Source organism: Hordeum vulgare, chromosome 1H, assembly GCF_904849725.1.
Source record: "Hordeum vulgare subsp. vulgare chromosome 1H, MorexV3_pseudomolecules_assembly, whole genome shotgun sequence".
In the NCBI taxonomy this organism is placed as follows: Eukaryota; Viridiplantae; Streptophyta; class Magnoliopsida; order Poales; family Poaceae; genus Hordeum; species Hordeum vulgare.
In genome coordinates, this window is record NC_058518.1 from 424,388,770 (window position 1) to 424,460,858 (window position 72,089).

The 72,089-nt window shown below is 48.1% G+C and overlaps 1 protein-coding gene across 1 annotated transcript; it reads left to right on the forward strand.

Moving 5' to 3' along the window:
• Positions 1-4,191: 4,191 nt before the first annotated feature.
• Positions 4,192-11,242, forward strand: LOC123442353 (xylan glycosyltransferase MUCI21-like). The gene is made up of 4 exons (XM_045118372.1): positions 4,192-4,819; positions 4,938-5,063; positions 5,207-5,809; positions 10,269-11,242. The coding sequence occupies exons 1-4, from the start codon at positions 4,582-4,584 to the stop codon at positions 10,961-10,963; spliced, it is 1,662 nt and encodes a 553-aa protein (XP_044974307.1). The 5' UTR covers positions 4,192-4,581; the 3' UTR covers positions 10,964-11,242.
• Positions 11,243-72,089: the final 60,847 nt, after the last annotated feature.

Here is a 72,089-nt window from a genome sequence, read left to right on the forward strand (position 1 = left end):
TAGAGAAGTTTGATTCATCTCAATTAGTTTTGAGTTGTGGTTATGGTAATATTAAAGTCATGGTAGAAAGGTGTTGTGGATCTAGAGATACTTGTGTTCAAGTTAGTGATTTTCATAGCATGCACGTATGGTGAACCGCTATGTGATGAAATCTGAGCATCATTAGTCTATTGATTGTCATCCTTTGCGTGGCGGTCGGGATCGCGCGATGGTTTATACCTACCAACCCTTCCCCTAGGAGTATGAGTTGAATGCTTTGTTTCGATTACTAATAAAACTTTTGCAACAAGTATATGAGTTCTTCATGACTAATGTTGAGTCGATGGTTTAGATGCACTTTCACCTTCCATCATCACTATCTTCTTAGTGCCGTGCAACTATCGCCGGTGCACAAAACCCACCATTAGCCTCCCTCAAAACAGCCACCGTACCTACCTACTATGGTTTTTTCAAAGTCATTCCGAGATATATTACCATGCAACTACCACCATGACATGTGCCACCACGTCTACATTGCCATTGCATGATCGTAAGATAGCTAGCATGATGTTTCCATTGATGTCTATGCCATGCTAGAACATTGCCACGGTACACTACCGAAGGCATTCCATATAGAGTCATCGTTACTCTAAGTTTTGAGTTGAAAGTGTGATGATCATCATTAATGGAGCATTGTCCCATGTGAGGAAATAAAAGAGGCCAAAGAAGCCCACCAAAAAAAGAGGCCAAAGAGCCCACCAAAAAAATGAGAGAAAAAGAGAGAAGGGACAATGCTACCACTTTTTCCACACTTGTGTATATTAAGCACCATGATCTTCATGATTGAGAGTCTCTCGTTTTGTCACCACCATATAGCTAGTGGGTAATTTTCAGTATATAACTTGGCTTGTATATTCCTATGATAGGCTTCCTCAAAATTGCCTTAGGTCTTCGTGAGCAAGCAGGTTGGATGCACACCCACTAGTTTTCTTTAAGAGCTTTCACATACTCGTAGCTCTAGTGCATCATTTGTATGGCAATCCCTACTCATTCACATTGATATCTATTGATGAGCATCTCCACAGCTCATTGATATGCCTAGTTAATGTGACTATCTTCTCTTTTTTGTCTTGCAACCTCCACCACATTCCACACCATCTATAGTGCTATAACCATGGTTCACGCTCATGTATTGCGTGAGAGTTGAAAAGGTTTGAGAAGTAAAGGTGTGAAACAATTACTTGGCTAATACCGGGGTTGTGCATGATTTAAATTCATTGTGCAATGATGATAGAGCATAGCTAGACTATATGCTTTTGTAGGGATAACTTTCTTTTGGCCTTGTTATTTTGAAAGTTCATGATTACTTTGCTAGTTTGCTTGAATTATTATTGTTTCCACGTCAATAGCAAACTATTGTTTTGAATCTAATAGATCTGAACATTCACGTCACATAAGAGGAATTACAAAGGACACCTGTGCTAGGTAGCATGACAGCATCAAAAATTCATTCTTATCACTTCCCTACTCGAGGACGAGCAGGAGTTAAGCTTGGGGATGCTTGATACGTCTCAAACGTATCTATAATTTTTGATGGTTTCACGCTGTTATCTTGTCTTCTTTGGTTGTTTTATGTACCTTTTATATCTTTTTTAGGACTAACTTATTAATTCAGTGCCAAGTGCCAGTTCCTGTTTTTTCCGTGTTTTTGACTCTTTTCAGATCTGATTTTGGAACGGAGTCCAAACGGAAGAAAAACCCCGAAATAATTTTTTCCCGAACGGAAGAAGATCAGGGGTCCTTTGGGCCAAGCCAGGTGGGCTCCAGGGAGCCCACAAGCCCCCACTCCGCCACCAGGGGGAGGCGGCGGTGGGCAGGCTTGTGGCCTCCCTGGCCGCCCCCTGACCTAGATCTTTGGCCTATAAATTCCCAAATATTCCGCAAAAAATCAGGGGAGCCTCGAAAATACTTTTCCGCCGCCGCAAACTTCCGTTTCCACGAGATCTCATCTGGAGACCCTTCCCGGCACCATGCCGGAGGGGACTTTGGAGTTGGAGGGCTTCTTCATCATCATCATCGCCCCTCCAATGACTCGTGAGTAGTTCACTTCAGACCTACGGGTCCGTAGCTAGATGGCTTCTTCTCTCTCTTGGATCTTCAATACAAAGTTCTCCATGATCTTCATGGAGATCTATCCGATGTAATCTTCTTTGGCGGTGTGTTTGTCGAGATCCGATGAATTGTGGATTTGTGATCAGATTATCTATGATATATATTTGAGTCTTTGCTGATTTCTTATATGCATGATTTGATATCCTTGTAAGTTTCTTCGAGTCTTGGGTTTTGTTTTGCCAACTAGATCTATGATTCTTGCAATGAGAGAAGTGCTTGGTTTTGGGTTCTGCCATGTGGTGACCTTTCCCAGTGACAGTAGGGGGAGCAAGATACACATCAAGTAGTTGCCATCAAGGGTAAAAAGATGGGGTTTTTATCATTGGTTTGAGATTATCCCTCTACATAATGTCATCTTGCTTAAGGTGTTACTCTGTTCTTATGGACTTAATACACTAGATGCATGCTGGATAGCGGTCGACGTGTGGAGTAATAGTAGTAGATGCAGACAGTATCGGTCTACTTGTTTTGGACGTGATGCCTATAGAAATAATCATTGCATAGATATCGTCACGACTTTGCGCGGTTCTATCAATTGCTCGACAGTAATTTGTTCACCCATCGTCTACTTGCTTTCATGAGAGAAGCCACTAGTAAACACTACGACCCCCGGGTCTATCCACATCCATCGTTTACATCTCCGCTTTTACTTTGCTTTGTTACTTTGTTGCTTTCAGTTCTCACTTGGCAAACAATATATAAGGGATTGACAACCCCTTCATAGCGTTGGGAGCAAGTTTTTGTGTTTGTGCAGGATCTTGAGATACTCCTTCACTGGATTGATTCCTTGGTTTTCTCAAACTGAGGAAAATACTTACCACCGCTACGCTACATCACCCTTTCCGCTTCGAGAGAACACCTACGCAAGGCTCTAAGGCCACGGGGAAAATTCTTTGCACACTTGCCTAGGAAGTCCCTTAAGGCGTAGCAGCAGCAGAAAGATCAAGCCAAGTATTCTTCCGTCGACGTGCCTATTTCTGACGCCGTTGGAAGGTCTTTTGTTACAGTAGCAGTAGCCACACAAACTTCTAGAACACGACCACTCACACACCTCCAATGTCCTACATATTTTTGACGAAACGACCGCACCATCACCACCTCAAAATCAAGCCATCGACAAGGCTGACGGCCTGGATTTATTAGAGTCCGGCCACATCCAATAACAACCTATTTATATGTGTGTCTCCATGCCAGTCTACCACAGACGTCACCAGTCACACCACAGACACCCCGCTTTGTGTGCTAGGAGGGTGAGGTGGCACCCCATCCCTCCAAGACGAGTAGAATTGCGAGAAAGAGATTGTATCTGCTCATTTCCATCACAGTAGAAGACATTTAGCACCAGAAGGGAGCAAGCCGGACGGTCGAAGGACATCTTGGTCCAGGGCTCGTAGGCGCTCGAGTTTAACCTGGTGACTTCATATAGTGGTTATGGCGATGAGAGAACCCTAGAAGAGAGCTAAGGGGGGAGGCCAGGGTTTCGTCCGAATATAAACCCTTAAGATTACGTGAGTGTATTTCTCCCCAACGAGGGTCATGTGCTGGCAAATTCATTCAAAAAAAAAAATGTACTGGCAAATAGCGAAGATCTACTAGAAGCTCTGACAATGTCGCAAATAGTGTGAGCCGTACTAGCCCAAACAGTTTTAGGGGAGGCAGCTCCGGCCACGTCGCGTGGCAAATGACGCCATTATAGACGTTTTAAGCCGTCACTGGATCCAGTGGAGACGACTTAAAAGGCAAAGACGACACGGCAAAAGGCGTTTTCCTTCGACGAGAAACCCCTCGTTCCGGAAACCAACAACGCGAAGCTGTAGAACCAGAAAGACAGCGCAGAAACTTCTAAAAATTCCCCAGAGGCCAGGCCAGAGCACACAGCCGCGGCCCTGCGTTTCGCGCACAACACATGCGGCATATGGTTTTGACCCCGGCCCGGCCCGGCCCGACCCCGGCGGCGATCGCAGATTAGGCCGGGACAGCGTGGGGGGTTAGCAATTAGCACCCCGCGGGCATATATAATTAGCGCCATCAAACCACCCTGTTGTGTTTCCCCCTTGTCCTCCATGTGATTCCGAACTGTTGTGTATTCCCTCTTCAATCTTCATCTTCATTACCCCCTCCCCACCTCCCCTCCCCTCCCTTGTGCCCCCATGACTCTCTCTCTCTGATCGTGACCAGCTATTACTCTCGGCCAGCCAGCCAGCCCGCCCGTCCTTCGTCTCGGGCGAAACCCCCCCTGGCCGCCCGGCGTTCTCCCCAAATTGGTCCCGTGCTGTCCGGCGTTCGGCTCGGCTTGCGGGGCGGGGCGCCGAGAGGGGCGGCGGCGGGAGCGCCGGGGCAGAGCATGCGGCGGTGAGAGCGCGGGGAGGAGGAGCAGGGAGCTTTGCTTTGCTTTGCTTGCTTGCTTGCTAGCGCAGAGGGAGCGGGAGGATGCAGCAGCCGCAGCAGCATCACCATCACAAGCCGCCCAAGCCGTCCCTCTCCGGCAGCGCGTCGTGGATCCGGAGGTCCCCGCCGCCGTCGCCGCCGCACCGGAAGCCGTGGGGCGCCGGCGGCAGGGGCCGCTACGCCTGCCGCGCCGTGCCGCTGCTCGTGCTCACCGTGTACAGCCTCTTCACCGTGCTCCGCATCCCCAGCTCCTCCCTCGTCGTCAACACCGCCGATTCAGGTGCCGATTGCGATCTCCTTCTTCTTCTTCTCGCTCGCTCGCTCGCGCCGCCACGCCTCCTGGATTGAATGCGCCCCCCTTTTCGGCCGTAATGGTGACGTGTGTTCTCTGTTCCCAGAGCGCGTGGACCGGCGGGAGGATGTGGAGGCGTTCAAGACCCACCTGCCGTCCAACCAGAACAGCCTCGAGGCCCGCCAGGAGACCCGCTCTCCGGCGTCCCTCCCGTGCTCGGCCTTCATCAGCGGTGAGCTCCTTCCTCAAGCCATTCAGTTACCCGCTTGCTTGCTCCCTTAGCTTAGCTAGCCAGCCAGAGCAAGCTGATTTGCGTGCGGGATGCTAATGGCGAGCTCTCTCTTGTGTTGACTGTTGGGGCGAATTGGTGCGCAGGTGAGGCGGGCGGCGGGCAGGCGGAGGAGGGCGTGCTGTGCTGTGACCGGAGCCACTACCGCAGCGACGTGTGCTACCTCCGCGGCGACGCGCGCACGGACCCGTCCACCTCGTCGGTGCTCCTCTACAACGCGCCCCGCGGCGCCGCCCCGGAGAAGGTGCGGCCGTACACGCGCAAGTTCGAGGAGAGCATCATGCGTTCCATCGACGAGGTGACCATCGTGCCCGTGGACAGCACCGGCAACGGCACCGACAAGGACACGAGGGACAGCCTGCGGCGGCGGTGCGACGTGCGGCACCCGGCGGGCGTGCCGGCGGTGGTGTTCTCGACGGGCGGGTACACGGGGAACGTGTACCACGAGTTCAGCGACGGGCTGATCCCGCTCTTCGTCACGGCGGAGCGGTTCGGCGGCGAGGTGGTGTTCGTGGTGCTGGAGTACCACTACTGGTGGCTGGGCCGCTACGGCGCCATCCTGGAGCGGCTCACCAACTACAAGATCATCGACTTCCGGTACGACCGCCGGGTGCACTGCTTCTCGGAGATGATCGTCGGCCTCCGCATCCACGGCGAGCTCGTCGTCGACCCCAAGCTCATGCCCAACGGTACGCGCCCAATTCAACTCAACTCCCCCGCTGCTAAATTCCAATTCCCAATCACATCACCATCTCGAGCTTAATTACTACAACTAGTAGTAGCATTTTGCTGTGCCCATTGCGCTGCGACGTCGATTTGTTAGTTAGGAATGTCCTCGGCCAATTCGCGTGGGCGTGGAGATTTCAGTGGGCTTTTTCCGTTAGTATTTCGGGATCATCCGGCGCCGAACCGAACTACCTACCTGGTCGCCAGCGTCAGCTTGTCCCTCAAGGAGGGGAATGGGATTAGCGAAGAACAAAAAGGCGCGTGAGAATTCGTGCCCCTCGATTGACATCCGTTCCTAATTCTGGTCGGATAAATCATTCTCCCTACTCCTCTGGTTATGGTTAATTACCCCATGTGTGTATCACTTTTCACCTCTCCTCTGGGTTTTTATACTACTAGGCCTAGTACAAAGATGCAGTTGGTTAGGATGTGTGGAGAGATAGATTGCAAGTGACGCATCCGACGTTCCAGGGCGCGCGCCGCACCGTGCCATGCCGTCAGCGACAACGACCGCAGTCTGATCGGTGCGTGGCTACGACATGCCGCACGCGCGCGCGCGCGCGCGCACGCAGCCCTGCCGTACGACGCATCTGACACACCTCCGGCTAGCTACCCGCTCGACACTCCGGCGGTAACGGTAAGCGGCATGTGCGCGAGCACGCTTTTTCGTTGGACGCAAGAGGAAAAGGATGAGCGAGGGAGGGAGCAGGACGGGCGGGGGAATCTCGCGGCGATGATGAGCGGCGAGATCATGGCGGAGATTGATGATTATCTTACGGGAAACGGGCAGGCAAAAGCCGGCTTTTGCAAAAGCGTTACCCAAAGAAAAGCGCACGGAACGGATGAGGGATGCGACGCCGATGCGCTCGGCGGACCGACGGATCGATGCTCCGCCGCCGATGCGAGGCCCTGCCGTTTTCGTGCGCGGGCTATGGAGCGTAACGTCCTCCGCCGGTAACTAACTGGCCGTACTTAACGGTGCCCCATTTACTACTCCCGCCCGTTCATTTTCCCTGCAGATAGGGGGCACGAAATGCTCGTGCACCATTGTCAATGCGCACCACTACTCCTATACTACTACTCCACTAAGTCGGAGTATATTACTACAAGTGGGATACAGGAGTTCACAGCCGCTGCATTCGAGCTTTGAACGAAAGCAGAGCAGAGCAGAGGGATCAATAATTAGTCAATAGATTTATAAAATCTTACTGTATTAGGTGAGATTTGTACGTCGATTATTTATATAGGGGGGCTCCACGAAGGAAGGCGCGGTAGAGTACCCACCTACACGTCCGGCTTGTGAAACCCAGTTGTAGTTGGTTCCAATTAATCTGGCCGACGCCCGGCGAGTACTGTAATGTGTTCACTCATTTATAGCCCCATAAAACCCCATGTACCGGCCTGTACGCTCGCAGGACATCCAGTGCAGTGCCGACTATACCAATCTCCCGCTGTTAGGCCAGATCTTTAGGTCTGCTGTACCCCTAACCTACTCCTAGTTACACTATTATTACAGGAGCCGAGCACGTTACTCGTGCAGTGCGTAATAGTAAACCGGCGTGTCAGGAAACAGAATTGGAGGTGCCGCCGCATGCGCGCATATAATAGCTCGATTGGATGGATCGGGCATGTAGAATCGTAGATGTAGGGGGCCGGGCGAGCGGGGCGTGTCTGTGCAAAAAGAATTACCTACCTCGTGTCGGGGCGCATGAACTTCCCTCGTTATCACAGAAAATAGTAGTACGAGTAGATTAGATTGAGTTTCTAAATTGAACTACTAGGCGTCAAGGTACGTGTCTCTGGGCATAGGGCATGTGCAAATGGGGCAGGGGCATTGGCGATTCGTGCCAGCGTCATATAATTTTCGCTTCTTTTACGCCCACATGCGCTGCCCAGTCTGGGTACTGCCTTGTATATTTACACCTGCTGGCCTGTCCTCTAGCGGCCAATAGGCGCGGCAGCATGAGGCATGCGTCTCCGGTATGTCGCCAATGGCATCTTCTTCATCTTCATTTCATCGCCTTGAATAATTGTAGATGTAGAAGCCATCGTGCGATATGAAAATACACTTACGTTTTGATACTAACGTCATAGGTATGAGCATTAATTAATTTCTTTGATAGATAGATTGCACGAAATAGTTGGCTGATTGAAGAGGATAGCACGGATATTTTGCAGAGAGCCGACCATGATAGAAGAGATCATTTAGTGGCATGGCGACAGTGGTGTTAGGCTCTTGGCTGCGTGAGGGGATATATCGATCGAAATGCTGGCCATAAGAGAGGATGTATCGGCCGTGGGTTTGACTGGGACATGTAGGGACTCGGAGGCGCCGGGCGGCCGCCAGCAGATCACCACCACAGTGCTATGCATCGCCTATGTCCTAATCGGCCGTCCCACCGGATGATTAGTTATTTGCTGCTGGCCGCCAGTTGACGGAGTGCTCTCGCGGATGTGCGTCGGCGGGTACCGCATTGCTGTCAGCCGATCGAGCAAAAGCATCACCACATCTCTTGTTTTTTGACACGCCGGGGTTGTGTGATGTGTGTGGGGGTGTGGAGTCGAGCGTGGGTGGAAGTGGAGGTGAGCTAAGCCGTGGGAGGGGAGGGACCATGTCCGAGAGAGAATATAGTTTAGTTTAACCAGACCACTACCCAAACGGCTTCGTGCTCCGTCATGCTTCCTCGCTATCTATTCGCCGTATGGTACGTGGTGTTGCCTCCACTCTCCAGTACAGCCCACGGCTGGGGTGACTTATGGATATGCCTCACGTAGTTAGGCCTTGGAGCTCTGCTTTTCGCTTCTTTTTTCTCTGTCTGGGTTCAGTGTTAGCAATGGATGCACTACTGGACTGGACAAGAGGAAAATAGATGGTTGGTAGCTGATCCAAAGCAAAAGAAGAGGAGTGCACAAGTAGAAGCCCGCGGTTTTTATCTATGCTATATAGTAGTACGTCTAAAGCAGAACGCAGAGTTGGACGAACGAAGCGAGAATCCATGTGATCTGAAGGTTGGGATTTTCTTTTTAAAGAAAAATCTATGAAGTAGTAACTGTGACCACCAAGACAAAGGCTCCAGATTTTAACCGGCAAAGGCCCTGGAACGAACTCTTTAATGAAAGGAGGCGATGACTTATTTGGTGTGCCGCAAAAGGCCTTTGAACGAGGCTAAAAAAGGGAAAGGACAAGGGTGAGTCTAGAGGCTACTAGGTAGTAGGGAGTAATTACAGGGTACGGCATTTACTTTGTGCAACCTCTCTGTCGGTGAGTTTGCGTCCCCAGGGTTTTGCGCACGTTACAACTAGTACAGTGTGTTGGATCTCAACGTTTAACACGCCACTTTATCCTATGTTATTATTCACTCAAGCTTAGTCTCTGAATTGCTGGTGTCATGTGTACCCCCAAGCTGGAGGAGTTGACGCTAGCTGGCTGACAATGAGGAGCGCTAGAGTTGACTTGGGGCGCGCGGCGCGCAATCGTGGCCACCGGCTTGGATCTTGGAGCAAAACTCCATCCATGTCCACCTTGTGTCGCGTCGCGGCTGGGCTGTGCCAATTCCAACTCCAACTCCGACTGGGCGTGGGGTTGCATTGCATCATCATTCTTCTTGTGAAATCTCACGTAGGTCGCGGATGGTTGGCTCCCGTCCCGTGGAATAACCCGTCGTGCGCCGGAGGCTACCGGGGCACGCAAAGGCATCGGAGGCCAGCTGTCCAATTTGTCCCCCGTTTAATAAAGGCCTGGCCAGTCAATCTTGGGTTGCGACGCGGAGATAGATGCATGCGATGGATGGATGGACCATTTGCGTGCGTAGCTGGATCGGGGAGGAATGCACATTCAAAAGGGGTTGCTGCTGTTTTCCATAGGCCGGTTGGTGATTGACATGCATAACCTATCACTAGCACTACCAGACCATGATTGATGTGTGCTGCTAGCTGCTGATCAGTAGTATAATTGATGATGTCTGCCTTATGACCAGTAGGTGGCCAGTCTGCGTACTCTCATTCTCAAGTATAGGTAGCTAGGGTTTATACGTACGTGATTGGAGTGTGCATTGTACTGTATATATACCACTTGTAGGCTTCACGGAAAGCGATTGGTTGGGTCGATGTCTTGAGCTGAAGACAGATTGAAAGACCACGACACTCGCCATCGCACGAGAAGCAGAAGTTTGCTCTTCTTCTTTGGCGAACGCGATGCGTCTACGAACGCGTCTATTCCCCGAACGTTTCTGCCCTCATTGCTCTTAGAATTGTGGAAGTACTAAAAAGTCATGAATGGAAATAACACAGTTAATTAATAATAAGTGAATATGCTACTCCAGGCGCTCCCAATCACTGCATTGTTACAGGAGTACATTTATTGCACCGTCAACCAATGCCATTCCTCTAAATATTGTCAATCTTCCGTGCACGTGCTTGCAGGCAAGAGCATCAAGGACTTCCAGGCGCTCCTCCACCAGGGCTACAGCGGCAAGCCGTCGGCGACGTCGGCGGCGCCGCTGCCCCTCCCCCTCGCGACGCCGTCCCGGCCGTGCGTCCGCCCTGACGACCACGCCAAGGCCGCCAAGCCCAAGATGCTCATCTTCATCCGCAAGCAGAACCGGGTGATCCTCAACCTGCCACACGTGGTCACCGCCTGCCGCCGCGCCGGGTTCGCGCCGCACGTCATGAACCTCCGACGCCAGACGCCCCTGCCGGTCATCCACGCGGCGCTCGCCTCGGCTGATGCCATGGTGGCCGTGCACGGCGCGGCGGTCACTCACTTCCTTTTCATGCGGCCCGGGACGGTGCTCCTCCAGATCGTGCCCGTGGGGCTCGACTGGGCCGCCGAGTCCTTCTACGGCAAGCCGGCGCAGCAGCTCGGGCTGGAGTACCTGGAGTACAGGGTGGCTCCCGAGGAGAGCTCGCTGGCCGCCGAGTACGGGCTAAACAGCACCGTCGTGCAGGACCCCTCCGTCATCAGCAGCCAGGGCTGGTGGGAGATGAAGAAGGTGTATATGGACCGGCAGAACGTCACCGTCAGCGTCAAGAGGTTCGGCGAGCTGCTCCGGGCGGCGAAGCTGCACCTCAAGAAGAACGCCACCGCGTGCGGCAAGGCCGCCGGCGTGGTGAGGTAGCAAGGGGCTACTTGAGCCCCAGATAATTAGGTGTTAATGAATCACAGTTCACAGCAGTCGATTTCTTTTCTCCGTGTTTTCTCTTCTTCTTTCTTCTGTTATTTTCTTTGTGGATGGAGGGCAGGGGGAGGGGGAGGAAGAGTATATCGAGTACAAAAGAGGAGATCATGTACATAGAATTGGATTGGTTGGTTACCCCCGTGCACAGTACTCCTACATTCGTTCAGTTCCTGGTGTGGTTAGGCAAGTAATAATTTATGATAGGCCTCTTCAAAATCATCTTACTCTTTGTTCAGTTCCTAGCTGCAATCGCCATAGTGCGAACAAACATGGGTGGCCTGATGTAAAGAACAAACATTCTGTCAAAAGTGCCGTAGAATCCAGGCCGAGATGAGTGATCACTGATCAGCAACTAGGCCTTGACGAGACGGGTGACAGTGCAGCGCCACTTTTTCACGAGAAAGATGATGACTCGGGACGGAAAAGGTCGGAGATGCCCGAATGGAGACGACAGCTCTGTTCATTTCTGCGTCTTTTACCGCTGTAGATTCGGTGGCGCGAGCAGCACGTGGCTCATGCATCCTGCCTCTTTGCTCCGACGGCATGGCCGCCGCGTGTTTTACTCAGCGACAGGTGCGCGGCAGAGGCGGGCGGAGGTGGAGCCGACGTGAACGGCGAGGTCCGGTACAGCTGACAGGGAGGCAGCTGTCCTTTCGTTCTGTGCTAACCGCCGGGGGTTACCGTGGCCGCGTTTTGTGTGTAACTGGCACAGTGCTGAGTGCTGGCGCTGGGCCGGCGGGCGGCTGGTGACCGTACCGACGGCTAATTGGCGCTTTGATGTAAGGGCGGCTTTGCATCTGTACCCCGTTCGAGCGCAGCTGTTCGGATCTCGGATCTCGCAGACGGTCCAACGCCGATCCGCGGTCCGGATCATATTTTTTTCGTAAAAACCAGAATTAAACTTGGCATGTTTTGCGGAACTACTCACATAGGCACGAGGCTAACTCCAACACCCGACCACATTCACACGTTGGTTTGATTCAAATTCTGTCCATTTGGGAGGATAATGGAGCTGTCCCGGATCGGTCCGTGACCGGGTAGGTGCGTCAAATGTGCAACCGCACCTCAAATCTTCCGAGGCGGACAGGGCACTTAAAAGAATTTGAAGTAAATAAAAAATGCCAGAAAAATATAAATAAAACACAAACATTAATAAAAACATTGTTCAACGGCCCCACGACCTACATTCTTTAATTAACATAATTTAAAAAAACAGACAAGATGCGCTGCCCCGTGTTGGTGTCGTGCTCGTCGCCGTCTTCAAGCGTCGCCATTGTCGTCATCGTGGTCAGTGTACGGCGACATCGTCCAGAGGTGGGTCGACGGCGCTGGCGGCGCCTGCACCACCTTCCCGCGCGGCGATGACTCACGTTGCGGTGACCGTGGCGGGATGAGGCACCAAGGCTCGCCCCCACTCCCTGAGCCATCTCCATGGCCGTGCACGACCATGTCCAGCGCGGCCCATCAGATTGGGGGGAACACAACCACTGGCTCCTCCTCGTGCACCTCCTCCTTCACTGCCATGGGCTGCTCCTCCAGGATGGGCACGTCGTCGACCGCGGAGAGGGCCATCATCTCCTCCAGCCCCACCCATTGGCGCTCATCGTATGTGTTCATGGAATCTTCCATGACACGATGGACGAGCCGGACCTCCTCCTCTTCGGTCATGTGAGGAGGTGGTGGTGGCGACAGAGAAGGCGACGACGGCGGGGTCGGCGTCACGCTGCGCACTCGCGTACGCCCACGCACGTGGGGACGGCTCGGAGGGCGCTCCCGGCGCTCTGCATGTGCCCGCCGCGGGCTGTTGTGTTCGCCGACAAAATAGGACGGGCGCCGCACGTCGTGCTCATCACCGAACCAAGTTCCACACAGGGGGAATCCACGACGTACCTCGGGTCATAGTGGAGGTCGTGGGGGAGGCGGCGTCGGCGGCATTGGATCTCGTCGCGGCGGGCACGACCGCCCATTGCCAGCAGCGGGATCGACACCTAATCGGCGGACAGGTGCCGGTTGTTCGGCAAGTGCACGTCGCTCCAAGGGAGCGGCGTCCTTGTCTCCCAATAGCGGCGGCACAAATCCGCATGGACGTACTGCCGGGAGCGCGCCAGGGCGCCTAGAGGGCAATGGAGAAGGCTGCCGGAGCAAGCCGTGGTAGAGGAGGAGAACGACGCGTCTCGCTTGCGGCGCGACGGCGGCCGGACGAAGACCCAGTCTTGTGGTCGTGCGCCCCTTCCCCTTATCACCGGTGCTCCACCACGCCATTGCTGCCGATGGACGGAGAGATCGAGGGATGGGGGAGAAAGATAGGGTTTTGGTGTCGGTCCCGAGGAGGCACGCGGAGTGGAGTGGGCGCGTGCACTGTGCCGGTCCACGTCTTAAAGAAGGACGGCGACCGCATGCCTGACTGGATGACAGGCGGGGCCAACCGCTCATGCGCAGTAAATACGGGCGGTGGGAGGTAGGTGGTCACCCGCCACGCGTCCCCGACACGGATGGGAGGAGGGCTCGAGTGCGTTCGCTCGATGTCCGGCAGGACCCAAAGCGGGCGCATGTTTGCACCGGAAATGGGTCGGCCCGGACACAAAACGGACAAGATGCGTCCAGGGCGACGCGCGCTGGGCCGTGTGGTTTGTCCATTTTACCCCAAACGAACAGGGCCGGACCGGATGGGGTCGTGCGCTGGAGTTGGCCTGAAGGGCTCCAACATCCCCGCGCCCACCCAAACTAGGCATGGCAATGCATACCGATTATCACGTATCATGCGGGTAAAAACCTCATTAGGGTAAAGATATGGGATACAAATTTATCCATAGTTTTATAAATGGAAAAAATATGAAACCCATTGGATAGAGCGGGTACGGGTATGAGATCTCACATACTCAGGTACACATATAAAAGCTATGTAAACTGGAAATTATCTCTAGAATCCACATTATCGCAAGAATTTGTGAACTAAAAGTGTATCCTATATGTTGTTGTTTATGACTACATGATGTTGTTTATAAGTACATGTTGTTGTTATAATCTATTTTTGTAAACTCTATTATACGATGTAGTTCATGACTATAAGTTGTTGAAACTGATGCTTTGCAAACATTGGTAATTTTACCCGCGGGTACCCATCTACCCTGTCGGCTAACGGGTATGGGAAAAAGTTATACCCGTTAACGGGTATGGGTAAGGGTGATGGGTAAGCTTAGGTAGGATGGGTAAGGGTATGGGGAGGCTTCATCCGTACCCATCCCCTGCGGGTGCTATCCCTAATCCGAACTGCGGCATAGTGTGTGCTTTTGTAGCTGGCCGGACTATTTCCGTGGCAAAATCTCCATTCTATTCTATTTTTCATGTTGTCACTCTTTATCCAATTCTCGCCCTTTTTCATCCAATCACTTCTTCACTCTTGTCGCCGACTCATGGACCCGGAGTAGAACCTGCTGAAGAAGGAAATGGTGGATGATCTGAGCATCACGATTGCCGGAAAGATCAACTCGATGACATGACAAGGCTGCAAAGCTGGAAACGGTTAATAAGTAGAAGGTCGATGGAGAGTGTGCAGGTCGCAGACATGGTGGAGTTGGAGCCCTGGGCGGCGGTGCCCGATCGCCATTGCCAATCGTGCAAAAGCCGTCATTGTCGGGCCATTACAAGCCCCCCTAGTATTACGCCACCAATCGGTTGGGTAGGCAGTCCCCGACATCCGCCTCTGGGCAATCATCAACGTCAATGCGACACCGTCACTTTTCTCGGAGAGTTTATCACCACAGCTTGTCCGGACGCGGGTGCCGGGCGCATGCTGTTCCCTGGTAAGTGGTATGCATAAAGTGAGCGACCAACATACGATAACAGAGGGAAGGAGATATTCGACATCATCCATGAGAAAGGCGGCGGAGGAGGTTGCTACTATTGGAAATATGCCCTAGAGGCAATAATAAATTAGTTATTATTATATTTCTTAGTTCATGATAATCGTTTATTATCCATGCTATAATTGTATTGATTGGAAACACAATACTTGTGTGGATACATAGACAAAACACTGTCCCTAGTAAGCCTCTAGTTGACTAGCTCGTTGATCAAAGATGGTCAAGTTTTCCTGGCCATAGGCAAGTGTTGTCACTTGATAACGGGATCACATCATTAGGAGAATCATGTGATGGACTAGACCCAAACTAATAGACGTAGCATGTTGATCGTGTCATTTTGTTGCTACTGTTTTCTGCGTGTCAAGTATTTATTCCTATGACCATGAGATCATATAACTCACTGACACCGGAGGAATGCTTTGTGTGTATCAAACCTCGCAACGTAACTGGGTGACTATAAAGATGCTCTACAGGTATCTCCGAAGGTGTTAGTTGAGTTAGTATGGATCAAGACTGGGATTTGTCACGCCGTGTGACGAAGAGGTATCTCGGGGCCCACTCGATAATACAACATCACACACAAGCCTTGCAAGCAATGTAACTTAGTGTAAGTTGCGGGATCTTGTATTACGGAAGGAGTAAAGAGACTTGCCGGTAAATGAGATTGAAATAGGTATGCGGATACTGACGATCGAATCTCGGGCAAGTAACATACCGAAGGACAAAGGGAATGACATACGGGATTATACGAATCCTTGGCACTGAGGTTCAAACGATAAGATCTTCGTAGAATATGTAGGATCCAATATGGGCATCCAGGTCCCGCTATTGGATATTGACCGAGGAGTCTCTCGGGTCATGTCTACATAGTTCTCGAACCCGCAGGGTCTGCACACTTAAGGTTCGACGTTGTTTTATGCGTATTTGAGTTATATGGTTGGTTACCGAATGTTGTTCGGAGTCTCGGATGAGATCACGGACGTCACGAGGGTTTCCGGAATGGTCCGGAAACGAAGATTGATATATAGGATGACCTCATTTGATTACCGGAAGGTTTTCGGAGTTACCGGGAATGTACCGGGAATGACGAATGGGTTCCGGGAGTTCACCGGGGGGGGGGGGGGGGCAACCCACCCCGGGGAAGCCCATTGGCCTTTGGGGAGACACACCATCCCTTAGTGGGCTGGTGGGACAGCCCACAAGTGCCCTATGCGCCAAGGAGAAGAAAATCAAGAGAGAAAAAAAAGGAGGAGGTGGGAAGGAAGGGGGACTCCCTCCCACCAAACCTAGTCCAACTCGGTTTGGGGGGGAGAGTCCTCCCCCTTGGACTCGGCCGACCCCCTTGGGGCTCCTTGAGCCCCAAGGCAAGGCCCCTCCCTCCCACCTATATATACGGAGGTTTTAGGGCTGATTAGAGACGACTTTTCCACGGCAGCCCGACCACATACCTCCACGGTTTTTCCTCTAGATCGCGTTTCTGCGGAGCTCGGGCGGAGCCCTGCTGAGACAAGGTCATCACCAACCTCCGGAGCGCCGTCACGCTGCCGGAGAACTCTTCTACCTCTCCGTCTCTCTTGCTGGATCAAGAAGGCCGAGATCATCGTCGAGCTGTACGTGTGTTGAACGAGGAGGTGCCGTCTGTTCGGTACTAGATCGTGGGACTGATCGCGGGATTGTTCGCGGGGCGGATTGAGGGACGTGAGGACGTTCCACTACATCAACCGCGTTCTCTAACGCTTCTGCTGTACGGTCTACAAGGGTACGTAGATCACTCATTCCCTCTCGTAGATGGACATCACCATGATAGGTCTTCGTGCGCGTAGGAAATTTTTTGTTTCCCATGCGACGTTCCCCAACAGTGGCATCATGAGCTAGGTTCATGCGTAGATGTCTTCTCGAGTAGAACACAAAAGTTTTTGTGGGCGGTGATGTGCGTTTTGATGCCCTCCTTAGTCTTTTCTTGATTCCGCGGTATTGTTGGATTGAAGCGGCTTGGACCGACATTACTCGTACGCTTACGAGAGACTGGTTTCATCGTTACGAGTAACCCCCTTTGCTCAAAGATGACTGGCAAGTGACGGTTTCTCCAACTTTAGTTGAATCGGATTTAACCGAGGAGGTCCTTGGATGAGGTTAAATAGCAAATCATATATCTCCGTTGTGGTGTTTGCGTAAGTAAGATGCGATCCTACTAGATGCCCTTGGTCACCACGTAAAACATGCAACAACAAAATTAGAGGACGTCTAACTTGTTTTTGCAGGGTATGCTTGTGATGTGATATGGCCAACGATGTGATGTGATATATTGGATGTATGAGATAATCATGTTGTAATAGAAATATCGACTTGCACGTCGATGGTATGGCAACCGGCAGGAGCCATAGGGTTGTCTTTATACTAACGTTTGTGCTTGCAGATGCGTTTACTATTTTGCTAGGATGTAGCTTTAGTAGTAATAGCATGAGTAGCACGACAACCCGGATGGCAACACGTTGATGGATGATCATGGTGTGGCGCCGGTGACAAGAAGATCGTGCCGGTGCTTTGGTGATGGAGATCAAGAAGCACGTAATGATGGCCATATCATGTCACTTATGAATTGCATGTGATGTTAATCCTTTTATGCACCTTATCTTGCTTAGAACGACGGTAGCATTATGAGGTGATCTCTCACTAAAATTTCAAGACGAAATTGTGTTCTCCCCGACTGTGCACCATTGCTACAGTTCGTCGTTTCGAGACACCACGTGATGATCGGGTGTGATAGACTCAACGTTCACATACAACGGGTGCAAAACAGTTGCGCACACGGAACACTCGGGTTAAGCTTGACGAGCCTAGCATGTGCAGACATGGCCACGGAACACATGAGACCGAAAGGTCGATCATGAATCATATAGTTGATATGATTAGCATAGGGATGCTTACTACTGAAACTATACTCAACTCACGTGATGATCGGACTTGGGATAGTGTAAGTGGATCATGAACCACTCAAATGACTAGAGAGATGTACTTTTTGAGTGGGAGTTCTTAAGTAATATGATTAATTGAACTAATTGTCATGAACATAGTCTAATGGTCTTTGCGAATTACGATGTAGCTTGCGCTATAGCTCTACTGGTTTTATATGTTCCTAGAGAAAATTTAGTTGAAAGTTGATAGTAGCACACTTTGCAGACTGAGTCTATAAAACCGAGGATTGTCCTCGTTGCTGCACAGAAGGCTTATGTCCTTAATGCACGACACGGTGTGCTGCACCTCGAGCGTCGTCTGTGGATGCTGTGAACATCCGACATACACGTTTTTGATGACTACACGATAGTTCAGTACAAAAATACTTAATGGCTTAGAAGCAAGGCGCCGAAAACGTTGTAAAACGTCATGGAACATAAGTGATGTTCTAAAGAGATGAACTTGTGATTTCATGCTTGTGCCCTTGTTAAGAGGTACGAGACCTCCGACAAGATTCTTTGTCCACAAAGTAAAGGAGAAAGGCTCAATCGTTGAGCATGTGCTCAGATTATCTGAGTACGACAATCGCTTGAATCAAGTGGGAGTTAATCTTCCAGATGAGATAGTGATAGTTCTCCAAAGTCACTGCCACCAAGCTGTGAGAGCTTCGTGATGAACTATAACATATCAAGGATACATACAATGATCCTTGAGCGATTCGCGATGTTTGACACTGCGAAAGTAGAAATCAAGAAGGAGCATCAATAGTTGATGGTTTGTAAAACCACTAAGTTTCAAGAAGGGCAAGGGCTAGAAGGGATACTTCGTGAAACGGCAAAACAGTTGCTGCACTAATGAAGAGACCCAAGATTAAACCCAAACCCGAGACTAAGTGCTTCTGTAATGAGGGGAACAGTCACTGAGGCGGAGCAACTCAAGATACTTGGTAGATAAGAAGGCTGGCAAAAGTCGAAAGGAGTGTATTTGATGTACATGATGTTGATGTGTACTTTACTAGTACTCCTAGTAGCATGAGGGTATTGGATACCGGTTCGGTTGCTAAGTGATTAGTAACACGAAATGTAAGCTACGACATAAACGGAGACTAGCTAAAGGCGAGGTGACGATACGTGTTGGAAGTGTTTCCAAGGTTGATATGATCAAACGTCGCACGCTCCCTCTACCATCGGGATTGGTGCTAAACCTAAATAATTGTTATTTGGTGCTTGCGTTAAGCATGAACATGATTGGATCGTGTTTATTGCAATGCGATTATTCATTCAAAGAGAATAATGGTTACTCTATTTGCTTGAATAATCACCTTCAATGGTTTATTGAATCTCGATCGTAGTGTTACACATGTTCATAATATTGGTGCCAAAAGATACGAGTTAATGATGATAGTACCACTTACTTGTGGCACTGCCGCTTGAGTCATGTTAGTATAAATTGCATGAAGAGGCTCCATGCTGATGGATCTTTGTACTCACCTGATTTCGAATCACTAGTGACATGCAAATCATACTACATGAGCAAGGCCTTGTTTTCATTGAGATGAAACAAGATAGTAACTTGTTGGAAGTGATACATTTTGATGTATGCAGTCCAATGGGTGCTGAGGCACGCAGTGGATATCATTATGTTCTTACTTCAATGATGATTTGAGTATATACTAGAGTATTTACTTAACGAATCACAAGTCTGAAATATTGAAAAGTTCAATTCTGTTTCGGAGTGAAGTTCGTCGTAACAAGAGGATAAACTCTCTACGATGTGATCATTGAAATGAATATCTGAGTTACGAGTTTTGGTACGCAGTTAAGACAATGTGGAAATTGTTTCGCAGTTCATGCCACATGGAACATCATAGTGTGATGATGTGTCTGAACATCATAGCCACGCACTATTTGGTACGATGCACACTAAGATGTCTCTTATTGAATTACCACTATCGTTTATGGGTTATGCATTAGAGACAACCGCATTCACTTTAAATAGGGCACCACGTATTTCCGTTGAGATGACACAGTATAGACTGAGGTTTAGAGAAATCTAAACTGTCATTTCTTGAAAGTTTGGGGCTTCGACACTTATGTGAAAAAGTTTCAGTCTGATAAGCTCGAACCCAAAGCGGATAAATGCATCTTCATAGGATATCCAAAACAGTTGGGTACATCTCCTATCTCAGATCCGAAAGCAAAGTGTTTGTTTCTAGAAACGGATCCTTTCTCGAGGAAAGGTTTCTCTCGAAAGAATTGAGTGGGAGGGTAGTAGAACTTGATGAGGTTATTGAACCATCACTTCAACCAGTGTGTAGCAGGGCACAGGAAGTTGTTCCTGTGGCACCTACACCAATTGAAGTGGAAGCTGATGATGGTGATCATCAAGCATCGGATCAAGTTACTACAAGCCTCATAGGTCGACAAGGTCGCGTACTACTGCAGAGTGGTACGGTAACCCTGTCTTGGAGGTCATGTTGTTGAGCAACAGTGAACCTACGAGTTATGGAGAAAGCAATGGTGGGCCCGGATTCCGACAAATGGCCGGAAGCCATGAAATCCGAGAGAGGATCCATGTGTGAAAACAAGGTGTAGACTTTGGTAGAACTACTTGATGGTCATAGGACTATTGAGTAAAATGGATCATTAAAAGAAGACAGACGATGATGGTGATAAGTCACTATAAAGAAAAGCTCGACTTGTCGCAAAGATGTTTTCGACAAGATCAAACAGTTGACTATGATGAGACTTTCTCACTCGTAGCGATGCTAAAGGTCTGTTAGAATTATGTTAGTTGTTGATGCATTGTTTATGAAATATTGCATGTAGGATGTCAAAACATTGTTTCCTTGACGGTTTCCTTGAGCAAACATTGTATGTGATACAACCAGAAGGTTTTGTCGATCCTAAAGATACTAGCAAGTATGCAAGCTCCAGTGATCCTTCAATGGACTGGTGCAAGCATCTCGGAGTTGGAATATACACTTTGATGAGATGATCAAAGATTTTGGGTTTGTACAAGGTTTATGAGAAACTTATATTTCCAAAGAAGTGAGTGGGAGCATTATAGAATTTCCGATAGGTATATGTGGTTGACATATTGTGGATCAGAAGTAATGTAGAATTTCTGTAAAGCATACAAGGTTGTTTGAAAGAAGTTTTCAAAGGAGTACCTGGATTACGCTACTTGAACGTTGAGCATCAAAGATCTATGGAGATAGATCAAAAGTGCTTAATAGAAGTTTCAACAAGATGCATGCCTTGACAAGTTTTTGAAAGAGTTCAAAATAGATCAGCAAAGAAGGAGTTCTTGGTTGCATTGTGAGGTGTGAATTTGAGTAAGACTCAAAACCCGACCACGGCAGAATAAAGAGAATAGACGAAGGTCGTCTTCTATGCCTTAGCCGTAGAATCTAAAGTATGCCATGCTGTGTACCGCACCTGATGTGTGCCTTGACTCAAAATCTGTTGAGAGGTGCAGAGAGTGATCCATGATTGAATCACTAGCAGCGGTCAAAATTTATCCTTAGTAACTAATGGACTAAGGAATCTTTCTCGATTATGGAGGTGGTTAAAGAGTTCGTCGTAAAGGGTTAAGTCGATGCAAGCTTTGAGACTAATCCGAATAACTATGAGTAGTGAAACGGATTCGTATAGTAGAGTAGATATTTGGAGCATTTCCGAATAGCACGTAGTAGCAGCATCTATAAGATGACATAAAGATTTGTAAAGAACGCACGGATCTGAAAGTTTCAGAACCGTTGATTAAAACCTCTCTCACGAGCAAGACGTGATCAGACCCCATAACTATATGGGTGTTGGATTCGTTGGAATCACATCGTGATGTGAACTAGATTATTGACTCTAGTGCAAGTGGGAGACTGTTGGAAATATGCCCTAGAGGCAATAATAAATTAGTTATTATTATATTTCTTAGTTCATGATAATCGTTTATTATCCATGCTATAATTGTATTGATTGGAAACACAATACTTGTGTGGATACATAGACAAAACACTGTCCCTAGTAAGCCTCTAGTTGACTAGCTCGTTGATCAAAGATGGTCAAGTTTTCCTGGCCATAGGCAAGTGTTGTCATTTGATAACGGGATCACATCATTAGGAGAATCATGTGATGGACTAGACCCAAACTAATAGACATAGCATGTTGATCGTGTCATTTTGTTGCTACTGTTTTCTGCGTGTCAAGTATTTATTCCTATGACCATGAGATCATATAACTCACTCACACCGGAGGAATGCTTTATGTGTATCAAACCTCGCAACGTAACTGGGTGACTATAAAGATGCTCTACAGGTATCTCCGAAGGTGTTAGTTGAGTTAGTATGGATCAAGACTGGGATTTGTCATTCCGTGTGACGGAGAGGTATCTCGGGGCCCACTCGGTAATACAACATCACACACAAGCCTTGCAAGCAATGTAACTTAGTGTAAGTTGCGGGATCTTGTATTACGGAAGGAGTAAAGAGACTTGCCGGTAAACGAGATTGAAATAGGTATGCGGATACTGACGATCGAATCTCGGGCAAGTAACATACCGAAGGACAAAGGGAATGACATACGGGATTATACGAATCCTTGGCACTAAGGTTCAAACGATAAGATCTTCGTAGAATATGTAGGATCCAATATGGGCATCCAGGTCCCGCTATTGGATATTGACCGAGGAGTCTCTCGGGTCATGTCTACATAGTTCTCGAACCCGCAGGGTCTGCACACTTAAGGTTCGACGTTGTTTTATGCGTATTTGAGTTATATGGTTGGTTACCGAATGTTGTTCGGAGTCCCGGATGAGATCACGGACGTCACGAGGGTTTCCGGAATGGTCCGGAAACGAAGATTGATATATAGAATGACCTCATTTGATTACCGGAAGGTTTTTGGAGTTACCGGGAATGACAAATGGATTCCGGCAGTTCACCGCGGGGGGGGGGGGGGGGCAACCCACCCCGGGGAAGCCCATAGGCCTTTGGGGAGACACACCAGCCCTTAGTGGGCTGGTGGGACAGCCCACAAGTGCCCTATGCGCCAAGGAGAAGAAAATCAAGAGAGAAAGAAAAAAAAAGGAGGAGGTGGGAAGGAAGGGGGACTCCCTCCCACCAAACCTAGTCCAACTCGGTTTGGGGGGGGGGGAGAGTCCTCCCCCTTGGACTCGGCCGACCCCCTTGGGGCTCCTTGAGCCCCAAGGCAAGGACCCCTCCCTCCCACCTATATATACGGAGGTTTTAGGGCTGATTAGAGACGACTTTTCCACGGCAGCCAGACCACATACCTCCACGGTTTTTCCTCTAGATCGCGTTTCTGCGGAGCTCGGGCGGAGCCCTGCTGAGACAAGGTCATCACCAACCTCCGGAGCGCCGTCACGCTGCCGGAGAACTCTTCTACCTCTCCGCCTCTCTTGCTGGATCAAGAAGGCCGAGATCATCGTCGAGCTGTACGTGTGCTGAACGCGGAGGTGCCGTCCGTTCGGTACTAGATCGTGGGACTGATCGCGGGATTGTTCGCGGGGCGGATCGAGGGACGTGAGGACGTTCCACTACATCAACCGCGTTCTCTAACGCTTCTGCTGTACGGTCTACAAGGGTACGTAGATCACTCATTCCCTCTCGTAGATGGACATCACCATGATAGGTCTTCGTGCGCGTAGGAAATTTTTTGTTTCCCATGCGACGTTCCCCAACAGCTACGAGGACGGTAGGTGGATGAGTTTAACAGCCTGAGACCGATTTCTTTTCATGTTTGCTATTATATTGTTTGCTCTATGTTATTTTTGCATTGCATTATTTTATCATGTCATTAATTTTTTTGCAACTCAACCAAATAAATTGCATAGATCTTTTGATCTATTTAAGTTGAGGGAATTGACAAGGTGATTTCTCCTTATAACACATTCTCGCAATATTTTAGGAAGCTATAATAAATATCCCGTTAATTTGGAATTAATACTAACACACTTGCAATCTAATTGTCATGCTATTTCAACTTCAAGTATGGCCTCCAAACTTTGTCATGAATTCCTTCCACTTTTTCTCAAGCTCCACCTTAAATCTCAACATTTTTAGGACCTTTAAAACACCGACTTCCTATTCAAACCCATTCGAATTCATTCAAATGAGTTTGGATTTAGATTGCCAAAATCCTTTCCTACCATTTTTGATTAAATCATTTATATTTTCCCGAATCTAGGAAAATATCTCGCTAATCCATAGTACTTCTCTACCCTTTTCTCTAGTCGCTTTTCTTTCTTGCTATTTTCTATGAATGGAAAGAAAGCAGAGAGAGGATGCTAACAGTGCAACCCACTTAGCCCAAGGCCCAGCCACCCCTCTTCTTGATCCCCTAACCTCTCCCTCGTCTCCCGTTTGAGTGTTGCCATGGGAGAGTGATAACCCACAAGTATAGGGGATCAATTGTATCCTTTCTTGATAAATAAGAGTGTCAAACCCACCGATGAGCTAAAGGTAGAAAAAAACATTCCCTCAAGTTCCATCAACCACCGATACAACTCTACGCACGCTTAACGTTCGCTTTACCTAGAACAAGTATGAAACTAGAAGTACTTTGTAGGCGTGATAGGTTAGGTTTGCAAAAAAATAAAGAACACGTAAATAAAAAACAGGGGCAACTAAGATAAATAAACAACTAAGTTGGTCTTAGTAGAGATCTTTTTGTCACAAGAAGGTTATTTGTCCCTAGGCAATCAATAACTAAACCGGTAATCATTATCACAATTTTATATGAGGGAGAGGCATAAGCTAACATACTTTCTGTACTTGGATCATATGCACTTATGATTGGAACTTTAGCAAGCACCCGCAACTACTAAAGATCATTAAGGTAAAACCCAACCATAGCACTATAAGGTATCAAGTCCTCTTTACTCCCATATGCAAAACCCCACCTACTCGGGTTTATGTTGGTGAACGTTGCATGGGAAACAAAAAAATTCCTACGCACAGGAAAGACCTATCATGGTGATGATCATCTACGGGAGGGGAGATCGGATCCACATACCCTTGTAGATCGCTAAGCGGGAAGCGTTAAGAAACGCGGTTGATGTAGTGGAACGTCTTTGCGATCCAAATCGCAGCTGTCCCACGATCCGTCCCGATCAAGCGCCGAACGGACGACACCTCCGTGTTCAGCACACGTACAGCTCAATGACGATCTCCACCTTCTTGATCCAGAAATAGGGGGTGGAGATGTAGGTGAGTTATCCGGCACCCGACAGTGTGACAACGATGGTGGTGAAGCTATTCTCGTAGGGCTTCGCCTAAGCACCGCTGAAACTATACTAGAGGAGAAACAGATCTAGAGAGAGGGCAACACGTGGCTGATTTCTATGTCTCAAAACCCTCAAAACCTCTAGTGTATGTAGGAGGACGGGAGAGGAGGCAACCTTGGGCCCTACTCCAAGGAGAATGGTTCGGCCGAACCCTACAAGGAAGAGTCCACCTTCCCACAAGGGAGGTGGACTACTTTGGGAGGACTCCTCCTTCCTTTCCTTTAAAGGACTTTTGCCTTTTATCTCCATTCCTAGCGGCATGGGCTTTTGAGAGAGGCTTTAGGCAGCCCATTAGGGGCTGTTCCACCTCCTCTCACAGCCCATAAGGCTCTTGGGTCGTCACACCCCTCCCGGTGGTCCCCCGACACCCTCCCGGCACTCCCGGTACACTACCGATGAGACCGAAACTTTTCCGGTGACCAAAATAGGACTTCATATATATCAATATTTACCTACAGACCATTACGGAGCTCCTCGTGACGTCCATGATCTCATCTAGGACTCTGAACAACCTTCGGTCATCAGCACCTATAACTCAACTATACCGAAACGTCACCGAACCTTAAGTGTGCAGACCCTACAGGTTCGAAAACTATGAAGACATGACCTGAGACACTCTCCGACCAATATCCAACAGCAGGACCTGGATGCCATGACCTGGATGCCCATATTGGATCCTACATATTCTACGAAGATCTTATCGGTTGAACCTCTATGTCAAGGATTCACACAATCCCGTATATAATTCCCTTTGTCCTTCGGTATGTTACTTGCCCAAGATTCGATCGTCGGTATCGCCATACCTATTTCAATCTCGTTACTGGCAAGTCTCTTTACTCGTTCCGTAATACAAGATCCCGTGGCTAACTCTTTAGTCACATTGCTTGCAAGGCTTGTTTGTGATGTTGTTTTACCGAGTGGGCCCTGAGATACCTCTCCATCGCACGGAGTGACAAATCCCAGTCTTGATCCATGCTAACTCAATAGACACCTTCGGAGATACCTGTAGATCACCTTTGTAGTCACCCATTAACGTTGCGACGTTTGATACACACAAGGCATTCCTCCGGTGTGAGTGAGTTACATGATCTGATGGTCATAGGAATGTATACTTGACATGCAGAAAACAATAGCAATAAAATAACACGATCACATGCTACGTTTATAGATTGGGTCTTGTCCATCTCATCATTCTCCTAATGATGTGATCCCGTTATCAAGTGACAACACTTGTCTATGGCTAGGAAACCTTAACCATCTTTGACCAAGGAGCCAGTCAACTAGAGGCTTACTAGGGACAGTATTTTGTCTATGTATCCACACATGTATTTATGTTTCCATTCAATACAATTATAGCACAGATAAGAAACGGTTATCTTGAAACAAGAAATTTAATAATAACTATTCCCTTTGTTCCTAAATATAGGTTGTATAGTTTTTGGCACGGAAATTAAAGAACACATGTGGATGGAAAATTTCAAAAGTTTTGGGTGATATTACACATGACTAATTGACATCAGAAAATATAGGAGATTTCCGGATATAAGGAAATGTAATCAATCCCTAAAACGAATATCCAAACGAATGGTGCAACACAATACACCCTATATTTCAGTTTTTTTCGCAAAAATCTATACACCTTATATCAAGGAAAGGAGGGAGTATCTTATTATTGACTCTAGGGCATATTTCCAACAATTTATGCTTCTGTCACTCAAGCAACCCACCATAGGCAAATCATGAACACATTGCAACACCCTACAATGGGGATCCCTCACGCTTGCGCGACACGGAGAGCACCATAGGACAACACCAATAATAAAACATGCAACTCAAACCAATCATGATCATCAATCAACCCATAGGAACAACCGGATCTACTCAAACATCATAGGATAGCCATACATCATTGGGAAATAATATATAGCATTGAGCACCATGTTTAAGTAGAGATTACAACGATGAGAAGAGGTGTTGATCCACTCCATAGGGGGGAGATAGTTGGTGATGACGACGGCAAACTTGTTGGTGTAGATCGCCGTCACGATGATGTCCCACGCGGTGTTCCGGTTCCACCGGGAGAGAGGGGGAGAGAGCCCCCTTCCTTCTTCTTCTTCCTTGGCCTCCCCCTAGATGGGAGGAGGGTTTCCCCTCTAGTACTTGGCATCCATGGTGGCGGACGGTAAGGCGAGAGCCCCTCTGTGATTGGATCTCTCTCTCTCTCTCTCTCTGTTTCTTTCTGTTTCAGCGTTCCCGATTCTGGCCTTTCACCATTTTTTATATTATCGAAGATCAATAACACCGATTGGACTGAAACTGTAACACGATTTTTATCCGGATATTAGCTTTCTTGCGGCAAAAGCAGGGCAGCAACCGCCTTACAGGGTGGCCACAAGACAGCGTGGCGCGCCCTACCCCCTAGGTCGCGCCCCTATGGCTTGTGGGCCCCTTCGGCACCACCTCCTGTTGATTCCACTTCCCAAAATTCACATATATTCCAAAAAAAAATCTCCATAAGTTTTTATCTCGTTTGTACTTCGTTTGATATGGATTTTCTGCGAAACAAAAAACATGCAACAAATAGGAACTCGCACTGGATCAATATGTTAGTCCCAAAGATAGTATAGAAAGTTGCCAAAAATATATGAACGTTGTAGAATATTGGCATGAAACAATCAAAAATTATAGATACGACGTAGACATATCAGAGAGCCCCACGCTTGATCCCCCATCTCTCTCGCTCGATGTCCCTTGTCCCTAAGAGAATCTCGAGCCGTTCGACACCCCCAGGGGATGAAATTGCACCGCTTGGGGGCACGCCAGCAAAAAAAATGTTGGGTAACGTAGCATAAATTCAAAAAATTTCCTACGCATATTCAGATCTTCCTATGGAGAGACCAGCAACGAGAGAGGGATGAGTGCATCTTCATACCTTTGAAGATTGCTAAGCGGAAGCGTTGCTAGAACGCGGTTGATGGAGTCGTACTCATGGCGATTCATATCGCGGTGTGATTCCGATCTAGTGCCGAACCACGACACCTCCGTTTTCAACACACGTGCACCCGGTGACGTCTCCTGCACCTTGATCCAGCAAGGAGGAGGGAGAGGTTGGGGAAGATCTCCGGCAACACGACGGCGTGGTGTCGATGGAGAGACGAGGTCTCCCGGCAGGGCTTCGCCAAGCACCGGCACAGAGGAGGAGAAGGAAGAGCAGGGCTCCGCCGAGGGAGAGGAAGATTGGTGTCTCCAACAGCCCAAAGTGCCCACTATATATAGGGGGAGGGAGGGGCTGCGCCCCCTTGAGGGTTTCCCTCTCCTGGGAGGGGCGGCAGCCCTAGATGGGGAGGAGGTGCGGCGGCCAGGAGGGGAGGAGGGGTGGCGCACCCTTCTGGTGGGCCTTAGGCCCACCTGAGCTAGGGTTTCCCCCCTCTCCCCTCTTCTTGCGCCATGGGCTGAGTGTGGGGGTGCACCAGCCCACCTAGGGGCTGGTTCCCTCCCGCACTTGGCCCATCTAGCCTCCCGGGGTGGTGGTCCCCTTCTGGTGGACCCCCGGGGCCACTTCCGGTGGTCTCGGTGGTCCCGGTATGTTACCGGCGACGCTCGAAACACTTCTGGTGTCCAAAACCATGTGTCCTATATATCAATCTTTACCTCCGGACCATTCCGGAGCTCCTCGTGACGTCCGGGATCTCATCTGGGACTCCGAACAACTTTCGATAACCTCGTATAACAATTCCCTATAACCCTAGCGTCATCGAACCTTAAGTGTGTAGACCCTACGGGTTCGAGAGACAGGGAGACATGACCTAGACACCTATCCGGCCAATAACCATCAGCGGGGTCTGGATACCCATGGTGGCTCCCACTTTCTCCACGATGATCTCATCGGATGAACCACGATGTCAAGGATTTAATCAATGCCGTATACAATTCCCTTTGTTTGTCGGTATAGAACTTGCCCGAGATTCGATCGTCGGTATACCTATACCTTGTTCAATCTCATTACCGGTAAGTCTCTTTACTCGTTCTGTAGCACGCCATCGTGTGACTAACTCCTTAGTCACACTGAGCTCATGATGATGTTCTACCGAGTGGGCCTAGAGATACCTCTCCGTCACACGGAGTAACAAATCCCGATCTCGATTCATACGAACCCAACACACACTTTCAGAGGTACCCGTAATGCACCTTTATAGTCACCCAGTTACGTTGTGACATTTGATACACCCAAAGCACTCCTACGGTATCCGGGAGTTGCACAATCTCACGGTCAAAGGAAAAGACACTTGATATTAGAAAAGCTTTAGCATACGAACAATACGATCTAGTGCTATGCTTAGGATTGGGTCTGGTCCATCACATCATTCTCCCAATGAAGTGATCCCGTTATCAATGACATCTAATGCCCATGATCAGGAAACCATGATCATCTATTGACTAACGAGCTAGCCAACTAGAGGATTGCTAGGGACACATTGTGATCTATTTATTCACACATGTATTACTCTTTCCTGTTAATACAATTATAGCATGAACAATAGACGATTATCATGAACAAGGAAATATGATAATAACCATTTTATTATTGCCTCGAGGGCATATTTCCAATAGTCTCCCACTTGCACTAGAGTCAATAATCTAGTTACATTGTGATGTATCGAACACCCATAGCATTATGGTGTTGATCATGTTTTGCTCGTGGAAGAGGTTTAGTCAACGGGTCTACAACATTTAGATCCGTATGTACTTTACAAATCTCTATTACTCCACTCTGGACATGGTCCTGGATGGAGTTGTAGCGGCGTTTGATGTGCTTCGTCCTCCGGTGAAACCTTGGATCCTTGGCTATGGCAATGGCCCCAGTGTTATCACAGAAGAGTGTCATTGGACCCGACGCGCTTGGAACCACTCCAAGGTCGGTGATGAGCCCCTTCATCCAAATTCCTTCATGAGCTGCTTCAGAAGCTGCTATGTACTCCGCTTCACATGTAGATGCTGCCACGACTTCTTGCTTGCTGCTGCACCAGCTCACTGCCCCACCATTCAACACATATACGTATCCGGTGTGTGTGACTTAGAGTCATCCGGATCTGTGTCGAAGCTAGCGTCGACGTAACCCTTTACGATGAGCTCTTCGTCACCTCCATAAACGAGAAAAAATTCCTTAGTCCTCTTCAGGTACTTAAGGATATTCTTGACCGCTGTCTAGTGTTCCATACCGGGATCACTTTGGTACCTCCCTACCAAACTTATGGCAAGGTTTATATCAGGTCTGGTACACAACATGGCATACATTAGAGAGCCTACGGCTGAAGCGTAGGGGACAGTACCCATCCTCTCTCTATCTACTGCCGTGGTCGGTGACTGAGTCTTACTCAATCTCATACCTTGCAAAACTGGCAAGAACCCTTTCTTTGAGTTTTCCATATTGAACTTCAATATCTTGTCAAGGTATGTACTTTGCGAAAGACCTATGAGGCGTCTCGATCTATCTCTATAGATCTTGATGCCTAATATGTATGCAGCTTCTCCAAGGTCCTTCATTGAAAAACTCTTGTTCAAATAAGCCTTTATGCTCTCCAATATCTCTATATTATTCCCCACCAATAATAGGCCATCCACATACAGTATGAGGAAAGCTACAGAGCTCCCACTCACTTTCTTGTACAGAAAGGCTTCTCCATAAACCTGTATGAACCCAAACGATTTAATCACCTCATTAAAGCGAATGTTCCAACTCCGAGATGCTTGCACGAGCCCATAGATGGAGCCCTGGAGCTTGCACACTTTGTTAGCACCCTTAGGGTCGACAAAACCTTCTGGTTGCATCATATACAACTCTTCCTTAAGGTTCCCATTAAGGAACGTTGTTTTGACGTCCATTTGTCAAATTTCATAATCATAAAACACGGCAATTGCTAACATGATTCAGACTGATTTCAGCTTCGCTATGGGAGAGAAAATCTCTTCGTAGTCAATTCCTCGAATTTGTCGAAAACCCTTTGCGACAAGTCGAGCTTTATAAACGGTTACATTACCGTTTGCATCAGTCTTCTTCTTGAAGATCCATTTATTTTCTATGGCTCGCCGGTCATCGGGAAAGTCCACCAAAGTCCATACTTTGTTCTCATACATGGATCCTATCTCGGATTTCATAGCTGATGGGGTTATAGTTCCAGGGTAGGGTCATAGGCCTGCCCTATAGGTCCTACCCAAGGACTACCCTTCATAGAGGACAAGGCCCTTAGACAGTTCTGACTGAACTAAGGACTGCCCCATCATCCAGTCGGTGACGAGCATTCGGAGCGTATTTAACGTACCGACTGAATTCCACTCTGTACATCGCAACCTCCCAGGAGGGCAACAGTCATACATTTTCATACACCATTATTAGCATTTAAGGCATACGTTACCTGTAACGTAGGCATTTATTCGCCACTATTCCACCCATGTCCACCGGGCCATTATGAAGGGAAGCGCACTCTATATAAACCGCCCTTCCCCACTGGTGCAGGGGTTGGCATTTACTGTAATCCTATATTCCACTCGACACTAAGCTCCCAAGAGCACTGAGACGTAGGGCTTTTACCTCCATTGTAGAGGGCCTGAACTCATACAACCTCGCCGTAGCTAAGGCTCTGCCCATCCTTTCGTACCCTACACATCTACTGTCAGACTTATACCCACGACAGTTGGCGCTCACCGTGGGGCAGGTGTCTAAGCGACTTCCGGCGAGTTTACAATTTCATCATGTCGCCCGACGGAGATTTGTGCATGGGTCATGAGATCCTCTTCGGCGCACTCTCCTTCATCATCAACGATTCGGCATGGCTTCGGGATGCGCCTCTCGACGTCGAGGCGCTCCCCAGTCGCGGGGCTACGCACTTCCGTGCCGGTGCCCGCGGCGTCCTTCTTCTCCAGCAATCGGCCCCGGTGTTGATCTTCGCCCCCGTCACGCGCCGCAACAAGCGGTCCCGCCGTCCGCGGCTCCAGCGTTTGGTGCGACACGCCCAGGCGCGACAGAACGCGTCCTCTCAAGTGGCGGTCTTCGAGTCGGTTGTGGTCGCGCCGCCGTCCCAGTGCTTGGACTCAGTTCCGACTGAGTTACCTTTCGAGTACTTGGATCGCAGGCCTGCAGCCGAAGTTCTCATGGCCGATTCCCATGAAAGTCCCCGCCGAACTGGTCGGAACGAGCATGAGGTCGGCGAATCATCCGGCGCTCGTCGTCAACACCACCGTTCTGCCAGTCGACGCACTCGTCAGAGCAACGTCGAGGTGTTCCGCACACCCGTCCTCAACCTGGCTGCCGCTGCCAAGATAGATGATTCCCTCCAACCGACTGACTCAGAGGCTGGTAGAGGGATCGAGCAGATCCGCCCCATGTTGTATATGGCGCAGCAGCAAAATTCGGCGGTCTCCCAGTCGCACAACAGGATCCACAATAGTTCTGTTCATGCGAACACACATCGGTCGGTTTTCAGCCCCGACTCTCATCAACGACGTAGAGGGGGCAGCCGTTCCATGAATCCTGAAGATCGTCGCCATTCATGCACTCCTCCGCGGGGTGGGCCTTACGGGCCCCGACATCACGATGATCGGCGTTCAGTCGGTGACGCGTATGATCCAAGGCCCGACGCAAGAGGGTACATCGCCCAGAGGAAGGTTGACAGGAGTCGAGCCCACCGTGATGGTCACGATAGAGACCGTCCGAGTGGAAGCAGGACCATCGTCTCTGGCCCCGAGTGCTTCAGTCGGGCCATCCGTTCAGCTGACATCCCTCCCAACTTCCGATTGGCGACAGGGATCAGCAAGTTCACAGGAGAGTCCAAGCCAGAAACGTGGCTGGACGACTACCGAGTGGCGGTCCAGATGGGTGGCGGAGATGACCAGGTCGCCATGAAACATCTCCCCTTGATGCTCGACGGCTCGGCACAAAGGTGGCTGAACCAGTTGGCTCCATCAAGCATCTACAGCTAGGCAGATTTGTCCCGAGTCTTCATCAGGACCTTCGAGGGCACGTGCAAACGCCCTGCTGGTCTCGTGGAGCTCCAGCATTGTGTCCAGAAGCAGAATGAGCCCGTGTGCGATTTCATCCAGCTGGACGACCCTCTACCACACGGTGGAGAACGTCACAGAGCACCAAGCAGTCTGCACCTTCAAGGCATGCGTGCGGTACAGAGATATGTACCTGAAGTTCGGTCGGACAGGCGACATCTCCATGAGCAAGATGATGGAGATAGCCGCACGCTATGCAAATGGCGAACAAGAGGACCGCATACGTAGCGGCAAGCATAAGGCAGTCGCCGATGGAGATGGAAACAGCAATCGGAAGCAGAAGCAGAAAGCTCCGTCCACTCCGCAGGCAGAGGCAGCAGCCGTTACCAATGCCAAGTTCAAGGGCAAGGGGAAAGCTCAGTACACCCCCAAAAATAAGCAGTTCGGGAATTCCATCCTGGATCAGCCATGTCCAATCCACACGAAGATGGACGAAGAAGGCAACGCCATATTCCCAAAGCACACCACTCGGCAATGTCGCCTCCTTATCCAAGGGTTCGGCGAAGGGCAGCCGAGTGAAAAGGACAACGAGCAGGATGATGAGGACAAGGAGGATCCATTCCCCCAAGTCCATGCAACATTGATGATTTTTGCTGACGTGGAAAGCAAGAGTTGACTGAAGCTGGTGAACAGGGAGGTGAACATGGCAACCCCAACCAACCCCACGTTCCTCAAATGGTCTCAGGCTGCGATCACCTTTGATCAGTCGGACCATCCAGCACACGTGCCCACCCCAGGAAGGCAAGCTCTGGTCGTCGACCCGGTGGTGGAAGGAGTCCGACTGCGCAAAGTCCTCATGGATGGCGGCAGTGGCTTGAACATCATGTATGCCGACACTCTCAAGGGGATGGGCATTCCGATGTCCAAACTTAGCGAGAGCAGTATGCAGTTCCACGGAGTCGTCCCAGGACGAAAGGCCAAGTCACTCGGCCAGATCGCGTTGGACGTCGTTTTCGGCTCCGACAAGAACTTCCGCAAGGAAAAGCTGACATTCGAGGTGGTGGACTTCCAGAGTGCATACCATGCAATTCTGGGCCGTCCGGCGTATGCGCGTTTCATGGCCCGTCCATGTTACGTGTATCTGAAGCTGAAGATGCCAGGTCCCAAAGGTGTGATCATGGTCACACGCAATCGGCAGCGAGCCGAGGAGTGTCTGCAGCAGGGGTCGAGGATTGCCGATCAGCAGATGGCTATCCTCGAGCTGGATGAGTACAAGAAGACAGCCGACCCCGCTGACTTGATGCGTTCGAAGAAGCCAGCTTCGGAGTCTGCATTCCAGTCGGCGGGAGACACGAAGAAAGTCAGCATCCACCCGACGGACGACACCGTCGCCCCGACGAACATCTCCACCACTCTTGATCCAAAATAGGAAGCCGAGCTCATCCAATTCCTCTGTGAGAACTGGGACATTTTTGCATGGAAGCCTGCTGACATGCCAGGTGTACCCAGGGAGTTGGCTGAGCACCAGCTGCATGTGGATCCTGCTGCTCGGCCCGTCCGAGAACGCCTGCGTCGGTCTGTCGCGCACAAAAGGAAGGCAATCAGAGAGGAGGTGGCTAAACTTTTGGCAGCCAACTTCATTCGCGAGGTACACCACTCCGAGTGGCTCGCCAATGTTGTCATGGTGCCCAAGAAGGACAAGTCTCTCCGTATGTGCATCGACTTCAAGCATCTCAATAAGGTCTACCCGAAAGATCATTTCCCGCTCCCCCGCATTGATCAAATTGTTGATTCGACTGCGGGCTGCGAGCGTTTATCATTCCTTGATGCCTACTCGGGCTATCATCAGATCCGTCTGTATGGTCCCGATGAATTAAAAACAGCCTTCATCACCCCATTCGGGTGCTTCTGCTACATCACTATGCCATTCGGTTTGAAGAATGCAGGAGCAACTTTTATGCGCATGATCCAAAAATGCCTCCTTGACCAGATCGGTCGAAATGTGGAGACATATATGGATGATATCGTAGTCAAGTCACGCAAAGGTTCCGACCTGCTGACTGACTTGGCAGAAACATTCGCCAACCTTCGTAGGTACGATATCAAGCTCAACCCTGCCAAGTGTTCATTCGGTGTTCCCAGCGGAAAGTTACTCGGTTTCTTCGTTTCCGAACGAGGGATCGATGTCAACCACGAAAAGATCGGGACCATCGTCCGAATGGAGCGGCCGGTCAGAATACATGATGTTCAAAGGCTCACAGGTTGCCTAGTGGCTTTGAGCAGGTTTATCGCTCGACTCGGCGAGAAGGCGTTACCTCTGTACTGACTCATGAAGAAATCAGATACTTTCGAGTGGACAGACGAAGCCCAAATTGCATTCGACGACCTCAAAGCCCTGCTTTCCACCGAACCGGTTCTTAGTGCCCCGCTTAGTAAAGAACCCCTTCTTCTGTACACCGTGGCTACAAATCAAGTCGTCAACACTGTTCTCACAGTCGAACGCGAAGAAGAAGGCAAAGCATACAAGGTTCAGCGGCAAGTATATTTTGTCTCCGAAGTCCTGACTCCTTCCTAGCAGAGGTATCCCCATTATCAAAAGCTTATTTACGGGATCTACATGACTGCAAAGAAGGTGCCTCATTATTTCCAAGACCACTCGGTGTCTGTCATTTCTGATGCTCCGTTGTCGGAAGTCCTCCACAATCGGGACGCATCAGGCCGAGTGGCGAAGTGGGCAATGGAGATGTTATACTGCGACATCAAGTTCGAAGCGAAGAAGGCTATAAAGTCTCAAGCTCTGGCTGACTTCATAGTAGAATGGGTAGAACAACAGCAACCGACTCACATCTACTCAACTCATTGGACCATGTTCTTCGATGGGTCCAAGATGTTGAATGGCTCCGGCGCTGGCGTAGTGATCATATCGCCAGAAGGTGATAAACTCAAGTATGTGTTGCAGATACATTTTGATTCTTCCAACAACGAGGCAGAGTATGAAGCTCTCCTTTACGGATTGCGTATGGCCATCACACTCGGCGTCCGTCGCGTGATGGTCTATGGCGATTCGGATTTGGTGGTTAATCAAGTGATGAAGGAGTGGGATGTAAGGAACCCCACCATGACTGCATACTGCAACGCAGTAAGGAAGCTTGAGAAGAAGTATGAAGGTCTGGAACTTCACCATGTTCCGCGACTGAAAAACCAAGCAGCTGATGAATTGGCAAAACTTGGATCCACTCGGAGACCAGTCCCGAGTGATGTCTGCCTCGAGCACCTACACCTCCCCTCAGTAAAAGAAGATCCTTTTACAGAGGAACCAGTACAACCGAAAAGCTCAACATATCTGACTGAAGTCGAGGTCCCTGCCGTGGTTGATTTGATCATGGAGATTCTTGCTCTCATCCCCGAATGGACTGTGCCGTTCATTGCGTACATCCTAAGGCAAGAGTTACCAGAAGACGAAGTCCAAGCTAGGCAGATCGTCCACAGATCAAAGTCCTTCACCGTCATTGATGGCCAGTTGTACATGGAAAGTGTTTCAAGCGTCCTTCAGTGATGCATCTCCCCTGAGGAGGGACAGTTAATCTTGGAAGAAATTCACTCGGGAACCTGCGGCCATCATGCCTCCTCAAGAGCAATCGTCGCCAAAGCATTCAGAGCTGGTTTCTTCTGGTTGCACGCGAATGAAATGGCAAAACATATGGTTGACCGATGCGAAGGCTGTCAGTTCTATTCGAACAAGTCCCACAAGCCAATATCTGCGCTGAAGACAATCCCTCTTGTTTGGCCGTTCGTCGTTTGGGGATTAGATACAGTGGACCATTCAGAACAGGCCAAGGGGGATTCACTCATCTGCTGGTAGCAGTCGACAAGTTCACCAAGTGGATTGAAGCCAAGCCCATCAAGAAGCTTGACGCCCTTACGGCCATCAAATTTGTTAGAGACATCATCGCCAGATTTGGGGTTCCGCACAGCATAATCACCGACAATGGCACAAACTTTGACTCGGATAGATTCAAAGGTTTTTGCACGGGCCAAGGTCTCCGAGTGGATTTTGCATCTGTGGCGCACCCCCAAACAAACGGGCAAGCAGAGCGGGCGAATGGACTTATTCTTCAAGGGTTGAAGCCTCGACTCCTGCGAGAAGTTGGACATGCCGCCGGCGCATGGGTCACCGAGGTGCCTTCGGTGTTGTGGGGCCTCCGCACAACTCCAAATAGATCTACAGGGCGATCCCCGTTCTTCCTTGTTTATGGAGCAGAGGCAGTCCTTCCGAGTGACTTGCTTCACAACTCTCCACGAGTCGAACTCTTCTCCGAAGCCGAAGCAGAGCAAGCCAGGCAAGACGGAGTGGATCTCCTAGAAGAAGAGCGCGAGATGGCACTGACTCGCTCAACAATTTATCAACAAGACCTGTGGCGTTTTCACGCGCGGCATGTCAGGAGTCACACATTCCAAGCAGGCGACCTGGTGCTCCGAGTGGATTAGCACAGACCTCACAAGTTGGCTCCCGCCTGGGAAGGACCCTTCATCATCTCTAAGGTGCTGAACAACGGAGCATATCGACTGTACAACCTCGACAGGGAAACGGACGAGCCGCGAGCATGGAATGGAGATCTCCTGAAGCGCTTCTACACATGACCGCCGACGGGGGCAATGTAAAGAACAAGTATCATTGAAGTAATACAAAGCAGATTGATTTCTTGCAGGTTCAAAATTCTTCCGCGTTTGCAGACTCCGGTCTAAAAAACTCTCTACGAGTGTGCACTAAGAGTCGCACTCGGGGACTTAGCTGCGACCCATAGTCGCCTAAGTAAAAAACTCTCTTCAAGTGTGCACTAAAAGTCGCACTCGGGGACTTAGCTGCGACCCAGAGTCGCCTAAGTAAAAAACTCTCTTTGAGTGTGCACTAAAAGTCGCACTCGGGGACTTAGGTGCGACCCAGAGTCGCCTAAGTAAAAAACTCTCTTCGAGTGTGCACTAAAAGTCGCACTCGGGGACTTAGCTGCGACCCAGGGTCGCATAAGTAAAAAACTCTCCCTCCGAGTGTGCACTAAAAGTCGCACTCGGGGACTTAGCTACGACCCAGACTCGCCTAAGTAAAAACTCTCTCTCCGAGTGTGCACTAAAAGATGCACTCGGGGACTTAGCTGCGACCCAGAGTCGCCTAAGTAAAAACTCTCTCTCCGAGTGTGCACTAAACGCCGCACTCGGGGACTTAGCTGCGACCCAGAATCGCCTAAGTAGAAACTCGCTCCGAGTGCGCACTAAAAGCCCCACTCGGGGACTTAGTTGCGACCCAGAATCGCCTAAGTACAAACTCGCTTCGAGTGCGCACTAAAAGCCGCACTCGGGGACTTAGCTGCGACCCAGAATCGCCTAAGTACAAACTCGCTCCGAATGCGAGCTTACAGCCGCACTCGGGGGCTTAGCCACGACCCAGAATCGCCTAAGTACAAACTCGCTCCGAGTGCGCACTAAAAGCTGCATCGGGGACTTAGCTGTGACCCTGAATCGCCTAAGTACAAACTCGCTCCGAGTGCGTGCTAAAAACCGCACTTGGGGACTTAGCTGCGATCCAGAATCGCCTAAGTAAAAAGCTTCCTTTGAGTGTATCCTCGGGATCCACTCGGAGGCTTAGCAAACCCTCCTTGAGGCTCATGTGGATGTGAAGACAACTGACAACTACATGAGTAACAACTCGCTCTGAGTGCACGCTAAAAACCGCACTCGGGGACTTAGCTGCGATCCAGAATCGCGTAAGTAAAAAGCTTCCTTCGAGTGTATCCTCGAGATCCACTCACAGGCTTAGCAGACCCTCAGTGAGGCTCATGTGGATGTGAAGACAACTGACAACTACATGAGTAACAACCCGCTCCGAGTGCGCGCTAAAAACCACACTCGGGGACTTAGCTGCGATCCAGAATCGCCTAAGTAAAAAGCTTCCTTCGAGTGTATCCTCGAGATCCACTCGGAGGCTTAGCAGACCCTCGTTGAGGCTCATGTAGATGTGAAGACAACTGACAACTACATGCTCTGCATGTTTGCCATTGGCTTCACCAAGAAACGCCAAACAAAAACCATGAGCCAAAATCGTGTCAAAAAAAAACTTGGCGAAAGAAGAGCAAAATATTCGATTCGAATTCAAAGTTGGATCTACGATCAGTCGGCTCGGTGTGGATCAAGCTTATCCACATCGAACCACGAATGTGACGGCCAACAGCAGTGGCCAAAGTTTGATACAGATACCACTCGGCATACCGAGGTAAAGTTTCTCAAGCGTCACCAGGACTGGCAGGCTCCACAAAGGTGTCAAGGTCGATCCCGTCTGCGATGCGAGTGGCTGTGTCGATGAAGGTCTCCATGAAATCTTCGAATCGAAGATTCTTGGTGTTGGCGACCTGCAACGCCTTCAGCTTTTCTTCGTGAGCTTCCTTGCAGTGCACTCGGACAAGAGATAGTGCCACGTCAGCACCACAACGAGCGGCAGACTTCTTCCATGCCTGCACTCTGCTCGGGATGTCCTCCAACCGATTCATCAACCCTTCTATTTCCCGGGAATCGTCTTCGGGCCACAGGTCCTTGTCGATTCGGCCGATGACTTCTCTCAGGCGGCCAATGAAAGGTCCCACTCTGCCAAGGCGAATATGCGCTCGGAGCAAGTCCCGGTTGGCTTCGTCGCCGAGTGGAACGTTGGGAACAATCGACCGTTCAATGTCGGCTGCTTCAGCCTCAGCGTCCAGAAAAAAATCTGCAAAGAAAAGACAAGCAGAAAGTAAGTGCAGAATGAACTCCAAAATCAAGAAGCACTCGGCAAAAAGCTTACCACCGAGCAGTGCAACCATCTTCCTCGCCCAGTCGCTGACGTACTTCTCCTGCGCCATGCACCGACTGTTCATCAACTTCAGCTGAGCCATCCGTTTGGTTCTTTGACTCTCCAATTTTTCAATTTCGGCTACCAATGCCTTGTTGGCCTCCCGGGACTCCTCCAAAGACTTGTCTTGGTCAGCAAGAGCCCCCTTGACACCAGCCGGGTCATTCACAGCCGCCTCCAAGTCCGCAGCAAGCTGAATCTTTTCAGCCTTCAAAGCATTGTACGCGGATCCCATTTTGCAAGTCTTCTACCAAATAAGCGCAAAGGGAAGATCAGACACATTCAACAAGGAAAACAATCAAAGCTCAAAGTTCTTCAGACCCGTGCCGATGCAAGCAATCGACAGCGGTCTCGGGGACTACACCCAGTGGGTTCACTAAGAGTGACCCCACTGGCATGAAGCTCGAACAGGTTGGCCCTATTGAGCTACATGACAAACACACAAGCCTACGAGACTACTATTACCCGACCTGAGTAAAACTACTCTCGGGGACTACACCCAGTGGGTGCACTCGGAGTGCCCCCACTGGTACCATTCGGGCAGATCAGCTCTGATCTGATCAAGTCACGGAAAATGCATATAAAGACAACTGCCGGTGCAAGCACTCGACAGAAGTCTCGGGGACTACACCCACTAGGTTCACTCAGAGTGAACCCACTACAAAAACATCCTACTGTATCCGAGTCTATCACTGAAACCGCCAGTGGGTAACAAGAGGAAAGTAAACACTTACTAGCGCACTTACTCGGATATCGTCCCGGAGTCCCAAGCTTTTCTTGTACAAAGACGCGATGCAGTCATACGCTCCCTTGGCGTCACCCACCATCAACTCCACCTGCACCATGGCCTCCTTGGCGGCCCCCACCTGGTCTTCCGGTATGTGTCGAGCGTCATATTGAACGGTCGACGGACCCGGCACGACAGAAGACTCCTTGGGCATCCCAAGCTCCGCTCCAGTCGGTTCCGCCGCGAGGGGCACCGTCTCAGTCGGCGGCATCGTCTCGGTCGACGGCACGTTTGTGGTGGGAGCAGCAGTAGATGGGACAACCTCAAGGACAGGCGCCAAAGCTGGCCCTGACCCCCTTTGGTCGTCGTCCTCCAGATGAATATCCTCCAAGGAAGCCCGACTGAACAACATGAAATTACAGAAAAAGGGCAAGATTAAAGACAACACTCGCGAAACAATAATACAAACTCTCGGAGTCGTGACAGCGTACCTTGCTGGGATGTGGCCGCGTTGTCCGTGTCCATGGGATCATCATCTTGGCGCGGCAGAGAGGTTCCGGAGGTAGCAACCCTGTTAAGTGAAATCCACTCGACGGATAAGCACGAGTTCGATCAGATACTGAAAGAAGATGGGAGAACAAGTCACTTACGCTGAGGCGACTGGAACAGTGATCCTCATCCGAGGCAAAGCTTTCCGAGGCTTGGCCCACTAGGTCTGGACATCTTGGACGGCTGGACCGTGGCCTCGGGAGCAGCGTCCCTGGTCCTCTTCACACTCCGAGCACTCGGAGCCACGGGAGAGGTTGGCGGAGCACTCGGGGCCGCTGGAGGAGCCGGCGGAGCCGCGGGTCCGTGACGGCGCTTAGTTCGAGGCTCTGATGGTGGAGGTGGAGAGCTCTTCTCCCCAACCTCCCCCTCCTCCTCTTCTGTCTCCTCCTCCGGCTCCCCACTGTCGGAGATGTACTCGGCGCTATCCAGGCTGCCCTCTTGGCTGCCCTCCTCTTCCTCAGCTGGATTCTCGTCCGAGACGGGAGAATGCCAGTTGGTCCACTCCTGCACAAAACACAGTCGGCAACGTCAGACGTCAGGCGGCGGTACAAGAAAAGCGATAAATCTAAGAAGATTGAAAGCACTCGACAAGAGGTGCTCACCTCATTCGGAGGAGGATTATCGGCGCGGAAGAGCTTCACCCGCCGGGCTCCTCGGGGGTTGTCGCATGCGCCTGTGATGCTGCGGACCCATGCTGTCACGACCTCCCCGGTCACGCATTCTCGATGAGTCCGAGTGGAATCCTCAGGCCCCGCGTAGTGCCACATGGCGTGGTGTTGGGCTTGCAGCGGCTGGATGCGCCGACCCAGAAAAGTCTCCAGCAAATCCGTGCCGGTGACTCCCTTGCGGACAACAGCTATCAGCGCGTCGACCAGAGGTTGGTTCTGGATCTTTTCCACCTTTGAGAGCGCAAGCTGCCTGGGAGGGGCCGGACGGTCGGCTAAAAGGTGGCAACCCAGTCGCAGCATTCAGACAAGCGATGTCCTGGCAATAGAACCAGGTCGACTGCCAGTTCCTAACTGACTCGGACAACTGGAGAGGGGGGGTAGCTACTCTTCGTTTTCTTGTGGAAGCCTAAGCCCCCACAGAGCTGGAGGAGATGGGTTTTATCGTCCGACTGGCTAAGCTTTTTGACAGTTTGGGACCTAGCGGAGAAGATGTACTTAAAGAGCCCCCAATGGGGGGGGGACATCCAATAAAGCACTCGCAAAGGGTGACGAATGCGGCAAGATGGGCTATCGCGTTCGGAGGAAAATGATGGAGCTGCGCCCCGAAGTGATTCATAATACCTTGAAGAAGGGGTGGGGAGGCAAGGAGAAGCCCCTGAACACGTGGCTGAGCAGCAGGACGCGCTCCCCCTCCTGCGGCGCCGGCTCCGTCTCGCCCTCCGCTGGCAGCCTCCACGACTTGTTGGCGATCATGCCGTGCTCCACTAGCTCCAGCAAGTCATCCGCCGTCACCGTGGAGGGGAGGAAATCCCCCTGGATCCAACCCGCCGGCAGTGCCCGCTGTCGCCGCTGAGCAGGGGCCGCTCCCTTCTTCTTCTTCTTCTATGACTCGAGTTTGCTGGTCTGCCCCTTCGTCATGGTGAAGGCAACAGATCCGCAGAGGAGGAGAGGAAGGAGGAGGCTTGGAGCGTGCAGGGAGCTACGGGAGGAGCGAGGTGAATGCGAGGAACAAGAGCAGCGCAACAAGAAAACCCCGCCGGAGGGGCTTAAATAAGCTTCCGATTGAGTCACTAACAGGTGGCCCCGAAATCTTATCCCCCCGACCGGCTGCTGCGATGTTAGTGGAGAAGATAAAGGCGCGGTAATCAAGGTGGCAGAAACTACTCGATGGCGATGTCGTCATCCCCGCTGAGCGCGCGACAACCGAAATTTGAGGATCCCAGAAAACCGCCGCTGTTAGTTTGACAGGTCACATCGAAAGATTCCGCGGAAGCACTCGGCCCCTGACGGCTCGTTTCACTGGTATATTCACTCGGATCACTGGTTGAGAGGATAAAATGGATCAAGGCAAACAACACCAAAGTCACATCCATACCAGTCGGATCCGTACTCCACGCATCACTTCATCGTTCCAACCCCGATCCATTCGGGGACAAATGATGGGGTTATAGTCCAAGGGTAGGGTCATAGGCCTGCCCTATAGGTCCTACCCAAGGACTACCCTTCATAGAGGACAAGGCCCTTAGACAGTTCCGACTGAACTAAGGACTCCCCCATCATCCAGTCGGTGACGAGCATTCGGAGCATATTTAACGTACCGACTGAATTCCACTCTGTACATCGTAACCTCCCAGGAGGGCAATGGTCATACGTTTTCATACACCATTATTAGCATTTAAGGCATACGTTACCTGTAACATAGGCATTTATTCGCCACTATTCCACCCCTGTCCACCGGGCCATTATGAAGGGCAGCGCACTCTATATAAACCGCCCTTCACCACTGGTTGCCGTACCACTCTGGTGCGGAGCGTGCCCTTGTGGACCTTCGCGGTTCAGTAGTAACTTGATCCGAAGCTTCACGATCATTATCATTAACTTCCTCTTCAGTTGGTGCAGGCGCCACAGGAACAATTTCCCGCGCTGCGCTACTTTCCTGTTCGAGAGGGGTGTAATTACCTCATCAAGTTCTACCTTCCTCCCACTTACTTATTTCGAGAGAAACTCTTTCTCTAGAAAGGATCCGGTCTTGGCAACAAAGGTTTTACCTTCAGCTAAGATAGAAGGTATACCCAATAGTTTCCTAAGGGTATCCTATGAATACGCATTTCTCCTCTTTGGGTTCGAGCTTTTCTGGTTGAAGTTTCTTCACATAAGCATCGCAGCCCCAAACTTTAAGAAACGACAATTTAGGTTTCTTGCCAAACCATAGTTCATACGGTGTCGTCTAAACGGATTTAGACGGTGCCCTATTTAAAGTGAATGCTGCAGTTTCTAATGCGTATCCCCAAAATGATAGCGGTAAGTTGGTAAGAGACATCATAGATCATACCATATCTAATAAAGTGCGATTACGACGTTCAGACACTCCGTTGTGTTGCGGTGTGCCAGGCGGTGTCAGTTGTGAAACGATTCCACACTTCCTTAGGTGTGTGCCAAACTCGTGACTCAAATATTCTCCTCCACGATCAGATCGTAGACACTTATTTTTTCTGTCACGTTGATTCTCGACCTCACTCTGAAATTCCTTGAACTTTTCAAACGTCTCAGATTTGTGATTCATCAAGTAGATATACCTATACCTACTCAAATCATCGGTGAGAGTGAGAACATAACGATAGCCACCGCGAGCTTCAACGTTCATTGGACCACACACATCAGTATGTATTATTTCCAATAAGTCGGTTGCTCTCTCCGTTATTCCTGAGAATGGAGTCTTAGTCATCTTTCCCATGAGGCACGGTTCGCATGTGTCAAATGATTCAAAGTCAAGAGACTCTAATAGTCCATCAGTATGGAGCTTCTTCATGCGCTTAACACCGATATGACCAAGGCGGTAGTGCCACAAGTTTGTGGGACTATCATTATCAACTTTACATCTTTTGGTACTCACACTATGAATATGTGTAACATCACGATCGAGATTCATCAAGAATAAACCATTCACTAGCGGAGCATGACCATAAAATATATCACTCATATAAATAGAACAACCATTATTCTCTGACTTAAATGAGTAGCCGTCTCGCATTAAGAAAGACCCTGATACAATATTCATGGTCAAAGCTGGTACTAAATAACAATTATTAAGGTTTAAAACTAATCCCGACGGTAGATGTAGAGGTAGCGTGCCGACAGCGATCACATCGACCTTGGAGCCATTCCCGACGCGCATCGTCACCTCGTCCTTGGCCAGTCTCCGCTTATTCCGCAATTCCTGCTTTGAGTTGCAAATGTGAGCAACAACACCGGTATCAAATACCCAGGAGCTACTACGAGCGCTGGTAAGGTACACATCAATAACATGTATATCACATATACCTTTAACGTTGCCGGCCTTCTTGTCCGCTAAGTTTTTGGGCCAGTTCCGCTTCGAGTGACCTTTTCCCTTGCAATAGAAGCACTCAGTCTGAGGCTTGGGTCCATTCTTTTTCTTCTTCCCGACATCTGGCTTACCAGGCGCGGCAACGGCTTTGCCGTCTTTCTTGAATTTCTTCTTACCCTTGCCCTTTTTGAAACTAGTGGTCTTGTTGACCATCAACACTTGATGCTCTTTCTTGATTTCTACTTCTGCAGACTTGAGTATCGAGTACAACTCGGGAATGGTCTTCTCCATCCCTTGCATGTTGTAGTTCAGCACAAAACCTTTGTAGCTTGGTGGGAGAGACTGGAGGATTCTGTCGATTATAGCATCATCCAGAAGTTTGACTCCAAGTGAAGTCAGACGACCGTGTAACCCAGACATTTTGAGTATGTGCTCACTGACAGAACTGTTCTCCTCCATATTACAGCTAAAGAACTTGTCGGAGACTTCATATCTCTCGACACGGGCATGAGCTTGAAAAACTAGTTTTAGATCTTGGAACATCTCATATGCACCGTGTTGCTCAAAACGCCTTTGGAGCCCCGTTTCCAAACTGTATAACATGCCACACCTAACCAGAGAGTAGTCATCACTCCGTGTTTGCCAGACGTTCAGAATGTCCTGGGCTGCTGCGGGAGCAGGAGGGTCACCTAGCGGCGCATCAAGGACATAAGCTTCTTCAAGGATGAGCTTCAAGTTGCGAACCTAGTCCGCATAGTTGCTACCATCATCTTTGAGCTTGTTTTTCTCTAGGAATGCGTTGAAATTGAGGTTGACGTTGGCCATCTACAATATTTATAAAGACAACTTTTAGACTAAGTTCATGACAATTAAGTTCATTTAATCAAATTAAGTATGAACTCCCACTTAAATCGACATCCCTCTAGTCATCTAAGTGATGCATGATCCATGTTGACTAACCCGTGTCCGATCATCACGTGAGACGGACTAGTCACCATGGTGAGAAACTTCATGCTGATCGTATTCAACCATACGACTCATGTTCGAACTTTCGGTCTCTTGTATTCGAGGTCATGTTTGTACATGCTAAGCTCGTCGAGTCAACCTAGGTGTTTCGCATGTGTAAATCTGGCTTACACCCGTTGTATGCGAACGTTAGAATCTATCACACCCGATCATCACGTGGTGCTTCGAGACAACGATCCTTCGCAACGGTGCACACTTAGGGGAATACGTTCTCGAAATTTTAAGAGGGATCATCTTATTATGCTATCGTCGTTCTAAGCAATAAGATGAAAAACATGATAAACATCACAATGCAATCATATAGTGACTTGATATGGCCATTATCATCTTTGCTCTTTTGATCTCCATGTTCAGGCATCGCATGATCATCATTGTCACCGGCGTGACACCATGATCTCCATCATCGTGTCTCTGTGAAGTTGTCACGCCAACTACTACTATAGCTAACCGTTAGCAATGAAGTAAAAGTAGTAAGCACATGGCGTTGCATCTCATTCAATAAATTAAGACAACTCCTATGGCTCCTGCTGGTTGTCATACTCATCGACATGCAAGTCGTGAAACCTATTACAATAACATGATCATCTCATATATCATACATGCAACATCACAACTTTGGCCATATCACATCACATGTCAAACCCTGCAAAAACAAGTTCGACATCCTCTAACTGTTGTTGCAAGTTTTACGTGGCTGATTTGGGTTTCTAGCAAGAACGCTTTCTTACCTACATGACAGCCACAATGATGATATGCCAAAGCTATTTACCCTTCATAAGGACCCTTTTCATCAAATCCAATCCGACTAGAGTAGGAGAGACAAACACCCGCTAGCCACCTTTATGCACGGTGTGCATGTTTGTCGGTGGAACCAGTCTCACGTAAGCGTACGTGTAATGTCGGTCCGGGCCGCTTCATCCCACAATACCGCCGGAAAAGAATAAGACTAGTAGCGGCAAGCAATTGACAAATCATCGCCCACAACCTTTTGTGTTCTACTCGTGCATAGAATCTACGCATAGAAAACCTGGCTCGGATGCCATTGTTGGGTAACGTAGCATAAATTCAAAAAATTTCCTATGCATATTCAGATCTTCCTATGGAGAGACCAGAAACGAGAGAGGGGTGAGTGCATCTTCATACCTTTGAAGATCGCTAAGCGGAAGCGTTGCTAGAACGCGGTTGATGGAGTCGTACTCGCGGAGATTCAGATCTCGGTGTGATTCCGATCTAGTGCCGAATCACGGCACCTCCGCGTTCAACACACGTGCAGCCTGGTGATGTCTCCCGCACCTAGATCCAGCAAGGAGGAGGGAGAGGTTGGGGAAGATCTCCGGCAGCACGACGGCGTGGTGTCGATGGAGAGACGAGGTCTCCCGGCAGGGCTTCGCCAAGCACCGGCAGAGAGGAGGAGAAGGAAGAGCAGGGCTGCACCGAGGGAGAGGAAGATTGGTGTCTCCAACAGCCCAAATTGCCCGCTATATATAGGGGGAGGGAGGGGCTGCGCCCCCTTGAGGGTTTCCCTCTCCTGGGAGGGGCGGCAGCCCTAGATGGGGAGGAGGTGCGGCGGCCACGAGGGGAGGAGGGGTGGCACACCCTTCTGGTGGGCCTTAGGCCCACCTGCGCTAGGGTTTCCGCCCTCTCCCCTCTTCTTGCGCCATGGGCTGAGTGTGGGGGGTGCACTAGCCCACCTAGGAGCTGGTTCCCTCCCGCACTTGGCCCATCGAGCCTCCCGGGGTTGTGGCCCCCTTCTGGTGGACCCCCGGGGCCACTTCCGGTGGTCCCGGTACATTACCGGCGACGCCCGAAACACTTCCGGTGTCCAAAACCATCCGTCCTATATATCAATCTTTACCTCCGGACCATTCCGTAGCTCCTCGTGATGTCCGGGGTCTCATCCGGGACTCCGAACAACTTTTGATAACCTCGTATAACAATTCCCTATAACCCTAGCGTCATCGAACCTTAAGTGTGCAGACCCTACGGGTTCGAGAGACAGGCAGACATGACCTAGACACCTTTGTTTGTCAGATTCAATCAATCGCGTATACAATTCCCTTTGTCTGTCGGTATAGAACTTTCCCGAGATTCGATCATCGGTATACCTATACCTTGTTCAATCTCATTACCGGTAAGTCTCTTTACTCGTTCCGTAGCACGCCATTGTGTGACTAACTCCTTAGTCACATTGAGCTCATGATGATGTTCTACCGAGTGGGCCCAGAGATACCTCTCCGTCACACGGAGTGGCAAATCCCGATCTCGATTCGTACCAACCCAACAGACACTTTCAGAGGTACCCGTAATGCACCTTTATAGTTACCTAGTTACATTGTGACGTTTGATACACCCAAAGCACTCCTACGATATCCGGGAGTTGCACAATCTGACGGTCGAAGGAAAAGACACTTGACATTAGAAAAGCTTTAGCATACGAACAATACGATCTAGTGCTATGCTTAGGATTGGGTCTGGTCCATCACATCATTCTCCCAATGATGTGATCCCATTATCAATGACATCTAATGCCCATGATTAGGAAACCATGATCATCTATTGACTAACGAGCTAGCCAACTAGAGGCTTGCTAGGGACACATTGTGATCTATTTATTCACACATGTATTATTGTTTCCTGCTAATACAATTATAGCATGAATAATAGACGATTATCATGAACAAGGAAATATGATAATAACCATTTTATTATTGCCTCTAGGGCATATTTCCAACAAAAAATTGGCGTGAGGGGGGGGGGCTCGGGTTCCTAGCCACCCCTCAAGCTGGCCGAGACGCCGTTTTTGGAAAACATAATTTGACCAAACTTCGGCCGAAACTACTCAAATTGGGAGAAAATTCGGGCGTTTTCATTTATATTTGCACCAATTGAAATTGAAATTCAGGGTCAAAGTTTTTGTGTTGATAAAGGCACACTAGAGACCATCATGTATGTGTGTCTTTTAAAACCATGGAATACCTGAATAGTCTATTCAATGGTTGGGAAGAGTCACTTACCTTGACTTGATGCATTGAAGGAATTTTAGTGGTTCAGTGTAGACTTTAAGGTGAGCGGTCCTTCGGAATAGCTTCCCTGTGTCACATGTAGTGCACATCAAATCCAAATTTTGGAATGTAGCATCATATTAGTCATAAACCAGTGAAATTGATGATAGTTTTCGTTTAAACCCAAAGTCTCGATGACCAAGGCGAGTATGCCAAGATTTTCATGTAAAAGGCATTCTAAAAAACTATCTTGTACGCAAAATGTGCAATGGGTTTTGTTGTATGTGTAGTGCAATACTCGTGATAAATAAATAATGTGCCTTCCATATCCGTTGCATATGGCAAAATGAATATAATCCTCTTTGTTGTCATCATAAGATTTCATATAGAACGAGTATCTCTATAGTTTAGTTGGGTACGAGTTCAATCATGACACAGTAAAGCATCATTGATCGTAGTCGAGTACCGATAGGGTTAGTAAATATGACCCGAGTTGAGCCAACTATTACATCATCGTGTGCAATGATTGTTAAAATATCTTGTTTTCTATTTGAAAGAGTGAAAATATTTTACTTCCTTGAGTATATAGTATGTGGTGCATATGTTTGATAATCCCCAAGTGCAAGGAATCATCGTAGCAATTTCCAAAGGTGGAAGTGATAAGTATGGTGTGTCGAACCCACAAGGAGCTAAAGGTAAGAGCAATATTCTCCCAAGTCCTATCTGCCACTGATATAACTCTACGTACGCCCAACATTTGCTTCCAACTAGGAATTAGAAATAATACTATGTTGTGGGTACGATGAGAATAGCTTTGCATGACATCGGAGAACTAAAATATAAAAATAGGTGCTGCTATCATGAAGTTAGAATATATTACAATATATTACAAATAGCGAGTGTGGAATAATGACGGGTTGGTGTGCGGAATTGTCCTAGGCAATTGTTAAGAAGATCGGTAATCATTGTTGCAATTTTATATGAGGGGGAGGCATAAGCTAACATACTTTCTCTACTTGGACCACATGCACTTATGATTGTAACTCTAGCAAGCATCCGCAACTACTAAAGATCATTAAGGTAAAAACCCAACCATAGCATTAAAGCATCAAGTCCCCTTTATCCCATACGCAACAACCCACCTACTCGGGTTTATGCTTTTGTCACTCAAGCAACCCACTATAAGCGAATCATGAACGTATTGCAACATCCTACATCGGGAATCCCTCATGCTTGCGCGACACGAAGATCACCATAGGACAGCACCAATAATAAAGCATGCAACTCAAACCAATCTAGATCATCAATCAACCCATAAGACAAAGGGAATCTACTCAAAGCGTCACAGGATGGCAACACATCATTGGATCATAATATGTGGCATAAAGCATGATGATCAACAAGTATAGGTGATCTATCGTAGTCCTTTCGATAAGTAAGAGTGTCGAACCCAACGAGGAGTAGAAGGATCTGACAAGTGGTTTTCAGCAAGGTAATCTCTGCAAGCACTGAAATTATCGGTAACAGATTGTTGTGTGATAAGATGATTCATAGCGAGTAACAAGTAACAACGGTAACAAAGGTGCAGCAAAGTGGCCCAATCCCTTTTGTAGCAAGGGACAAGCCTGGACAAACTCTTATAGGAGGTAAAGCGTTCCCGAGGACACATGAGAATTTCTGTCAAGCTAGTTTTCATCATGTTCGTATGATTCGCGTTCGGTACTTTGATAGTTTGATATGTGGGTGGACCGGAGCTTGGGTACTGCCCTTACTTGGACAAGCATCCCACTTATGATTAACTCCTCTTGCAAGCACCCGCAACTATGAAAGAAGAATTAAGACAAAGTCTAACCATAACATTAAACTAGTGGGTCCAAATCAGCCCCTTACGAAGCAACGCATAAACTAGGGTTTAAGCTTCTGTCACTCTAGCAACCCATCATCTACTTACTACTTCCCAATTCCTCCCTCTAGGCCCAAATAATGGTGAAGTGTTATGTAGTCGACGTTCACATAACACTACTAGAGGAAAAACAACATACAACACATCAAAATATCGAACGAATACCAAATTCACATGACTACTTATAGCATGACTTATCCCATGTCCTCAGGAACAAAAGTAACTACTCACAAAGCATAATCATGTTCATGACCAGAGAGGTAATGAATAGCATCAAAGATCTGAACATATAATCTTCCACCAAGTAATCCAACTAGCATCAACTACAAAGAGTAATTAACACTACTAGCAACCTTACAAGTACCAATTGGAGTCGCGAGACGGAGATTAGTTACAAGAGATGAATTAGGGTTTGGAGATGAGATCGTGCTAATGAAGATGTTGATGGTCATGAGTCCCCTCCGATGAGAGGAGTGTTGGTGATGACGATGGCGACGATTTCCCCTCCGGGAGGGAAGTTTCCCTGGTAGGACGACCCTGCCGGAGCTCTAGATTGGTTCTGCTCAAGTTCCGCCTCGTGGCGGCGGCGATTCCTCCCGAAAGCCTCCGCCTAATTTTTTCTGCAACGAAACCCTTCTTGTAGCAAAAGAGGGGGGGGGGGGCAGAGGGCCACCAGGGAGCCCACAAGCCCCCTAGGTGCGGCCAGGGGGGCGCCTAGCAGGCTTGTGGCCTCCTGCTGGCTCCCCTCTGGTACTTCTTCGGCCCAGTATTTTTTAGAAATTCCAAAATAAATCCTCGTTGATTTTCACGGCTTTTGGAGTTGCGCAAAATAGGTATCTCAAACTTGCTCCGTTTTCAGGCCCGAATTCCAGCTGCCGGCATTCTCCCTCTTCATGTAAACCTTGCAAAATAAGAGAGAAAAGGCATAAGTATTGTACCGTGAAGTGTAATAACAGCCCATAAAGCGATAAATATCAACATAAAAGCATGATGCAAAATGGACGTATCAACTCCCCCAAGCTTAGACCTCGCTTGTCCTCAAGCGAAAGCCGAGATAAATAAATATGCCCACATGTTTAGAGAGAGAGGTGTCGACAAAACAACATACGGACATGCAGGCATCCTGATCATAGTTAGAACAACAATACCATCATATGAACTCTTATGCTAAAGTGACAATTCCTTAACAAGGTAAAGTATGGATCAAGAGCCTTACCGAGAATTAACAACCGATAGCCTTTAGTCATTGAAGCAATTGCAATTCATTATAACATCAGAAAGAGTCAAGTAAGAGCTTGTAAAGCAAATCCACATACTCAATCATCCTTTTGTCTTCTACAATTGCTACAACTCACGTGGTACTCATGAGATTAAAGTTTCAGCTGAACACAGAGAAAGATAGGGGCTTATAGTTTCGCCTCCCAACCATTTACCTCAAGGGTAATGTCAACAATAATAATTCATGAATACTTACTTCCAAGCTGATATATGAATATAGATCTTTCCCTAGCATATGACGTTAGCCAAGATAAATGCGAAATAAGGAATTGGTGTAGATCACCATGACTCTTTCAAGGGCAAAAAGTAAAGGTACAAGATAGGCCCTTCGCAGAGGGAAGCAGAGGTTGTCATGCGCTTTTGAGGTTTGGATGTGCGACCTCTTAGTGTAAAGGAACATCACTTTATATTGCCTCCTGTGATAAAGAAATTTATTATGCAGTCTGTCGCTTTTATGTCTTCCTCATCACAGGTTCGTACAAAGCTTATTTTCCACACACTAATATATTATACATATTTAGGGAGCATTTTTTATTGCTTGCACCGATGACAACTTACTTGAGGGATCTTATTCAATCCTTAGGTAGGTATGGTGGACTCTCATGGCAAAACTGGGTTGAAGGTTTATGGATGCACAAGTAGTATCTCTACTTAGTGCGGAAGTTTTGGCTAATATGAGGTGAAAGCAATCGTCACATGCTAAGGGATCTCTAATCATATAACATTGTTCGGAACCAAGCAAACATAATTCATTATGTTGTCTTCCTTGTCCAACATCTACTTCTAAGCATGTAATAGTGTAGTCAGTGTAAACAATCATAGATGGTGTAAAAGATGATATATTTATATGTGTACCTCTCCTTCTTTATCACTTCCTATTAATTGGAACAATGACCAAGGTCTACATTTGTCCATCCACAACAAGTTTCAATCAACATTCTTTTTATACGTGAACCATCACTTCCCGTAAGACTATTACATGATCTTTCATGCTTTTGTTCTTTTATCATTCTTTTGATCATGGCATGAGGCAAGGCCCTTAACTAAAACTCTCTTTATTATAAGGCTCACGAGATCGAATACATCGGGGGTGACACAAAGAAAAACTCAAGCCTAAAACACCAAGAACTTTATTCTACTAGAGGAAGATAAAACCAAAAAGTAACAAACTAAAACAAAGGTAAAGACAAAAGATGTGATGGTGATACGATACCGGGGCAACTCCCCCAAGCTTGGCACAAGCCAAGGGGATTGCCCATACCGATGTATTTAGTTGTCTTCCTTTGGAAGTGATGGTGGTGGAGCAGTCCCGTCCCTTAATTCCAAGAGGGCCACCAATCTTCGATTTATACTTTGAAGATCTATGATTTTTTTCTCCAACAAAGTAATTTCACGGGTGAGAAAAGTATTGCGAACACGAGTTGTTTCACAAAACCTTAAGAGTTCAATCAAGGATGGAGACAGTAGGTGGAGGTAGGGTTGAAGGAAATCCACTTCTTCAACTTCTTCCTTGTTGAACACAGATTGCCCTTCGTCCCATGCCTGATTCTCCTCCTTAGTTTTGCCCTTGGCTTCCATGACTTCCACTCTTTTTAGATTAGCATCTACTTCTTCATAGACTTGAGGGAAATTGTTCTCCCCGACAGATTCCTGAGACGACATCCTTGCTCTAAATATGCGGCAGAAAACAGGCTCGAAACGAAAATAGAGGAAAATTGCGTGATACGAGGGTCAGACCTTTCGGGAGAATATATAATGATTTTTTTCCGACCAGAAGGAGTACTCTGCAAGAAAACGGAATCCTGGAGGCACACAAGGTGGTCACAAGCTCCCCACGTGCGTCCAGGGGGTGGCCCGCGCTTGGCAGGCTTGTGGCCTCCTGGTGCGCTTTACGGACTACTTTCAATTTTTCTTTTTTTTCAAAAATTCCAAAACGGAGAAAAATTCCTACTGGAAAAGTTTTGGAGTCTGTTTACTTACCGAATCACATACCTCTTCGTTTTTGGAGTCTGAAAGAGGCTGATAAATATCCCTTATGTACTCCTAAGGAGTTATGGTATCGATACTATTGCTTTCAACATTTATGGGAGTACCTGAGATATAATGCTTGATTCTCTGCCCATTTACCACTCTCGGAAAACTACGTTTCGTTTTGTTGATCTTGGTGGCACCGGAACGATATACTTCCTCAACAATGTAAGGACCTTCCCATTTAGAGAGAAGCTTGCGTGCAAAAAATCTTAAACGAGAATTATATAGCAAGACATAATCACCTACATTGAACTCACATTTTTGTATCCTTTTATCATGCCACCTCTTAACCTTTTCTTTGAACAACTTGGCATTTTCATATGCCTGAGCTCTCCATTCATCAAGCGAGCTAATATCAAATAACCTCTTGTCACCAACAAGTTTGAAATCAAAGTTGATCTCTTTGATTGCCCAGTAAGCCTTATGCTCTAGCTCAAGAGGTAAATGGCATGCTTTGCCGTAAACCATTTTGTACGGAGACATGCCCATGGGGTTCTTATAGCGAGTTCTATAAGCCCACAGTGCATCATCAAGCTTCTTAGACCAATTCTTTCTAGACCTATTGACAGTCTTTTGCAGAATTAGCTTAATCTCTCTATTACTTAGCTCTACTTGACCACTGGACTGCGGATGATAAGGAGATGCAATTATATGATTGATATCGTACTTAGCAAGCGTTTTACGGAAAGCACCATGAATGAAATGTGAACCACCAACAGTCATTAGATATCTAGGGACTCCAAATCTAGGGAAAATAACTTCTTTAAGCATCCTGATAGAGGTGTTATGATCAACACTACTAGTTGGGATAGCTTCTACCCACTTAGTACGTAATCAACAACAACTAGGATATGAGTATACCCGTTGGATTTTGGAAAAGGTCCCACATAGTCAAAGCCCCAAACATCAAATGGTTCAATGACAAGTGAATAATTCATAGGCATTTCCTGACATTTACCGATATTACCTATTCTTTCACATTCGTCACAAGACAAGACAAACTTACGGGCATCCTTGAAGAGAGTGGGCCAATAGAAACCTGATAGCAATACCTTGTGTGCAGTTCTATCTCCCGCATGGTGTCCTCCATAGGCCTCGGAGTGACACTTCTGTAGGATCTGTCCCTGTTCATGTTCAGGTACACAACGTCTAATAACACCATCTACTCCTTCCTTATAAAGGTGAGGATCATCCCAAAAGTAATGTCTCGAGTCAAAGAAGAATTTCTTCTTTTGCTGGTATGTGAAACTAGGTGGTATATATTTGGCAACGATATAATTTGCATAATCAGCATACCACGGTGTACTACGTGAAGCATTGATGACATTCAATTGCTCATCAGGAAAGCTATCAGCAATAGGTTGTGGGTCATCAAGAACATTCTCCAACCTAGACAAGTTATCTGCTACGGGGTTCACAGCACCCTTCCTATCGACAACATGCAAATCAAATTCTTGTAGCAAGAGAACCCATCTGATAAGTCTAGGTTTAGCGTCTTTCTTTTCCATGAGGTACTTAATAGCAGCGTGATCAGTGTGAATAGTGACTTTGGAATCAACTATGTAAGACCTGAACTTTTCACGTGCAAACACGACTGCTAAAAATTCCTTTTCCGTAGTAGCATAGTTTCTTTGGGCACTGCCTAGAGTTTTACTAGCATAGTGCATAACATTCAACTTCTTATCAAGTCTTTGTCCTAGAACAACACCAACAACATAATCACTGGCATCACACATGATTTCAAAAGGTAAGTTCCGATCAGGTGGTTGAACAATAGGCGCAGTTATCAAGGCCTTCTTAAGTATTTCGAAGGCTTCCTCACAATCATCGTCAAAAACAAAAGGAATATCCTTTTGCAAGAGATTGGTAAGAGGCCTAGAAATCTTAGAGATGTCTTTAATGAACCTTCTATAGAAACCAGCATGACCAAGGAAACTTCTTATACCTTTGATATCTGTGGGGCCTCGCATTTTTTCGATCGCATCACCCTTAGCCTTATCGACTTCGATACCTCTTTCAAAAAATTTATGTCCTAAGAGGATGCCTTCATTAACCATAAAGTGGCACTTCTTCCAATTCAAGACAAGGTTGGTGTCTTTACATCTCTGGAAGACTCGATCAAGGTTGCTGAGGCAATCATCAAAAGAAGACCCGTAAACGGAGAAGTCATCCATAAAAACCTAAACAATCTTTTCACAAAAGTCAGAGAATATAACCATCATACATCTTTGAAAGGTGGCAGGTGCATTACATAAACCAAAAGGCATATGTCTGTAAGCAAAGGTACCGAAAGGGCAGGTGAAAGTGGTTTTCTCTTGATCAGATTGTGCAACAGGTATTTGGGAGAAACCAGAATAACCGTCTAGAAAGAAGAAGTGTGTGTGTTTGGACAGTCTTTATAGCATTTGGTCGATAAAAGGAAAAGGGTAATGACCTTTCCTAGTGGCTTTATTCAATTTCCTAAAATCGATCACCATCCTATAGCGAGTAATAATCCTCTGTGGGATCAATTCATCCTTATCATTAGGGACATCAGTAATACCTCCCTTCTTAGGGACACAATGCACCGGACTCACCCAATCACTATGAGCAACATGATAGATAATACCTGCTTCCAGGAGCTTTAGTATTTCTTTTCTTACCACCTCTTTCATCTTAGGATTAAATCTCCGTTGATGATCAGGAATTGGTTTGGAATCAGGATCGGTTTTAATCTTGTGCTGGCATAGAGTGGGACTAATGCCCTTAAGATCATCAAGAGTATATCCAATAGTAGCACGGTGCTTCCTCAGAGTTTTTAGTAACTTATTTTCTTCATGCTCTCAGAGGCTAGCACTAATAATAACAGGATATATCTCTTTTTCATCAAGATAAGCATACTTAAGAGTATCTGGCAACTGTTTAAGCTTGAACACAGGATCACCCTTTGGTGGGGGTGGATCTCCAAGCAGTTCAACAGGAAAATTATTCTTAAGGATAGGATATTGTTCAACGACAACTCTATCTATCTCATCCCTTTCATCCATATGCATATCATTTTCATGCTCAAGCAAGTATTGCCCTAAGGATTAGTAGGAGGCACAACAATAGAAGCTAGGGCAATAGTTTCATCCTTACTAGGCAACTCTGTTTCATGAGGTTGTCTATGAAACTTGGAGAAATTGAACTCATGTGACACACCTTCAAAGCCAACAGTGACAGTTTGCTTCTCACAGTCAATATGAGCATTAACAGTATTGAGAAAAGGTCTGCCAAATATGATGGGACAAAATCTTTCTTGTGTGGTAGCAAGAACGAGGAAATCAGTAGGATACTTCGTTTTACCACACAAGACTTCAACATCCCTAACAATTCCCATAGGGCAGATAGTATCTCTATTGGCTAGCTGAATAGTGACATCAATGGGTTCTATCTCGACAGGTGCAATCTCGTCTTTGATTTCATCATACAAGGATCGAGGTATTGAACTAACACTAGCACCCACATCACATAAACCATGATAACAATGATCTCCTATCTTAACAGAAACAACAGGCGTGCCAACAACACGCCTATGTTTGTCTCTAGCATGAGGTTTAGCAATTCTAGCAGCATCTTCACAAAAGTGAATATCATGGCCAGGAGGTCTTTGATAATAGCAATGCTAGGTTCAACTCTAATTTGCTCAGAGGGTGTAGGTGTTCTAATGTAGCCCCTACGTATCACATTTGACGCTTTAGAATGATCCTTTATCCTAACAGGGAAAGGTGGTTTCTCAATGTAAGCACTAGGAACAATAGGATCATTATAGGCAATGACTTTCTCTTCAACTGGATTGGGTTTCACTACATTGACTTCTAAGGGAGGATGATATTTAAACCACTTCTCTTTAGGGAGATCAATATGAGCAGCAAATGATTCTCACAATGAAGCTACTATCTCAGAGTCAAGTCCATATTTAGCACTAAAATCACAAAAAGTATTTGTTTCGACAAAGCATTTAACACAATCAAACTTGAAATTCATACCTGACTCCTTACCTTCATCAAGCTCCCAATCTTCAGAGTTGCGTTTAATTCTTTCCAATAAATTCCATCTGAAGTCAATATCTCTCTCCATAAAAGAACCGGTACAAGAAGTGTCAAGCATGGTGCGATCATCATGAAAAAGCCGAGCATAGAAGTTCTGAATGATAATTTCTCTCGAGAGCTAATGGTTGGGGCATGAATATAACATTGATTTAAGCCTCCCCCAAGCTTGAGCGATGCTTTCTCTGTCACGAGGCCAAAAATTATAAATATAATTCGGATCACGATGTACTAGATGCATAGGATAAAACTTTTGATGAAATTCATATTTCAACCGGTTGTAGTTCCATGATCCAGTATCATCACATAGCCTATACCATGTCAACGCCTTATCCCTCAAAGATAAGGGAAATACCTTCTTCTTGACCTCATCCTCGGGAAAACCTGCAAGCTTAAATAAACCACAAACTTCATCTACATAGATTAGATGCAGGTCTGGATGTGATGTTCCATCTCTTGTAAAAGGATTAGCCAGCAATTTCTCAAGCATACCCGAAGGAAATTCATAGAAACTATTTTCAGTAGGTGCAGCAGGTTGAGTAGCAACTATTTGTGCTTCCGTTCGAGGTGAAGATACCCCGAACAAGCGCTTCAAAGGATTAGTTTCCATAGTGACAAGTGACAATAAATTTCAGCACACTATATAAATGTTTCCTTACCAAATTCCACTTACCAAAGGCGCTTCACTCCCCGGCAACGGCGCCAGAAAAGAGTCTTGATGACCCACAAGTATAGGGGATCTATCGTAGTCCTTTTGATAAGTAAGAGTGTCGAACCCAACGAGGAGCAGAAGGATGTGACAAGTGGTTTTCAGCAAGGTAATCTCTACAAGCACTCAAATTATCGGTAACAAGTAGTTGTGTGACAAGAAGATTCGTAGCAAGTAGCAAATAACAATAGTAACAATGGTGCAGAAAAGTAGCCCAATCCCTTTTGTAGCAAGGGACAAGCCTGGACAAACTCTTATAGGAGGTAAAGCGCTCCCGAGGACACATGGGAATTTCTGTCAAGCTAGTTTTCATCATGTTAATATGATTCGTGTTCGGTACTTTGATAGTTTGATATGTGGGTGGACTAGCACTTGGGTACTGCCCTTACTTGGAAAAGCATCCCACTTATGATTAACCCCTCTCTCAAGCATCCGCAACTACGAAAGAAGAATTAAGACAAAGTCTAACCATAGCATTAAACTAGTGGATCCAAATCAGCCCCTTACGAAGCAACGCATAAACTAGGGTTTAAGCTTCTGTCACTCTAGCAACCCATCATCTACTTCATACTTCCCAATGCCTTCCTCTAAGTCGAAATAATGGTGAAGTGTTATGTAGTCGACGTTCACATAACACCACTAGAGGAAAAACAACATACAACACATCAAAATATGGAACGAATACCAAATTCACATGACTACTTATAGCATGACTTATCCCATGTCCTCAGGAACAAAAGTAACTACTCACAAAGCATAATCATATTCATGACCAGAGTGGTAATGAATAGCATCAAAGATATGAACATATAATCTTCCACCAAGTAATCCAAATAGCATCAACTACAAAGAGTAATTAACACTACTAGCAACCTTACAAGTACCAATCGGAGTCGTGATACGGAGATTGGTTACAAGAGATGAACTAGGGTTTAAAGATGAGATGGTGCTGATGAAGATGTTGATGGTGATGTGTCCCCTCCGATGAGAGGAGTGTTGGTGATGACGATGGCGACGATTTCCCCCTCCGGGTGGGAAGTTTCCCCGGCAGGACGACCGTGCCGGAGCTTTAGATTTGTTCTGCTCAAGTTCCGCCTCGTGGCGGCGGCGATTCCTCCAGAAAGCCTCCTCGTGATTTTTTCTGGAACGAAACCCTTCTTGTAGAAAAAGAGGGGGCCAGAGGGCCACAGGGGATCCCACAAGCCCCCTAGGCGCGGCTAGGGGGAGGCCGCGCCTAGCAGGCTTGTGGCCTCTTGCTGGCTCCCCTCTGGTACTTCTTCGGCCCAGCATTTTTTTTATAAATTCCAAAATAAATCCTCGTCGATTTTCATGGATTTTGGAGTTGTGTAGAATAGGTATCTCAAACTTGCTCCTTTTTCAGGCCAGAATTCCAACTGCCGGCATTCTCCCTCTTCATGTAAACCTTGCAAAATAAGAGAGAAAAGGCATAAGTATTGTACCGTGCAGTGTAATAACAGCCCCAAAAGCGATAAATATCAACATGAAAGCATGATACAAAATGGACGTATCAGTAATCCTATGAATCTCTCATGAAATATTGGCTATCATAGAATAAAGGAGAATTGCATTATCCTATTTTATGCCAATATAGCATTTTGGGGCCTTTTCAAAGGAACTACCATTTTGGTAGCTAGAAAAAATCCCAATTTATTTGTGGAGCTTCTCATATCCATATAATCCTCATTTCCATCAAAATATCAAGTTCCCCAATTCAAAAATTTGGCACAATGACCCTTTGCAAATTCTGTCCAGATCATGTGTTTGCCAAGGAAGTGCTTTATTCCTTGTTCCCCTTGAGTTGGAATTTTGCAGAGTTGTTTATCATGTTAAATCATCCTTGTCCACTAAAATCTAGCCCATTTCATCATTCCATTCTTCCCCAGCAAATTATTTAAGATTCTGTCCAGAATGAAGCATTGTGAAGGAAGTACCATTTATATGTGTGCAAATGGTATGAATCTTTGCCAGTATCTTCTTATACCTAAATCATGAGTCTCCTACAAATTTCAGCCATTTCCATTTAGCAAATTGACCCCAGCAACAACTTCTTCATTTCTGGTCAGTATGCCAAGTTACAAAGGAAGTACCCATAGACTTATTGGATTGTGCTGTATTTTGGCCAGTATAGTGACCTTAGTGAGTGGTCAACCTCAACCAAGTATCATGCCAAAAGCTGCACTGTGGTGGTGACACCACAACACAAACACCTTGCTGTTGGAACCTATTTGACCTTGATGTGGTCACCTCAGTGCTCCCCAGTGGTGTGTTTTGTGTCATGTCACCTTAGAAGAGTATGTAGATAAGCTTTGACAAGGTGTGACAGCTTGAGGGGCAAGGCAAGGCGATGGACACGTGGTGACCATGGGCAGAGCATGCTGATACGTCTCAAACGTATCTATAATTTTTGATGGTTTCACGCTGTTATCTTGTCTTCTTTGTATGTTTTATGTACCTTTTTATATCTTTTTGGGGCTAACTTATTAATTCAGTGCCAAGTGCTAGTTCCTGTTTTTTCCGTGTTTTTGACTCTTTTCAGATCTGATTTTGGAACGGAGTCCAAACGGAAGAAAAACCCCGAAATGATTTTTTCCCGAACGAAAGAAGTCCAGGGAGCCTTTGGGCCAGGCCAGGTGGGCCCCAGGGAGCCCACAAGGTCCCACCCCGCCACCAGGGGGAGGCGGCAGTGGGCAAGCTTGTGGCTTCCCTGACCGCCTCCTGACCTAGGTCTTGCGCCTATATATTCCCAAATATTCTGCAAAAAATCAGGGGAGCGTCGAAAATACTTTTCCGCCGCCTCAAGCTTCCGTTTCCGCGAGGTCTCATTTGGAGACCCTTCCCGGCGCCTTGCCGGAGGGGACTTTGGAGGTGGAGGGCTTCTTAATCATCATCATCGCCCCTCCAATGACTCGTGAGTAGTTCACTTCAGACTTACGGGTCCGTAGTTAGTAGCTAGATGACTTCTTCTCTCTCTTCGATCTTCAATACAAAGTTCTCCATGATCTTCATGGAGATCTATCCGATGTAATCTTCTTTGGCGGTGTGTTTGTTGAGATCCGATGAATTGTGGACTTGTGATCAGATTATCTATGATATATATTTGAGTCTTTGCTGATTTCTTTTATGCATGATTTGTTATCCTTGTAAGTCTCTCTGAGTCTTGGGTTTTGATTGGCCAACTAGATCTATGATTCTTGCAATGGGAGAAGTGCTTGGTTTTCGGTTCTGCCATGTGGTGACCTTTCCGAGTGACAATAGGGGCAGCAAGGCACACATCAAGTAGTTGCCATCAAGGGTAAAAAGATGGGGTTTTTATATTGGTTTGAGATTATCCCTCTACATCATGTCATCTTGCTTAAGGCGTTACTCTGTTCTTATGGACTTAATACACTAGATGCATGCTGGATAGAGGTCGACGTGTGGAGTAATAGTAGTAGATGCAGACAGTATCGGTCTACTTGTTTCAGACGTGATGCCTATAGAAATAATCATTGCATAGATATCGTCACGACTCTGCACAGTTCTATCAATTGCTCGACAGTAATTTGTTCACCCACCGTCAACTTGCTTTCATGAGAGAAGCCACTAGTAAACACTACGGCCCCCGGGTCTATTCACATCCATCGTTTACAACTCCGCTTTTACTTTGCTTTGTTACTTTGTTGCTTTTAGTTCTCACTTGGCAAACAATATGTAAGGGATTGACAACCCCTTCATAGTGTTGGGTGGAAGCTTTTGTGTTTGTGCAGGATCTTGAGATACTCTTCCGCCGGATTGATACCTTGGTTCTCAAACTGAGGGAAATACTTACCACCGCTACGCTACATCACCCTTTCCGCTTTGAGGGAACACCAACGCAAGGCTCCAAAGCCACGGGGGAAATCCTTTGCATACTTTCCTAGGAAGTCCCTTAAGGCGTAGCCGCAGCAGAAAGATCAAGCCAAGTACTCTCCCATCAACGTGCCTATTTCTGGCGCCATTGCCACGGATACCCAGCAAATGTCAGAAGTATTTCTGGCGCCGTTGGAAGGTCTTTTGTTGCAGTAGCACATGCAAAAATAGAGCTCTGTGCGTTCGAGTTAATGTGAGCTTGATCACAGTGGGTTATAGCTTGTCTTGAGGTGTCGGCAAGATTCTCCCTGCTCTCCCGCACGCTCTGGAACCCTCCCCCTCGTCCCCTTGCTCTTGGAGGTGCCTGCCATTTGAGCTTCTCCATGGATCTCGGAGCTTTCCGACGTGGCGAGAACTCCACCTCCCTTGGCTATAAATGTAGTCCCCGAGCCCCTCCTAGGGAGCAGCAGAGCTCCGCGCCCCTTTCCCCTAGTTTCCGTGCCCCCTCAAGCCTCGAGCTCCTTGGTCGCCATGGCCGCGGAACGGCCGCCGCCGCCGCACCTCGCCTCGGCCGCCCCGGTGGCGGAGCTGCCTCCCTTGGGCGCGGTGGGGCATGTGACACCCGTCCCTGCCGCCGGCTGCACCTCCCACGCAGGGAGCAGCAGCGCCAGCCGGAGCCCCCTCTTGGCCCTGTCGAGGCTGGAGGTAGGGGACGGGCAGAGAGGAGATGAGATGAGAGGAGAGGAGAGAGAAAGATGGGTGGGCCCCGGGGGTAAGAGAGAGAAGAAAGTCAAACCCCGTAGACCCGCACGTTTTTAAGTGGAGACGTATTCCCGAACAATACGTTTTCCCAAAGGCGCGTTCAGTTTCATCCCCAGGGACCTATTTGCATATATTGTTTTTACAAATTGGTCCCTGGTGCTCTAAGGAGCGTATCTTTTCGACCGTAACTCCGATTGAGGTAAAACCAGCGCCCACGTATTCGTCTCGTCAAGCCCATCGCGATAGTATTATTTTCATAAGATGTTTGTGAAGTAGAAATGACCATTTTGCCCTTGCCTTTGTTTGAGCCTTCCGAGAGGGAAGCCCTCTCCCACAAAGATTTCCGGTGTGTTATTGCGCTTCTCCTCGGAGTATTCGTCGACCCCCAGGCAAGCCAACCTTTTACTATGAGCTAAGGACTTGCGTGATAACTTTGCTTGAACTTTGTGTGTTCATCTGTATCACCTGTTAGCGTGCATCTGCATATCACTATGACGACATTAGTACTATCTACTAGTCATGTTGTTCATCCAACATACGCCCGCAGATGTTGCTCTTGCATATTTAATTTATAATGCTTATATCCTAGTACATAGTGAGGTGTTGTGTGTGATGCTGATGAACCCATGCTCGCATTTCTTTCAATACTGGCACCATGCCTGAGCCTGTGTTGTTTCCGGCCGTCCTGGGTGGATGCCAATTTTATATTTCTTTTGTCAGCAATTGTCCCGTGTTCTGTGCTGCTTTTCGGCCGTTGCAGGCAACTGTTGAATTTCTTTCCGTAGCGGTGACCCTATGCTCTGAGCTATGCTTCGGCCATCTTAGAGAACTGCTACCTTCTTCTTATCAACACCGTCTCATGCTCTAAGCTGCTTTCCAGCCGTCTTGAGCCGAGGTTGAGTTATTCCGGTAATATCCCAGATCCGTGTTGTAACGACCGTTCTCGTGGCTACCGATTTATTTGCTTATTTTATGCGAGGGTTCCAAAGGTCCCACTTACAGCTATAATCGGTGAAGTAATAGTTTGCTAATTATATTATACTGTTGAGATTACTGTCTATGATTACATTGTGTTTTATCCGACAATCTATGAATATAGTTTAACAGTAGTGGCTTGGTCTGATTATCGGATTGTGGTGACATCGGAGTGTCAGCTATGACACATCATATTCTGGATAAAATACCTAGTGGGTTGATCAGAGTCACCTGTCCGGGCCCATCCGCACAACCACCTCTTGCTGAGATGGGACGACCTTGACTTGAGCTGATCACGTTCTCTTTCATCGATACTTCCAAAGAGGGAGGGTTATGCACGCGCGCTGACCCTGATCAGGTAGGCGGTGATAACCCTATGAGCCAGTTGAGTTGTTTTGTGCGCATGTCCCCGTTTGGGACAGTTTGTTTGGCCACGACGGTGGCAGGTGTCATGAGGACATAGGTGCCATGAGGGCACAGGGCCACCTAGGGCAGGACTCCGAGGAAGGGAGTGGTTGCCGGGGATACGATGAAAGAGTCACGGGTCAGGAAAGTCTCGTTGGAGCAAATGTTGGTCCACCCGAATGGGATCACGAGGTCAGTGCTTCGGAGTGGGGTAAAGTGTGCAACCTCTGCAGAGTGTAAAACTATTCGAATAGCCGTGTCCACGGTAATGGACAGCCCGATCAGACCTCAGTAGATGGTCAACCGTACCTATGATAGTAATGATGGAAGAACTCGTCTGATATGAACATCAGAGGATGTTGATAACATGATGGGTTAGCCAAGAGAAAGCTACATGATCATCGGTCAGATGACCGTGTGATATGATCCATTCAAGTTGGATTACGAGTTTGTCGAGGGTTGTGGTACAACCCAGAAGAGAGTAAGTTGATATTCAGTGACAGTAAGCTAGTTAAGTAATGATTGTGATCTTTGCCATGCTAGTGAGGTAGATTACATGTTTAGTCCATGTCATGCTATGCTGAAGTTATATTTTTCCTGTTAATGCCATGCCATGCTTAGAATAGCCATTAAATAACTATTATGCTTGCTTGGTTATCTGCTTGTTTGGATGCCATGTATTTGGTTGTCTTGCGAGTACATTCAAAGTACTCACCTGGCCTTGCACGTGGTCAGTTGCAGGAGAAGACTCGTTGTGCTAGATCATAACCAAGCGAGTCCTGCGAGTTATGGAGCCCAACCAAGGACGTCATGCCGATGTATCAAGACCTATGCTGCCATTTAGCTAGCCTTGGAGTCATGTAATATTGTTGTAAGCAACAGTATTGTAACACTCCATCATAGTAATAAAGCCATATTTGCCTAGAATTCCTGTATTATCCTCTTGATGTGCGTCCGGTCTTATCTTGGGGACGGACGTGTGTCGGCTCTCTATAGGGGTGCCACAAGAGTTGGTATAAGAGCTAGGTTCGCTATAGGTTACCCTAGCACCCTGACCACCTTAGGATCGACAAGTAGTGAGCCCAATAGATTTGACCCGTCTCTGGCATACGACATGGCCACTATTGACCAATAGATGGCGCAGTCAAAATGGACGTATCCCTACCCAGTTGTCCGCCCACCCATCCCCTCTAGATTGGACCGTGACTGTCGGGGATATACCCCGCACTGTAACCCGACTTGGAGTATGACCCGCCAAAGGACTTGGCGACTCACCAGCGACTCAGCAGTGACCTGGCGGGCGAATCATACTTGTCCCCAGAGGCGACTTAGATGAATGACGAAGGCCCAAGGCCCAGTGTGCACCCTGGCATAAGGTGACTCAAAGAGAGGCCAGGAGGGACGACTCACAAGAGAAGGCCCAAGAAGAGCAGAGACTCCCTCACAAAGGAAACAAGACCCGGATTAGGATTCAAGAGAGACTAGTCCTATTCCTACTTCTAGTAGGATTCTACATGTAAACCTACCCCTTCCACCTATATAAGGAGGGGTAAGGTGCCCCAAGGGGGACGACTTAGGTCTAGACAAGACAAATCATGAGATAGACAGATTAGACACCCACGAGATTAGAGGTGGCGAGTCTGCACACTTGTAATTGAGATCATCATCTTCATCAATGAAGCACAAGCAAGACGTAGGCTTTTACCTCCATCGGAGGGGCCGAACCTGGGTAAACTTGCGTCTCTCGATTCCGACCAACCCCTTCAAGCCGCCACATGATTGCGATGGCCTCACACCTAAGTTCTCTCACGAGGACATCTGCCGTGACAAAACCACGACAGTGACCCTACCCAGTTGTCGGCCTTGCCAGTGTATCTTCTACCCGGCACAAGAAGGATCTATGCCATCTTGGTGTGCTCCAGCCCGACTGCCTATTTAAACCCTTCCCACTTTTGAGCCGTAGATCTCCCCACCTTGTAAGCCAAAGCCTTGCAAGAGAACCCAGACCAGTACCCCCCAAACCTGCAGCCATGGCCAGTTCCTCCAAGACACCCACTTTCCACAGCCGAACCCTAGCTAAAGGTTATGCTGGCTTCCTGCCCATCCTTTCCAGTATGCTCTCCCGAGCCTTTGGCCTTAGTAAGCTCCAGTGTATTTGGTGTTCCAGTCGGAACCCGTCCCCCATCTTTGCCGGTTTTATGCAAAGGTGCATATCAACCCAGGGCGAGCGGCGGATGGAAAACCCATGAATATTCGTGGCCATCCTGTGCCCACTCTTGAGTTGGCTGTTCACATAGCCGCGGCGGAAGCTATCACCCGTCTTCGGCTTCAGTTTCCGCAAGTGGCGGAGATGCACGAGCATTGCTATTGTCCCCCTGCATCGGACACAGCCTGCAATTCCTCTAGCACAGTTGAAGATGCAGACCCAGCAATAGCTTGGCTGACCCAGTTTGCTGCTGCCCAGGGATTATTGCTCTTCGGCATTCTTAAAGAGCTCAAGGCCGTGGATCAGGATGCCACGCGGGTTGTTGCGGAAGCATGCCGTGCGGCCCGTCAAGTGGAGCCCCAGCCAACTCAATCCCTATTGCCAGGCTCAGTGCCACCTTCGTAGCTGGTACTGCCCTCGCAACCTGTGGACCCGTATCAGTCCGGAGACATCCAACATAACTCCATTCTGGGAGCTATCAGGCGACTTAGTCGTCGGAATGTGTTCCGTCAAGCCCCCTTTGCAGCTCCAACAGTTGAGTCCCAGTCTATAGCAGTGCCTGAAGACCTAGACAAGAGTTGGCTTAGCCTTCGTCCCCTAGGAGATCTCGAGCAGGAGTAAGCCCGTTTGTGGCTTCGGTAGTGAACGAAGCCAGGAGATGCCGCGCGTAGGTGTGCTGCGAAGACTGTTTCTTCGCCCGCACATAGGACTAGGATGTTGTTGTTTGGAGTGTGTTGTAGGTAGCCGCCCAGTAGGGCCGTGTGTTGTTGTACTGCTTGCATTGCTTGTACCTGTGTGCTCTTGTAATATTATGTATGCCTGTTTGCTGTGTGTGCTTGGAATCATTTGTCACCCTATTAAGCAGAAATGTTTAATAAAGCTGGCATTGGATTCCTTAACAAAATTTTGATCGGTAGAGCACTTACACCAAATAAACTTGGACTCGCCCAGAGTCCCTAATAAAATGCGAGTTGGTGCAGGTGTATGTATGCCAGGAGTACATACACCCACTAGCATTAAAACACTTTAGTGTAATTGACCTGTTATGGTTCTTTCCTTGCCTGCATTTTTCCATCATGTGCATTCTACATCTGTTTTCATATTAGTCTAAATGGATTGCCCGCGCATCGTGTTGCAATCTCGGAGAGATTCTGAGAGATTTTATTGCAGCATAGACCGTTACAACCTTTTCAGACCAAGACCTAGACCGTAGTTCTGCCCCTAGTGCCCACTAGTTGTGGACGTTGTTCAGCCAGGAGCTACCAGCAGCATGGTCTCCACACTGATAGAGCTCCGCTGACTGCACCCGCTCCCCAAACCCAGCAGCGCATGTGTCATCATCTGGTGCGATGTTGACAAGCCGCCCTTGCCGCCCCGCCAGCGTTTATTTCGCCTGCTTGAGACGGCGTAGTTTTCCCTCAGCTATCGCTTTAGCCACGACATCGCGACGATCATCGAGGATCATCGCGCACAGTAGCACCGAGCCGCTAACCAGCGCCGCAAGAAGACCAGCCAGGAGGATTGTGAGCAGCTCCGACCCCACGCCGGCCATTAGCGCCTTGCCTCGTGCTCCTTCAATCAAGAAGAGAGGAGAATATGAGGAAGGAGTGAGCCAGATGCGAGGTAGAAGAGAGAGAGACCAAGGTCGCTTTTATAGCCCCGGTCCGGCGTAATGTGAGCGAGGTCTAGGAGGCCGCGCGCTGCTCGATCACCGACGTCTAGGAGGGAATCCGAGAGCTGTGCCGACTGGCGTTGGCCCGTGATCGGAGTGCTCTCTGGGTCGGCCTCGTGCACGCCGCGCACTACCGGCGTAGGATGCTTTATGCCCTAGGAGCTAGGAGTGCGCAGTGCCTAGCCGCACTCCGAGCGGCGCAGGAGCGAGGGAGAGTGAGAGCCGTTGGCTGGAGAAAAAGAGAAGAAGGCTGCCAATGGACCCTGGCCCCACTCGTCAGTGAGAGGAGGCCACTGTTCATCAGGGTACCCCAAGCATTTTCGGAAAAGGAAATTGTGCTTTTTCTAAAAATAATAGGGCTACCCAGTGATCTCCGTGTATAGAGTAGACCCCGCGATAGTTGTGTATCGCTCTGGGTGTACCCGCTTTGGTACTCTTAGCCCGGTTGTTTTCACCCACAGGGTTAAGACAGATCCCCGAAGCGTTCTAGGAGGTGTAGTAGTAATAGTTTTAGTGCTAAGCTAACCCTGGGAATCTCGAGGACGAGATTCTTCTAAGGGGGGAAGGTTTGTAACACCCCAAAAATCGGGTTATCGATTTTTGTGCTGTTATGCCTTCCTAACTTTTCTCTCCCGGATTTTTCCTGTGGAATTTGGCAAATGACCACGTGAACCTAATCTATCCTCAACTTCTCCGTGATTTTCCCATGTCCTTGTGCCAGTTTGTTCTCCGAACCCCGTTTTTTAACCCTAGCTTTGAAGTATTGGAACTGGGAATCCAGTCCGTGTGTTTTCAAAGGAGCCATCATTTCCATTGCTCTGTTGATCCTCCGAGTCTTCCGAGAAATCCTCATTCCCTGATAGACCCGAGATGTGCAAAAATATTGCAAAGTCATATGCAATATTTCTCCCCTAGAATTAATTCATGCTTGTGCTTGTCTGAGGAATTAAATCTTGGAAAATAGCTATCCATCTCTAATCCTCATGAAATCTTGCAGAGATGTTCTTTGTGATCCTATGAAGCTCTCATGAAATATTGGCTATCATAGAATAAAGGAGAATTGCATTTTCCTATTTTATGCCAATATAGCATTTCGGGGCCTTTTCAAAGGAACTACCATTTTGGTAGCTTGGAAAAATCCCAATTTATTTGTGGAGCTTCTCATATCCATATAATCCTTATTTCCATCAAAAGATCAAGTTCCCCAATTCAAACATTGGGCAAAATGACCCTTTGCAAATTCTGTCCACATCATCTGTTTGCAAAGGAAGTGCTTGATTCGTCGTTCCCCTTGAGTTGAAATTTTGCAGAGTTGCTTATCATGTTAAATCATCCTTGTCCGCCAAAATTTAGCCCATTTCATCATTCCATTCTTCCCTAGTAATTTTTTAAGATTCTGTCCAGAATGAAGCATTGTGAAGGAAGTACCATTTATATGTGCGCAAATGGTATGAATCTTTGCTAGTATCTTCATATGCCTGAATCATAAGTCTCCTCCAAATTTCAGCCATTTCCATTTAGCAAATTGACCCCAGCAACAACTTCTTCATTTCTTGTCAGTATGCCAAGTTACAAAGGAAGTACCCCATAGACTTATTGGATTGTGGTGCCTTTTGGCCAGCATAGTGACCTTAGTGAGTGGTCAACCTCAGCCAAGTATCATGCCAAGAGCTGCGCTGTGGTGGTGACACCACAACACAAACACCTTGCTGTTGGAACCTATTTGTCCTTGGTGTGGTCACCTCAGTGCTCCCCAGTGGTGTGTGTTGTGTCATGTCACCTTACAACAGTATGTAGATAATCTTTGACAAGGTGTGACATCTTGAGGGGCAAGGCAAGGCCATGGCGATGTGGTGACCACGGGCAGAGCATGCCAAAACAGAGCTTTGTGCGTTCGAGTTGATGTGAGCTTGATCACAGTGAGTTATAGCTTGTCTTGAGGTGTCCGCAAGATTGCCCCTGCTCTCCCGCACGCTCTGCAACCCTCTCCCCCTCGTTCCCTTGCTCCTGGACGTGCCTGCCATTGGAGCTTCTCCATGGATCTCGGAGCTTCTCCGACGTCGCGAGAAATCCACCTCCCTTGGCTATAAATGTAGTCCCCCAGCCCCTCCTCGGGAGCAGCAGAGCTCCGCGCCCCTTCCCCTAGTCGCCTCGCCCCCTCAAGCCTCGAGCTCCTCGGCCGCCATGGCCGCGGAAAGGCCGCCACCACTGCACCTCGCCTTGGCCGCCCCGGTGGCGGAACCGCCTCCCTTGGGCGCGGTGAGGCATGGGACACCCGTCCCTGCCGCCGGTTGCACCCCCCGCGCAGGGGAGCAGCAGCAGCGTTGGCCGGAGCCCCCTCCTGGCCCTGTCGCGGCTGGAGGTAGGGGACGGGCAGAGAGGAGATGAGAGGAGAGGAGAGGAGAGAGGAGAGAGAAAGAGGGGTGGGAGAGTGTAAGAGAGAGAAGAAAGTCAAACCCACTTGGACGCGCACATTTTTAAGTGGAGGCATATTCCCGAAGAACATGTTTTCCTGTTTTAGAAAACGTATTCCGGCAAAAGGCGCGTTCGGTTTCATCCCTAGGGACCTATTTGCATATATTCGTTTTACACATTGGTTCCTGGTGCTCTAACGAGCGTATCTTTACGACCGTAACTCCGATTGAGGTACAACCAGCGCCCACGTCTTCGTCTCGTCAAGCCCGTTGCGATAGTATTATTTTCATAAGATGAATGTGCAATAGAAATGACAATTTTGCCCTTGCCTTTGTTTGAGCCTTTCGAGAGGGAAGCCCTCTGTGACAAAGATTTCCGGTGTGTTATTGCGCTTCTCCTCGAAGTATTCGTCGACCCCCAGGCAAGCCAACCTCTTACTATGAGCTCCGGACTTGCGTGATAACTTTGCTTGCAGTTTGTGTGTTCATGTGTATCACCTGTTAGC

Excerpts from the sequence above, each read along its gene's own strand:
- LOC123442353 (XM_045118372.1), top strand. The coding sequence starts at position 4,582 with ATGCAGCAGCCGCAGCAGCATCACCATCACAAGCCGCCCAAGCCGTCC. Across the intron at positions 4,820-4,937 it reads CGTCAACACCGCCGATTCAG|AGCGCGTGGACCGGCGGGAG; the intron begins GTGCCGATTGCG and ends CTCTGTTCCCAG. Across the intron at positions 5,064-5,206 it reads GTGCTCGGCCTTCATCAGCG|GTGAGGCGGGCGGCGGGCAG; the intron begins GTGAGCTCCTTC and ends ATTGGTGCGCAG.